The sequence below is a fragment of the Ranitomeya imitator genome, chromosome 4 (genome assembly GCF_032444005.1).
Source record: "Ranitomeya imitator isolate aRanImi1 chromosome 4, aRanImi1.pri, whole genome shotgun sequence".
NCBI lineage: Eukaryota > Metazoa > Chordata > Amphibia > Anura > Dendrobatidae > Ranitomeya > Ranitomeya imitator.
Genome location: NC_091285.1, coordinates 284,338,342 through 284,410,156, shown reverse-complemented (window position 1 = coordinate 284,410,156; position 71,815 = coordinate 284,338,342). Strand labels below are relative to the sequence as shown.

General features: G+C 46.2%; 2 protein-coding genes across 2 annotated transcripts; one reads left to right on the top strand and one right to left on the bottom strand.

The window, feature by feature from the left end:
- The first annotated feature begins 39,675 nt into the window (after nt 1-39,675).
- On the top strand, nt 39,676-41,478 carry LOC138675975 (uncharacterized). Its single transcript, XM_069764706.1, has 2 exons — nt 39,676-40,096; nt 40,349-41,478. Exons 1-2 carry the CDS (start codon nt 39,705-39,707, stop codon nt 41,247-41,249), a joined length of 1,293 nt encoding a protein of 430 aa, XP_069620807.1. The 5' UTR covers nt 39,676-39,704; the 3' UTR covers nt 41,250-41,478.
- Nucleotides 41,479-41,589: 111 nt separating this feature from the next.
- Nucleotides 41,590-43,370, bottom strand: LOC138674494 (uncharacterized). The gene is made up of 4 exons (XM_069762328.1): nt 43,223-43,370; nt 42,665-42,821; nt 41,964-42,574; nt 41,590-41,747 (listed from the first exon to the last, which is right to left on the bottom strand). Coding segments are annotated over exons 1-4 (927 nt in total). The 5' UTR covers nt 43,224-43,370.
- Between the last annotated feature and the right edge of the window lie 28,445 nt (nt 43,371-71,815).

Sequence of the window (71,815 nt, the reverse complement as noted above, 5' to 3'; positions counted from 1 at the left end):
ATTGGGTCTTTTTTTCCTTGTTTTTTATTTAGAATTTTTACGTGTTCACTAAAGTGGTTAGCTAGTGGGACAGTTTTATAGGTCGGGTCGTTATGGATGCGGCGATTCCAATTATGTGTACTTTTATTGTTTATATTTTTTTTCAGAAAAATATCTATTTGTGGGTGCAATATATACATATATATTTTTTGTTTTGTGATTTTTTAATTTTTTTACAACTTTTTCCCTTTTTTTACTTATTCCCACTATGGGACTTTCACTTTCTGCAGTTTGATGGCAGTTATACGGTTCACCACCTTTGCAAAGCAGTTGCTGGACATGGGATGAGTAAATGGAACACTGTGGGTGCCAGGAATTTCACTGGTGAGCTCAGCAATAACAAGTATTCTATGACTAAGGGCTATTGCCAGAAACGTGTCAGATTTTAACATGTCACTCCAACTAGTGTGTATTTTTATGGACTACTAATAAAGACTATTTAAGCTATCTCCATTTGGATGTGCTGAGTTTCTACCTTTCTACTTCAAACTGTATAATGGCCCTCATATTACCCCCCAAACTGTATAATGGCCACTGCATTAAAGAGAACCTGTCATCAGGGTTATACGTATTAAAATAAAGGCATTGCCATAATAGTGCTGGTATATAGGCACCATTTTTCTTAACATTGACAGATCAATCTGAATGTGAGCAGATTGCGGGATGCAGTAACGGACAGGAGGCAGAGCAAGGGTTAACAGTTTTACTTCTAACAGGTGTATATGTGAGCAAGGACTCCGGGGCATCCGTGCCCTGGCCTCCCATCACATGAAAGTAATGTCCATCACTCTGCATACCTGTGGGTTCACTTTCTACGACATCAGGGTTCCCTCTACTGTGTTGCAGGCTCCCTACAGACGGTTCAGCATAAACAAAGACACAGTCCATTTCAAACTGTAGACGAAGAACTTTACTTGGGTTCCACTGTAGCACATACACATCAGTTACATTATCACGCCGGTTCCAATTGCAGCACATTTACGTCAGTTACAGCATCAACACAGAGCACAGCCTTCTTCACCTCTGCTACTTTCCCTGTGCCTTCACTAATACCTTTCAGGGGTCCCCGTGTCGTACCGAACCATTCGGCACTGCAGCGTCCTCCCTGTCCAGCATAACTACTCTGAAGGCTGCCGTCACACTAGCAGTATTTGGTCAGTATTTTACATCAGTATTTGTACGCCAAAACCAGGAGTGGGTGATAAATACAGAAGTGGTGCATGTGCTTCTATTATACTTTTCCTCTAATTGTTCCACTCCAGATGGGGGCTGGAACGAAGCGCAGCTGGGTGGAGGCACCCCATGACTGCTTTGAGCCGGGCGGTCTTTTTAACCCCTTAATCCCATATGACGTACTATCCCGTCCAGGTGACCTGGGACTTAATTCCCATGGACGGGATAGTACGTCATATGCGATCGGCCGCGCTCACGGGGGGAGCGCGGCCGATCGCGGCCGGGTGTCAGCTGCCTATCGCAGCTGACATCCGGCACTATGTGCCAGGAGCGGTCACGGACCGCTCCCGGCACATTAACCCCCGGCACACCGCGATCAAAGATGATTGCGGTGTGCCGGCGGTGCAGGGAAGCATCGCGCAGGGAGGGGGCTCCCTGCGGGCTTCCCTGAGACGATCGGTACACGGTGATGTGCTCACCGTGTACCGAGCGTCTTCTCCCTGCAGTCCCCGGATCCAAAATGGCCGCCGGGCTGCATCCGGGTCCTGCAGGGAGCACTTCCGGGTCAGGATCAGGCTGCAGCTGCAGCTCTAATCCTGCCCGGCTGTATGTCAGATCACCGATCTAACAGAGTGCTGTGCACACTGTCAGATCTGTGATCTGTGATGTCCCCCCCTGGGACAAAGTGAAAAAGTAAAAAAAAAAATTTCCACACTTGTAAAAAAAAATAAAAAAAAAATTCCTAAATAAAGCAGAAAAAAAAAATATTATTCCCATAAATACATTTCTTTACATAAAAAAAACAAAAAAAACAATAAAAGTACACATATTTAGTATCGCCGCGTCCGTAACGACCCGACCTATAAAACTGGCCCACTAGTTAACCCCTTCAGTGAACACCGTAAGAAAAAAAAAAAAAAAACGAGCCAAAAAACAACGCTTTATTATCATAACGCTGAACAAAAAGTGGAATAACACGCGATCAAAAAGACGGATATAAATAACCATGGTACCTCTGAAAACGTCATCTTGTCCCGCAAAAAACGAGCCGCCATATAGCATCATAACCAAAAAAATAAAAAAGTTATAGTCCTGAGAATAAAGCGATGCCAAAATAATTATTTTTTCTATAAAATAGCTTTTATCGTATAAAAGCGCCAAAACATAAAAAAAATGATATAAATGAGGTATCGCTGTAATCGTACTGACCCGAAGAATAAAACTGCTTCATCAATTTTACCAAAAGCGGAACGGTATAAACGCCTCCCCCAAAAGAAATTCATGAATAGCTGGTTTTTGGTCATTCTGCCTCACAAAAAATCGGAATAAAAAGCGATCAAAAACTGTCACATGTCCGAAAATGTAACCGATAAAAACGTCAACTCGTCCCGCAAAAAACAAGACCTCACATGACTCTGTGGACCAAAATATGGAAAAATTATAGGTCTCAAAATGTGGAGACGCAAAAACTTTTTTGCTATAAAAAGCGTCTTTTAGTGTGTGACGGCTGCCAATCATAAAAATCCGATATAAAAAACTCGCTATAAAAGTAAATCAAACCCCCCTTCATCACCCCCTTAGTTAGGCTAGGTTCACATTGCGTTAATGGGTTAACGCTAACGGACAGCGTTGCACGGCGAAAATGTCACAATTAACGCCGTGCAACGGGTCCGTTAGCACAACCATTGACAGCAATGTGATTTTCGGGTGTAGCGCATCGCTAGAGCGTGCCATTTTCGGCTCGCGCTAGCAAGGTGCCGTTCTTTTGTGGCGCGCCTCAGACGCTGCTTGCAGCGTCCGCGGCGCGCCCGAGGTCCGATCCCCGATCTTCCAGAGCGGGGACGTTAACGCGACCACTAAACACGACACCTAAAAAGACATTGCGTTAGCGCAATCCGCTAGTGCTAAACGGATTTCCCTAATGCAATGTGAACCTAGCCTTAGGGAAAAATAATAAAATTAAAAAAAATGTATTTATTTCCATTTTCCCATTAGGGTTAGGGTTAGGGCTAGGGTTAGGGCTAGGGTTAGGGTTAGGGTTTGTATTACATTTACGGTTGGGATTAGGGTTGGGATTAGAATTAGGGGTGTGTCAGGGTTAGGTGTGTGGTTAGGGTTACAGTTGGGATTAGGGTTAGGGGTGCGTTTGGATTAGGGTTTCAGTTATAATTGGGGGTTTCCACTGTTTAGACACATCAGGGGCTCTCCAAACGCGACATGGCGTCCGATCTCAATTCCAGCCAATTCTGCATTGAAAAAGTAAAACAGTGCTCCTTCACTTCCGAGCTCTCCCGTGCGCCCAAACAGGGGTTTACCCCAACATATGGGGTATCATCGTACTCGAGACAAATTGGACAACAACTTTATGGGTCCAAGTTCTCTTGTTATCCTTGGGAAAATAAAAATTTGGGGGGCTAAAAATCATTTTTGTGGGAAAAAAAAGGATTTTTTATTTTCACGGCTCTGCGTTGTAAACTGTAGTGAAACACTTGGGGGTTCAAAGTTTTCACAACACATCTAGATAAGTTCCATGGGAGGTCTAGTTTCAATATGGGGTCACTTGTGGGTGGTTTCTACTGTTTGGGTACATCAGGGGCTCTGCAAATGCAACGTGACGCCTGCAGACCAATCCATCTAAGTCTGCATTCCAAATGGCGCTCCTTCCCTTCCGAGCTCTGCCATGCGCCCAAACAGTGGTTCCCCCCCACATACGGGGTATCAGCGTACTCAGGACAAATTGAACAACAACTTTTGGGGTCCAATTTATTCTGTTACCCTTGTAAAAATACAAAGCTGGGGGCTAAAAAATCATTTTTGTGAAAAAAAAAAAGAATTTTTATTTTCACGGCTCTGCGTTATAAACTGTAGTGAAACACTTAGGGGTTCAAAGTTCTCACAACACATCTAGATAAGTTCCTTGGGAGGTCTAGTTTCTAATATGGGGTCACTTGTGGGGGGTTTGTACTGTTTGGGTACATCAGGGGCTCTGCAAATGCAACGTGACTCCTGCAGACCAATCCATCTAAGTCTGCATTCCAAATGGCGCTCCTTCCCTTCCGAGCTCTGCCATGCGCCCAAACAGTGGTTCCCCCCCACATATGGGGTATCAGCGTACTCAGGACAAATTGGACAACAACTTTTGGGGTCCAATTTATTATGTTACCCTTGTGAAAATACAAAACTGGGGGCTAAAAAATAATTTTTGCGAAAAAAAAAAATAAATTATTTTAACGGCTCTGCGTTATAAACTGTAGTGAAACATTTGGGGGTTCAAAGCTCTCAAAACACATCTAGATAAGTTCCTTATGGGGTCTAGTTTCCAAAATGGTGTCACTTGTGGGGGGTTTTAATGTTTAGGCACATCAGGGGCTCTCCAAACCAACATGGCGTCCCAACTTAATTCCAGTCAATTTTGCATTGAAAAGTCAAATGGCGCTCCTTCCCTTCCGAGCTCTGCTATGCACCCAAAAAGTGGTTTACCCCCACATATGGGGTATCGTCGCACTCAGGACAAATTGCACAACAACTTTTGTGGTCTAATTTCTTCTCTTACCCTTGGGAAAATAAAAAATTGGGGGCGAAAAGATCATTTTTGTGAAAAAATAAGATTTTTTATTTTTACGGCTCTGCATTATAAACTTCTGTGAAGCACTTGTTGGGTCAAAGTGCTCACCACACATCTAGATAAGTTCCTTAAGGGGTCTACTTTTCAAAATGGTGTCACTTGTGAGGGGTTCCAATGTTTAGGCACATCAGGGGCTCTCCAAACGCAACATGGCGTCCCATCTCAATTCCAGTCAATTTTGCATTGAAAAGTCAAATGGCGCTCCTTCCCTTCCGAGCTCTGCCATACGCCCAAACAATGGTTTACACCCATATATGGGGTATCAGCGTACTCAGGACAAATTGGCCAACAATTTTTGAGGTCCAATTTCTTCTCTTACTCTTGGGAAAATAAAAAATTGGGGGCGAAAAGATCATTTTTGTGAAAAAATATGATTTTTTATTTTTACGGCTCTGCATTATAAACTTCTGTGAAGCAATTGGTGGGTCAAAGTGGTCACCACACATCTAGATAAGTTCCTTAGGGTGTCTACTTTCCAAAATGGTGTCACTTGTGGGGGGGTTTCAATGTTTAGGCACATCAGTGGCTCTCCAAACGCAACATGGTGTCCCATCTCAATTCCTGTCAATTTTGCATTTAAAAGTCAAATGGCGCTCCTTCCCTTCCGAGCTCTGCCATGCGCCCAAACAGTGGTTTACTCCCACATATGGGCTATCAGCGTACTCAGGACAAATTGGACAACAACTTTTGGGGTCCATTTTATCCTGTTACCCTTGGTAAAATAAAACAAATTGGAGCTGAAATAAATTTTGTGTGAAAAAAAGTTAAATATTCATTCTTATTTAAACATTCCAAAAATTCCTGTGAAACCCCTGAAGGGTTAATAAACTTCTTGAATGTGGTTTTGAGCACCTTGAGGGGTGCAGTTTTTAGAATGGTCTCACACTTGGGTATTTTCTATCATATAGACCCCTCAAAATGACATCAAATGAGATGTGGTCCCTAAAAAAAAATGGTGTTGTAAAAATGAGAAATTGCTGGTCAACTTTTAACCCTTATAACTCCCTAACAAAAACAAATTTTGGTTCCAAAATTGTGCTGATGTAAAGTAGACATGTGGGAAATGTTACTTATTAAGTATTTTGCGTGAGATATCTCTGTGATTTAAGGGCATAAAAATTTAAAGTTGGAAAATTGCGAAACTTTCTAAATTTTCGCCAAATTTCCGTTTTTTTCACAAATAAACGCAAGTTATATCGAATAAATGTTACTACTAAAATGAAGTACAATATGTCACGAGAAAACAATGTCAGAATCGCCAAGATCCGTTGAAGCGTTCCAGAGTTATAACCTCATAAAGGGACAGTGGTCAGAATTGTAAAAATTGGCCCGGTCATTAACGTGCAAACCACCCTCGGGGCTTAAGGGGTTAAATAATGCCACGGCTGGGGATAGGAGGATGGCAAGGGGGGAGGAGTTAGGAAGGGGGGAGTTGGTAGGGAAAGTGCGGGAAAACCGCCATTCCCTACCTTAATCCAGGACGAAGAAGACGTGCAGGATGGCGTCGGCCGAGTCCATGATGTCCCAGCTGCGAGAGATGGCCAGGTCCAGGAGAGGGGGCTGGCTCGAGGCTCAGCTGGCCTCCATCATCGGCGCTGCAGGAGGATCCGGACAGAGCTCACGGGGCAGGAGGACCAGGCCCCCAGAAAGACTGTCTCCCGAAGTCCCGGCGCGTGGCAGGCGCAGGCTCCGGAGCCCCTCCAGGGACCCTGCGGGCGGTGAGTCCGGCGGCGCTGCCCCCTCCGGTCGCTCCCGCTCCGGCAGGAATCCAAGTACCCGGCCTGCAGGCGCCGGGCGTCAGGCCCAGGACACCGACGCTGCTACTACTGGGAGCGCTGGACCGGAAGTGCGGCCTGCGCGATTCAGGCAGAGCGCAGCCGCCGCTTCCCACGCTTCTGGTCGGTTCCCTGCTCTCAGGGGGCGCGCGGCCGCCGCTCCACCGGCTTCTTTTGGTGTCCCGGTGTCCAGAGGGAGAGCGGCCGCCGCAACACCTGCTTCCTGTGGATCCATGGCGCTCAGAGGGCGAGCGGCCGCCGCTCCCCCTGCCCCCATCAGATCCCCAGCGCTCAGGGGGCGCGCAGCGGCAGGCAGAGGAAGAGCAGCACAGCCAGGAAGAGCAGCACAGCCAGGAAGAGCAGCACCAGCAGCCAGGAATGCGGACCCTTTACCTGCGGCAGGCACCCACAGCGCATCACCTCCCAGGGTGCCTGCTGGGATTACCACAAGGAGTACTCAGGCGGCGGACGGTCAGCGGTCGGGAGATCTTCAACGTCCCGCTTGTACGGAACGGCGCAGTGGAGGGAGAGATGCAGGCAGCAGTGTCGAGCTGCCTGCCCGGGAGCGAAGCATGTTACACGACCGGGCGGGCTCGCCCGGGTTGGAACACGGGGATCGGTCGAGGTCGCCGAGGAGGTCTCCGGAACACAAAGCAGCATTTACCCGTTACCCATCGGATGGTGAGGTGGCGGGGGATACTGGCCACGGACGGAGGAGTGGGTCAGTACAGCAGCTACAGCACACTCGGGTCCCCCCTGGTGACGAGGAGGCCAGGGGCGCGGGCCTGGGGCAGAGAGGGCTAGCGGCGCAGCAGTCCCAACACGCTCGGGTCCCCCCTGGTGACGAGGAGGCCAGTGGCGCGGGCCTAGGGCATTGACGCGGCGAGGAGGTGTCGGAGTCCAGCAGTGATCGTCAAGTGAGGTCGGAGCGACAGGGATCCGGAGGTCCGGCTGGCGGGGACACAGCACCTGCGCAGCGTTGTGAGTATGAGTCTATGTCTGGTTTGTCGCCCACAGGGGCCGGATTGCAGGAAGCTAGGGGGGGTCGGCTGGTAGTGTGTGAGGGACAGCAGAGGAGTGGGCCGATTGTGGCGGAGGTGCCAGGTATGCAGGATTTATTGCAGGGTATGTCGCAAATTTTGCGTAGATTAGAGGGAGGGTCGGCAACTGGGGTTGCTGCATCGCCGGTTGAGGCGTGGTTGTCTGGGCGGGGGGTGGAACCCCCGTCGGGGAGTGGGTTGGTAAGCCCTGGTCGGGTATTGGAGGTTGCATCGTCAGGTGTATCGGTTTCGGTTCAGACAGAGAAGGAAAAAGGCGATACGGTCAAATTAGATGACAGAGCGAAAGGGGAAGTTTATGTGTGCTTTGAAGGGCCGTTGGGAGCGCATTTGAAAAAGGAGGTGAAGGAGAAGATTTGGCGAGATGAGTACGTGGAAATTTTTTCCCTGCTTCCGTTGGAGAAGTTTAACTTGGATAAAGGGAAAAAAGATGATAGCAAAAAGGAGGAGGAAGAAAAGCGGAGGTGGCGGCTAATTCCGCAGACATTTGTGAATTGGTTGCAGGCATTTGCAATATTGGCGAGCGTAGTGGGGGAGAAGGCGCCCGAGAATTGCTCGGGTTTGTTTTGCTATTTAGATTCGATTGGGGAGGCGCATCGTACATATGGCGGTCAGACGTGGCTGCGGTATGATGAGCAGTTCAGGCAGCGAAAGGCGGTGAGGCCGGAAATTAGGTGGGACCAGAAGGATATAGGCCTTTGGCTGAAGGTTATGGCCCCAGCTAGACATGGGCAGTCCTTTCACGGGTCTGGGGGTGGTGGCAGCCAGCAGGCGGGACACGGAAGCAGTAGTCAGGGTGCACAGGGAGCAAAGGAGAAGTCTGGAACCTGCTGGCAGTTTAATGATGGTCAGTGTAAATACGGGAACACCTGTAAATTTAAGCATGTGTGTTCCCACTGTAATGGAAGTTCCCACGGGGCTTCAAAGTGTTTCAGGAAGGGAAAAGGAAAGCCAGCTTTGGGTACCGGTCAAGGGGGAGAGCCCAGTGAGGCTTCACGAGATGGCCCCCTTTCTAAATAGGTACCCCGATCAGGTGAAGGCAGGTATTATTTTTAATGGTTTTGCGGATGGTTTTAGGATTCCTCCCCCGAGTCACGAGGTTCCTTTTTCGATTAAGAATTTGCGGTCGGCAATGTTGCATTCCGAGGTTGTTGATGTTAAACTCAAAAAAGAAGTGGAGTTGGGAAGGATGTTGGGGCCGTTTTTGAACCCGCCGACGGAAGGTATGGTGATTTCCCCTTTGGGGGTGGTGCCTAAGAAAGAGCCGAATAAATTTCGGTTGATTCAACATTTGTCATATCCAAAGGGTCGGTCGGTAAATGATGGCATCGCCCAAGAGCTGTGCTCTGTTGAGTATACATCATTCGATGCAGCGGTGCAGTGGGTGAGGAGGCATGGCCCGGGGGCGTTGTTGGCAAAGACGGATATTGAATCGGCCTTCCGTTTGCTTCCAGTGCATCCAGACAGCGTTCCGTTGTTAGGTTGTTTTTGGAATGGTGGTTACTATTTGGATAGATGTTTGCCAATGGGTTGCGCCATTTCTTGTTCCTTGTTTGAGACGTTTAGTACTTTCCTGGAGTGGGTGGTTAGGGACGTGGTGGGAGTTCAGTCTGTTATCCATTATTTGGATGATTTTTTGTTTATTGGGCCGCCCGATTCCGCGGTATGCCGTAATGCGTTAACGGCTATGTTTTGGGTCGCAGAGCTTTTTGGAGTTCCATTAGCGGCGGATAAGACGGAGGGTCCTAGTACGGTGTTGAGTTTTTTGGGAATTTTAATTGACTCCGAGAGAATGGAGTGTCGGTTGCCGGAGGATAAGCTGGCCATGCTGCAACAGGAGGTTGATAGAGCTAGAAGGAGGCGGAAGCTGACTTTGAAGGAGTTGCAGTCTCTTTTGGGTAGATTGAATTTTGCATGTCGGATCATACCCATGGGCAGGATATTTTGTCGCAGGTTGTCGGTCGCGACGGCAGGTGTGAAGGAGCCGCACCATTTTATTCGCCTGAGCAAGGAACACAAAGACGACTTGCTAGTGTGGCAACGTTTCTTGTGCAATTACAACCGGCGGTCGTTGATTCAGCAGGAGATATTAACAAATTTTGATTGCAAGATATATACGGATGCAGCCGGTTCGGCTGGTTACGGGGCCTATTGTGGTGGTCGTTGGTGTGCCGGACGGTGGCCGGGCCAGTGGAGGGAGTTGGGCCTTACAAAAAACCTGGTTTTGTTAGAAATGTTTCCTATCGTGGTGGCGGTTTCCATTTGGGGGGAAATGTTTGCTAAAAGGAGGGTTTGTTTTCATTGCAACAACATGAGCGTCGTGTTGGTGATTAACAGTTTATCGGCCTTGTCTCCCCCGGTGATTAAGTTGGTGAGGGAGTTGGTTTTCCGGTGCTTGGAGCTGAACGCTTGTATTTTGGCGGTGCATGTGCCGGGTGTACAGAACTCAAGAGCGGATGCATTGTCTCGTTTCCAGTGGGACCATTTTTGGGAATTGGCGCCGGACGCGGAGATCTCGGGAGAGGAATGCCCTTTGCATCTTTGGAGCGTGATTATGGACGAGCGGGCCGGTTGATTCGGGAGTCTGTTACGAGCCAAACCTGGGCATCATACGAAGCCTCTTGGCGGGTATGGCAAAGTTGGGTGTCGGTGTGGAGCCAGTTGGTGTCTGACGAAGATAGGATGTTGGCGGTGTTATTCTTAATCGGTAAGACGGCCGAGGAAGGTTGGTCGATTTCGAAGGTAAATAAATTTGTTGCTGGATTGGCTTTTGCTTTTAAGTTGCAGGGGTTGGTGGACACGACAAAACATTTTTTGGTCAGACAGGCACTTAGGGGTTTTAGGAGAGGTAATCAGACGATTGACCGTCGCCGCCCCATTTCGTTTAGCCTTTTAGAATGGTTGGGCGGAGTTTTGGAGATTATTTGTGGTTCTAGTTTTGAGTTGGCGTTGTTTCGTCTCGCTTTTTCATTAGCATTTTTTGGGGCAATGCGAGTTGGGGAGCTGGTGTCGAGGTCCAAAGTTAGGGCAGGGGGTTTGTTGGCGGAGGATGTGGAAGTTTGGACGGGGGTATCATTTTTTGGATTCGGCATTCAAAGACTGACCAAATTGGGAGAGGAAAACGTGTGGTGCTGGGGAGGGTTAACGGGTCTCTGATGTGCCCTAGAGGTTGTCTGGAAGCATACTGGCAGTTGTGGTCAGGCAGATCCGGCCCTTTATTGTGTCACGCAGAGGGGTCATTTTTGTCACGCTTTCAGTTTATTGCAGTGTTAAGAAGGGGCTTGCAGGAGTTGGGCCTTTCTCCGGATTTGTTTGGGTCGCATTCATTTCGGATCGGGGCGGCATCAGAAGCTGATAGTTTGGGTTTGGGCGCGGAGGGCATTCGTAGAATTGGCAGGTGGACTTCGAATCGTTACTTAAGTTACGTCCGTCATTAATTTAGTGGTGTGTTACGATTTTGTATTTGACTCCAGTGTTTTTTCTTCATGCATCTTGTTGCAGGTGGGTCCCCTTACTTAGCCTGGATCTTCGGACATTCGTTCGTTCATTGGGGGGCGCTGCGGGCCGAGGTCAGGCTGGACGGTAGGCAACTGGGTTTTAGTAGGCGGCAAGTTGTCATACGGTGGTTGGGATATAGGGGGATGGTGTGGAGCAGGGCCCTTCCTGAATTTTCTAAGGCGGTTCGTTTAGATAGACAACCTGACATTTTGATTGTGCATTTGGGGGGGAACACTTGGGTGTGCGGCCTGTCAGGGAGTTGATTAGGGACATACGGTTCGATTTGTTGAGGTTGCAGGTATCATTTCCTGGTGTGTTGATCGTGTGGTCAGATATTGTGCCTTGGAAACGGTGGAGGGGGGCTAGATCTTTGAAGGGTATTAATAGGGCTAGGGTCAAGTTAAATAGGGCAATATCGGGTTTTGTTTCCAGAAACGGGGGGATTAGCGTTAGACATTTTGAATTGGAGTCGGGGCTTGGTAGCTACTGGTTGGAGGACGGAGTTCACTTAAACGCGATTGGAATTGATTTGTGGACTTTGGCATTGCAAGAAGGAGTTGAACAGGCATTGGTGGCGTTGGGGCACTCACGAGCCTGAGGTGGTCAGGGCTGTTCGTGTGTGGTGGGGGGTGGGGGTTCTTGGAGTTGACGCTGATTGGTTGGGGGAAGGAATTGGAGCATAATTACAGGCAATTTAAAATGTGGTGGGGTTGGATCTGGCATTTTGGTATGGGCTCTGGACGGGGTTTTACCCTGGGAGCTGTTGGTGGTTTTTTCTCTTCCCGGAACGGGATGTACGGTGCCCTCGAGCTGATTTTCACGGCTGAGGGTAATATGGTGGTCGATCTTCTTTTGTGGGGTTTTGCCAGATCTTTTTAGCTCCAAGAACCCTCCCCTCGAATGTATATTGTTGTATTTATGTTATGTTAATTTTGTTAATAAAAGTTGGCCGCTGTGGCCAAAATATCCAAAAGAATAATTGGTTATGTTTTTATTTAAGGAAAGGGTTGGGTCGGTGGGCAGGTTTTGGTGGTTTAGGTTACATACGAAGGAAAAGACCGTACTCGGCATACGCGGTCATGGTTTTGGCTTACACATACTGATTTAAAATACTGACCAAATCCTGCCAGTGTGATGGCAGCCTAAGAGTTCCCTCGTCTGTTTAGCACCAGTCAGCCCATGTAGATAGCTGCCACATTTTCGTAGCGTCTTGCGTCTTGCACCTGCTGTACTTCCTTAGCTGCACTTGCTGACCCACTAGCATCGCATGACTGGGTCCTTTCCTTTAAGTGTCGCTGTGCTGCTGCACTGTCTTGGGCACTTAAGCCCTGCGGGACGCCTTGTACCAGCCCACGGTCTTCACTGAGATAGAATCAGGAAATGCTCAAGCTATATCATCAGCTAACTCCTCCAATGGTAAACTATATACTAGTGTGCCCCACCTAGTGGCCAAACTACAATACTACACTGTCCCTATCATACACAGAGAAAATACATAACAATTAGTGATGAGCGAATATACTCGTTACTCAAGATTTCTCGAGCATGCTCGGGGATCCTCCGAGTATTTTTTAGCACTCGGAGATTTAGTTTTTCTTGCCGCAGTGAATGATTTACATCTGTTAGCCAGCATAAGTACATGTGGGGGTTGCCTGGTTGCTAGGTCCTGGCATCGACGATTAGTCTCCGGTGTCTTTCATGGGTTATTTGATCCGGGATCCAGCAAAGCATCTCAGCAGACATGAACCGAGGGATCAGGGTACCGTTCATGGTAGTAACCCCGGTCTTTCTTAAGCGGTGTGCGCGCGGTACTCACGGTCTCTGGACATTTGGAACCTTGTGTTGTGGGAACCACCGGGCACTAAGCAAGTCTATGATCACAGTCTACGTGAGTACCAGCAGGTGCGCTGCGGCGCTGGCCTATACTGCTGCAGTGCTCAAGAGACAGAACTCTCTTCTACATGCTGCGCGCTGAACGTTCCCACCAAGTCTGACCACTTCCGCGCGCACTCTCCCTTTTTCCCCTTAGCTAAGCCCCTTACAGTCAAGTGCAAAGGTCGATCTGGTTCCCCTAAGCTTTCCCCGGAATACAGAGGAGATGGCCCCTGTAGCAATATGTTATATGTTCATGTGGCCTCTAGGGGTCTCACTACTTTTATGTGTGTTCTATATTCTTTGTTTGGAACTTATTGGAGGTTGTTGTACTTGGATTTCATGTAATGGAGGTTGAGACATGATGTGAATAAAGAGCCTGGAGATACTCACAGAGTGTGATTTATGACAGGATTCATCAAACAGAACATGGTGGCAGCCGGGCACAGAACCTGCAAATTCTTAGAGCTTATATGAGGCTGGAACTGCACAGATCACTGCAAGTGTAAGTACAGATTCCTTGACAGTACAGAAAAATGGAGACTGGTCTGAAGCCCCCTCAGAGACTGGATGTCACTTCATGTAATCTGTCCCAGACTTGGAGACATTGGAAGGAAGAGTTTACACTGTATGTGGATCTGACTGTGGGCCCCACTGATGACAAACGGAAAGTAAAGCTGTTTTATTACCTAATTGGGGAAAATGGCAGAGAATTAGCCCACACCTTGCTCCCAGACACAGACAACCTCCTCCTAGCAGACATTGTGCAGGCATTTGATAAACACTGTGACCCAAAGAAGAATGAGACAGTGGAAAGATATACGTTTTTCACAAGACATCAGGAGGATGGTGAAAATGTGGATAGATATCTGACAGAGCTGAGGAGACTTGCGGAAACATGTGGCTTTGGAGAGATCAGGGACAGTCTAATCAAGGACAGAATGGTGTGTGGCATAAAGGACAGTCATCTCAAAGAAAGATTACTGAGAGAGGAAGGCATGACTTTAGAGAAATGTATGCAAATCTGCAGGGCTGCTGAGCTCACAAAGCACAGCCTGAAGATGATGGCAGGCACCAGTGAGAATGATGATGACAAGGTACATGCAGTATCTATGAAAGGAAAGACAGGACCAGACTACCTTATAAACACTGTCCACTGCAAGTATTGTGGGAAAATACATGAGAGAGACAAAACCAAGTGTCCAGCATATGGGGAAACCTGCAGGTCATGTGGCAAGAATAATCATTCCTCTGCTGACTGCAGGCAAGGAAGAGGCAAACAGTACAGACAGCTCCACACTGTGACACCAGACACTGACAGTGCAGAGGACATTACATGGCTACAAATGCAGTCTACAACAGAGAAAGTCAATGTAGTCTGGCAGTCAGTAGTGAAGGATGCCAAGCAGCTTTATGCAACATTCTTGTTGGATGAGAAGCCTATTAGATTTCAGCTGGATTGTGGAGCAAGCTGCAATGTAATTTCATTTGATCTGCTAAACAAACAGGTTTCTATTGAGCCAACTAACAAGGTACTGGTGATGTACAACAAAAGTGTTCTGAAACCAATGGGGACATGTAAGCTAAAAATACGAAACCCATGTAACAGAAAGAGTTATAGAGTTGAATTTACCGTGTTACGGGGTGGTAACCATGTACCATTACTGGGAGTAAAAGCAGTTCAGGCAATGGACTTAATAAAAGTACAGTCTCAGAACATTATGTCTGTTGAAGTTGCCCAGGATATACAAAATCCAAAACTAAATGCAGAGCACAACTTGGACATGCAGAAAATAAAAGCAGAGTATGCTGATGTATTTGAAGGTGATGGATGCTTTGAAGGTAAATATAGGCTAGAAATTGACAACACAGTGCAGCCCACCATATTACCTACAAGAAGAGTGCCTGTAGCGTTAATGCAACCGCTGAAAGTAGAACTGCAAGATCTACAGAGAAGAGGCATGATAGCACCAATCCATAAGAGCACAGATTGGATCAGCAGTTTGGTCATAGTGCAGAAACCATCGGGCAAGTTAAGAATATGTATTGATCCTAAGCCACTCAACAAGGCGCTGAAACAAAATAATTACCCAATGCCAACATTAGATGATGTTCTACCAGATTTATCAAAGGCTAAAATATTTTCTGTATGTGATGTAAAAAATGGATTCTGGCATGTGGCCCTGACGGAAGATTCAAGTTTATTGACAACATTTTCTTTACCATTTGGACGCTTTAAATGGCTGAAAATGCCCATGGGACTAAAACCTGCTCCAGAGATATTCCAGCAGAAATTGATGCAGGCTTTGGAAGGACTTACTGGAGTGAAGACAATAGCGGATGATATCCTAGTAGTGGGAGAAGGTGAAAATATGGAATCTGCAATCAAGGATCACGATCAGAAGATGATACAATTTTTGGACAGATGCAGAGAAAAAAACATAAAGCTGAATTTGGACAAATTCAAATTGAAAATGACAGAAGTGGCCTATATTGGTCATCGACTGACTTCAACTGGGGTCAAAGTGGATCCTGAAAAGGTGAGAGCAATACAAGATTTGCCTACCCCTACTGATGTTTCTGGAGTACAACGATTTTTGGGCATGGTGAATTATCTCTCAAAATTTTGCAGACATCTGTCAGACATGTGCGAGCCACTGAGACAGCTAACCCACAAAGATGTGCGCTGGGAATGGACAGAAAGCCAGGAGACGACTTTCCGAGCAGTAAAGAATGCCATTGCAGATACAGCAACCCTAAAGTATTTCGATCCAGATCGAGAAGTGGTGGTACAATGTGATGCTTCGAAAAAAGGCCTTGGAGCCACATTAATGCAGAACAAACAGCCAATTACATTTGCAAGCAGAGCCCTTACAACAACAGAGCAGGGATATGCGCAGATTGAGAAGGAACTACTGGCTGTGGTATTTGGGATGGAGAAGTTTCACCAGTACACCTACGGTCGACGGGTAACAGTGCAGTCGGATCACAAACCATTGGAGAGCATTACAAAGAAACCATTACTGAATGCCCCAAAGAGACTACAGCGCATGCTGTTGCGACTTCAGAAATATGATGTTGACATCGGGTACTGTTCAGGAAGAGACTTAATGATTGCAGATATGCTAAGTAGAGCTTACCTTCCTATCACAAATGATGAGGAGGAAGACATTGAAACCATCAATATGTGTAACTACCTTGCAGTGTCAAAAGAAAAGGTCAAGCAAATCCAGACTTTTACAGAGAAGGATAAAAGTCTCCAGAGTTTAAAGACTGTCATCTTGCAGGGCTGGCCAAAATACAAGCAGCATGCTCCGAGGGAAGTCTCACCATTCTTCCACATAAGAGATGAATTGTCAGTGCAGCAAGGAATCATCTTTAAAGGAGACAGGGCTGTTATACCTGAAGTTCTCAGAAGAGGCATATTGAAGACATTGCACTCTTCTCACTTAGACATGGAAGGATGCCTACGTCGTGCACGAGAATCAGTTTATTGGCCAGGAATGAATGACCACATAAAAAATTACATAGCACAATGTGAAATATGTGCATCCTGCAATGATAAGCAACCAAAGGAGACATTGCAACCTCATGAAATTCCACATAGGCCTTGGTCAAAAATAGGAACAGACTTGTTCACATGGAATGACAAAGAATACCTGATTACAGTGGACTATTTCTCTAACTTCTGGGAGGTTGATTTGGTGCAGGACACAAGGGCGAGAACAGTGATTAAAAAACTCAAGGCCCATTTTGCCAGGTATGGCATTCCAGATATCGTTTTCTCTGACAATGCGGCACAGTTTACGTCGGAAGAATTCAAAACTTTCAGTAAGAAATGGGAATTTGAACACCAGACGTCTTCTCCAAGATATCCTCAGAGTAATGGGAAAGCAGAGTCAGCAGTAAAAACGGCCAAAAGACTCATGCAGAAAGCAAACCAGGCGGGTGCTGATGTATATCTGTCTATACTGGATCATAGAAACACACCCACCCAAGGCCTAGACAGCAGTCCGGCACAGAGGCTCATGAGTAGGCGTACAAAGACACTAGTACCAACTGCGTGTCATCTGTTAGAGCCAAAGCTGCTGGGAAACATCGAAGCTAAATTACAGATGAATCAAGCTAGGCAAGCTTTCTATTACAATAAATCTGCAAAGGATCTGCCTGAGCTCCAGAGAAATGACAACATTCGGCTGCAGCCAAGCACCACATTTGACAAACACTGGCAAAAGGCAAAGGTTGTCCAGAAACTGGGACCTCGGTCTTACGAAATTCTAACAGACGACGGAAGAAGACTAAGGAGGAATCGAAGATATTTGAGGAAAACGCAAGAAAGAGATGATTCATGGCCTTTTGAACAGTATCCATACACCCAAGACAATGAGGCAGCAAGTACAAGTCAGGAACCACCAGTGACAGCTGACCATCAGGGTGAGGACTCTGGCCAGAGACAGACAATATCAGAAGAACTACCAGATGTACCAGATGTAGAAAGTGACACATCTTATATTACCAGAGCTGGCAGAATTAGCAAAAAGCCGGCGCACCTCAAAGATTATATCTAACTGGACGTACTAGGTTAATTTCTAACTTTGTCATAGTATACATTAGTTTAGTATCTTTTATTGTTCCTCTAGTTAAAAGAGAAAGGATGTAGCAATATGTTATATGTTCATGTGGCCTCTAGGGGTCTCACTACTTTTATGTGTGTTCTATATTCTTTGTTTGGAACTTGTTGTAGGTTGTTGTACTCGGATTTCATGTAATGGAGGTTGAGACATGATGTGAATAAAGAGCCTGGAGATACTCGCAGAGTGTGATTTATGACAGGATTCATCAAACAGAACAGCCCCTACAGTTCCGGAACTGGCGCAAGAGAGAAACCACCGGACCGGTTCTTCTTCTTACATGCACATGCGCTCTTACTAGTGCCATTTTATTGAAGCCCATCGTAAGATCAATCTGCGCCAGCCCACAGATAGGACGGTCCCTGCGTGGAATTTAAATAAAGAAGAAGATTAACAGCAGAAGTAGCGGAGGGGCCATGGAAGAGCTGAACATCCTACAGACAGTCCTATCCCGATGCATGGAAATCAAAACTTCTAATGATGAGTTTTTAAAAACCAGACTATGGTTTTCTTCACAGAAAGCATGTATTATGTAGTAGTGCACCAGCACCATTATGGCAATGCCTTAGTTTAATATGAATATGCCTTATGATAGGTTCCCTTTAACCCCAAATCTATAAAATTGCCCCGTTAGCCCTCAAACTGAATAATAGCCCCCACTTTAGTTCCTATACTGTATAATGGGCCCTACGTTTTCTCTCACACTAAATAGGCCCCACACTTTATAAGGGCCCCACAGTACTCCCTATAACATATGAGGGCCCTCACTGTTTCAAAGTTCCCCATTGTTTATGATGCCCCCACAAGTTTTAATAAAAATAAAATAAAATCATATAGTCACCAAATCCAGGATCCCGATGAATCTACTGTCACCACTTAGTGTGGTTGTGGTTTGCAATACATCGGTCGGACGATACAAACGATGCATGCTAGGCTCAATAAGCACCGCCATAATATCCGAAATGGGTTCATGTTACATAGTCTTTCCAAACTATTTTCTCTAGTGCACCAAAAGAATTTGAATTCATTAAACCTTATTGTTATTGACCAGATTCCAGATGATTTGCCTGATCGATACAATAATTTAATAAGAAGGGAGAGCTTTTGGATTTTTAAAGTTGGCACACTGGCCCTTGAGGGGTTAAATCTCACCATTGAGAAAGTCACATAATATATATCCGTTGTTATAATTTTTTGTGCACATTGTTTTAATTGTTTAAATTGCTTTTAGGTTGGTTTTATTTATATAAGTGCAGCCATAATTAGCATTTTTAATCATGTGGGTGTTCTGAAGAGTTGCTTCTTAATTTTAATTTGCTGCTCCTCCTTTTATATACCGTATTTTTCAGCATATAAGATGACTGGGCATATAAGACGACCCCCAACTTTTCGGGGGTCATTTTATACATCGGGTGTCGTCTTATACGGTGTGTGCAGGGAGCGGTCCCGGATGGTTCCCAGGGTCTGCAGGAGAGGAGACTCTACTTCAGGCCCTGGGATCCATATTCATGTAAAAAAAAAGAATAAAAATAAAAAATATGGATATACTTACGTTCCGACGGCCCCTGGAGTTCTCCCGGTTCTCAGTGGTGCATGCGGCAGCTTCCGTTCCCAGTGATGCATTGCGCGCCGCGAAGGACCTTTGTGACGTTGCAGTCGCCTCTCCTCCAGACCCTGGGAACCATCCGGGACTGCTCCCTGCACCATATGCGGCGACCTCAGAGCTCCGCACGTGTCGTACCCGGCGTATAAGACGACACCTGACATTTGGGAAGATTTTCAGGGGTTAAAAATTCATCTTATACGCCGTAAAATACGATACCTCCCCCATCCTACTCTATGTATAACTGCCACCTGAAGAAGACGGAACTATTCCGTTGAAATGCGTTGTGGAAACTATTAAATTAAGACTTTTTCATACCAGCTGAACTGTGTCGTTTGCGCTCTTTATGACCGGTCCATTTTACTTCACTCTGTTAAGCAGGGACATATACAAACACTGAAGACATTTCAACTAACACATGTTACAGGAGGAGTGAAGGCTGCATGACTGTGAAACACTGAGCACAATTTTGTGTATCTGTGAACCACACTTTTAAAGAGTACTTTAGGGCTCATGTACATGGCCATATTACAGAATTAAACTCAAGTTTTAAGGAGATATACTATGGTTAGAATAAACTTATATGGCCAAAAACGAGCAATCCGTAGGAAATATTATTGAAATAAAGTACTGGGACTTTTTACTTACTGAGTGTTGCAATTCATCTTCTATCTGGTATTATAAACTTATATGGTCTTACTACACATCAGTACACCTCCAATTGTATACAGAGTTATACAAAACATTTAGAACTGACAGAAAACAAAAATAGTTACTTGTTCCATCAAATGCTGTTTTGGCACACATTCAGACGTCCATGTTGCACATACAGTCATAGCTTAGTGTTGCCACCCTTGACATTTTTCCAGAAGATGAAGCATTTATCCCAGATAATTATTGCAAAAAAGAGAAAACACAAAAAAGAGAAAAAAAAGGGAAATTGGACATCATTTCACACAAAAATCCCAAAAGTGGTCCGGACAAAATTGTTGGCATGCTCAACTTAATATTTGATTGCACATTCTTTAGAATAAATAACTGCAATCAATCACTTCCTAAAACCATCAACAAGCTTCTTACACCTCTCAACTGGAATCTGGACCACTCTTCTTTTGCAAACTGCTCCAGGTCTCTCATATTTGAATGGTGTCTTCTCCCAACAGCAATTTTAAGATTTCTCTACAGGTGTTCAATGGGATTTAGATCCGGACTCATTACTGGCCAATTCAAAACTCTTCAGCACTTTGTTTCCAACCATTTCTGGGTGTCATCGTTTCATTTCATCGGCCTCAATTTGATTTGCGGCTGGGCGGTGGGCCCTTAGAGATGACATTGAGGATGACGCAGGTATACATAGACATGATCGGTGTATGATAGGATGTGCCTTATTGGTGGGATTAAATGCGTTTCGCTGTATAGAGACCGTGGATAGGTACTTTAATATATTTTGGCGCCTCTTCTGGATGAAGCACAATGGCCCAGACATTTCTGAATAATCAGCATGGGCCTTTATGGATTGGTGGATGATCTCTATGGAAACCTAGACGCACTGGGTTGATTGGTTAATGGAATTGTAAACATGATGCAAACCACCAATGTATGTAGATCATTTATAATGTGCATATAGTGAATATATCTGCGGTTGATGACTTTTATTATATATGTGTTTGATGTTTGTTTTTTGTATCAATATGTAATAATTGCACTGTGGGAGGTGGCTTGATGGTGATTGGTGCACTGTGTGGCATTCACACTATATAAGCTGGCCTTATGCACTGTATTGTATGCGTGAAAAAGACCTATATGGTCGAAACGTTGCTTTACTATGGCAAAATAAACTTTTTCCCTGAAGTACTACACCTGGATGGAGCGCTGTTCTTTTTCTATTTTGATTACTTGGACTATCCAGAAAGGTTCCCTGGATTTGGAACGGACGCCCCAATAAGTGAGTACTGTCAGCCTTTCTTTTCTTCTAGAGTAATAAGTCTAGTCAATGATTTTATCCTCTTATATGGGCTGATAAATATCTAGCAAGCCAAAGTGCTACAGAGATATGTAGTGATAGTGAACAGCTGACCGCACTACCGCTGTGACAGACCGTAAACCCTTCAGTCCATGTAGCCGCAAATAACCCTCAGATATCGGGTGCTCAAGCCGAAGGAACAACAGTCTTTGAGTAAAAGGAAGGAGAATAATGCCAGCGGCACTCACCAATCTTCGCACACAGGTTCCTTTATTATGAAAACTTCTTCATGGCTCGGGGGTGTGTAGATTTACATAAGAACGTGGCAGCCGAACGACGGCCGTTTCGCGCCCTCCTGGCGCTTCAACAGGTTCAATGGGTGGACGGATGTGACGCCTGAAGTAACGAGCGCAACAGGCGCTCCTCCCCCCATGCTCACATCCGTCCTCCCATGGTACAAAACTTGTTAAAAACAATTAAAAACAATAACCCTGATCAAAGGCATACTACATGGTATATATAACACTTAAAGAACTCAAACTTTATGATTGTTATAACACAAATGACTTACCCAGTCTGCTATCATCCCAAAACTACTACGGGTAGCTCAGAGATATGTTAATAATATGTAGCCACAACATATGAGATTTGGAGATACCATCATAAAACAAAATGCAACAGTAAAGAGGAAAAGGAAGAAGTCCCAATGTTTTAGAGGAGGGGAGAGACCGCTATGATACATGAACCAACCTGCTCCTGGACGTGGGATGAAAAGACCCCTTACTAAGACACTAGCCAGAAGTAAGTGTTCACACTAGGCAGTTAGGTCAGGGACCCATCCGATCCATGAGATTACCTTGACATTGGTGGATGGGCTCACATTTTTTGGCCAAAGTTTGTGCTAAGCATCTCATGTGTTTTTTCATAGATTTCACAAGCCATTATGCTATTCACATTTCATGTATCACACATTCACTTGCTTTAGTACAATTGAGTGCAACCATTTCTCTATTTACTTTGTCTTGCACCCAGTGCCAGAGGCAGCAAATCAACCCCAAAACATCTTTGAACCTCCACTATATTTGACTGCAGATACTGTGTTCTATTCTTTGTAGGCCTCAGTCAGTTTTTGGTAAACAGTAGAATGATGTGCTTTACCAAAGAGCTCTATCTTGGTCTCATCTGTCCACAAGATGCTTTCCCAAAAAGATTTTGTCAAATTGCAGTCTAGCTTTTTTATGTCTCTATGTCAGCAGTGGGGTCCTCCTGAGTCTTCTGCCATAGCATTTCATTTAATTCAAATGTCGACATATGAGTTCCACAGATACTGATGCACCCTGAGCCTCGACGACTACTTATCCACTATCTGGACTACTCTGTATTGTAACCTTTCATCAATTTTTCTCTGCTGTCCAGGGAGATTAGCTACAGTGCCACGGGTTGTAAACTTCTTGATTATGCAGCGTACTATGGACAAAGGAACGGCAAGATCTTAGTGTGGCACACACAGACACACAATGCAAATATTGAGTCAACTTATACATATTTTTATCTGATTTCAGGTGTGATTACTTGCCACAGGTGAGTTTGAACGAGCATTACTTGCTTGAAACAAAGTTGTTTACCCACTATTTTGTAAAGGTGCCTGTAACGGGGTCAACTGTGCTGTAGTACCTCTTACAGCACCCCCCGTGTTTCAGGAGGTCCACTCCGCTTCTGCTGGACTCGGAATGAAGGACGCTGGCTAGAATTTCTTGATTACATGGGAGCATATAAAAGCTGACTGCTACTCCAGGTATTTCCAGTCTAAAAGAACACACTTTATTTACAACACACAGAATATATAACACAGATACACAGGGCAGGCCAATAGAAAAAACAGGCCAGACATACATTACAATTGCTGGATGGGGCCAGAGCCTGCTGGTATTTACTGTGGGAATTACAAAGGTGGGGAGGTCAGAAAGAGAATATCTTGTCCAGGGGCGCAGCCTGTGGACTGATGCATTTCACATGGAAACTAATAAACATAAATATACTGCATAACATATTCTTGGTCTTGGGGGTTCTGTAACAGTGCCAACAATTTTGTCCTGCCCATTTTGGGGTTTTGTGTGAAATTATGTCCAATTTGCCTTTTTTCCTGTTTTGTTTTGATCCAAAACACACAAAGGAAATAAACATGAGTATAGCAAACCATGTGTAATTGCCATAATTTTCTGGGAGAAATACTCCTTTTATTGGAACAATTTCAAGGGTGCCAACACTTACGGCTATAACTTTATGTGTTGTATACATGTTTTTCATGGATAGGATACATACCCATTATAATCCATGGTGCTATTCACATGTATCTTTTTGGACTGTGTGTCTGTGCAAAACTAATGGAGACCTGTTATGAAAGGCAATTCAGTACTACAATGGAAATAGCGGTCAGAGCACATACAGTGATCTGACAAGAACCCAAAATCATAGAACGAGCTCTGAGACGTGGGAACTCTGCAGACCGCAATCCTTAATCCTCTCCAAACAACACTAGAGGCAGCCGTGCATTGCGCCTAACTCTGCCTATGCAACTCGGCACACTTGTGACCACAGGAGGGAGCTCTGCCACAGAATTCACAACAGTACCCCCCCTTGAGGAGGGATCACCGAACCCTCACCAGAGCCCCCAGGCCGACCAGGATGAGCCACATGAAAGGCACGAACAAGATCGGGAGCATGGACATCAGAGGCAAAAACCCAGGAATTATCTTCCTGAGTATAACCCTTCCATTTAACCAGATACTGGAGTTTCCGTCTAGAAACACGAGAATCCAAAATCTTCTCCACAATATACTCCAATTCCCCCTCCACCAAAACCGGGGCAGGAGGATCAACAGATGGAACCATAGGTGCCACGTAACTCCGCAACAATGACCTATGGAATACGTTATGTATGGAAAAAGAATCTGGAAGGGTCAGACGAAAAGACACAGGATTAAGAACCTCAGAAATCCTATACGGACCAATGAAACGAGGTTTAAACTTAGGAGAGGAAACCTTCATAGGAATATGACGAGAAGATAACCAAACCAGATCCCCAACATGAAGTCGGGGACCCACACGGCGTCTGCGATTAGCGAAACGTTGAGCCTTCTCCTGGGACAAGGTCAAATTGTCCACTACATGAGTCCAAATCTGCTGCAACCTGTCTGTTGTGAATTCTGTGGCTGAATTCACTCCTGTGGTCACAAGTGGTACTGCAGCTTCTGGGCTTCCTCCCTCAGGTGTTCTGGTGAGCTCGTTGGCTGCCTTGTTATTTAACTCCACCTGATTCTGTCTTCCATGCTCCTTGTCAATGTTCCAGTGTTGGATCTGAGCTTCTGGATCTTTCCTGTGGCCTGCTGCTCTGCTTAGATAAGTGCTTCTTTGCTTTTGTTGCTGTTTTTTCTGTCCAGCTTGTCTATTTGTTTTTGCTGGAAGCGCTGAGACGCAAAGGGTGTACTGCCGTGCCGTTAGTTCGGCACGGTGGATCTTTTTGCCCCCTTTGCGTGGTTTTTTGCTTTAGGGTTTTTTGTAGACTGCAAAGTTCTCTTTGCTATCCTCGCTCTATCTAGAATATCGGGCCTCACTTTGCTGAATCTATTTCATCCCTACGTTTTGTCTTTTCATCTTGCTAACAGTCATTATATGTGGGGGGCTGCCTTTTCCTTTGGGGTATTTCTCTGAGGCAAGTCAGGCTTGTATTTCTATCTTCAGGCTAGTCAGTTCCTCAGGCTGTGCCGAGTTGCATAGGTAGTGTCAGGCGCAATCCACAGCTGCCTTTAGTTGTGTTTAGGATAGGTTCAGGTATTGAGGTCTACAGAGATTCCACGTCTCAGAGCTCGTTCTATTGTTTTTGGGTTATTGTCAGATCACTGTATGTGCTCTGATTACTGGCACACTGTGTTACTGGATTGCCTTCATAACAGTACAAGGAGCCGCCTAATGATTCTCAATAGAGGGAAAAAAGAAGTTTTGACATCATTTTTTTTTCTCAGCTCTGTGTTCAGTCTTTTTTTTCCCCTAGACATTAGGGTGCTTCAGGACACAGCTGTGGACATGGATATTCAGGCTCTGTGCTCTTCAATGGATAATCTCGTTATAAATGTACAAAAGATTCAAGATACAATTGATCAGAAATCTATGCTAGAACCAAGAATTCCTATTCCTGATTTGTTTTTTGGTGATAGAACTAAGTTTCTGAGCTTCAAAAATAATTGTAAGCTATTTCTGGCCTTGAAACTTCATTCTTCTGGTAATTCAGTTCAACAGGTTTTGATTATTATTTCTTTTTTGCGCGGCGACCCTCAGGACTGGGCATTTTCTCTTGCGCCAGGAGACCCTGCATTGAGTCGTGTCGATGCGTTTTTCCTGGCGCTCGGATTGCTGTACGATGAACCTTATTCAGTGGATCAGGCAGAGAAAAATTTGCTGGCTCTTTGTCAGGGTCAGGATGAGATAGAGGTATATTGTCAGAAATTTAGAAAGTGGTCCATGCTCACTCAATGGAATGAATCTGCGCTGGCAGCTTTGTTCAGAAAGGGTCTCTCTGAGGCTCTTAAGGATGTCATGGTGGGTTTTCCTATGACTGCTGGTTTGAATGAGTCTATGTCTTTGGCCATTCAGATCGGTCGTCGCTTGCGCGAGCGTAAATCTGTGCACCATCTGGCGGCATTGTCTGAGATTAAACCTGAGCCTATGCAGTGCGATAGGACTATGACCAGAGTTGAACGGCAAGAACACAGACGTCTGAATGGGCTGTGTTTCTACTGTGGTGATTCCACTCATGCTATTTCTGATTGTCCTAAGCGCACTAAGCGGTTAGATAGGTCTGCCGTCATTGGTACTGTACAATCCAAGTTCCTTCTGTCCATTACCTTGATATGCTCTTTGTCATCGTATTCTGTCATGGCGTTTGTGGATTCAGGCGCTGCCCTGAATCTGATGGATTTGGATTATGCTAAACGTTGTGGGTTTTTCTTGGAGCCTTTGCGGTGTCCTATTCCGTTGAGAGGAATTGATGCTACACCTTTGGCCAAGAATAAACCTCAGTACTGGGCCCAGCTGACCATGTGCATGGCTCCTGCACATCAGGAAGTTATTCGCTTTCTGGTGCTGCATAATCTGCATGATGTGGTCGTGTTGGGGTTGCCATGGCTACAAACCCATAATCCAGTATTGGATTGGAACTCTATGTCGGTATCCAGCTGGGGTTGTCAGAGGGTACATGGTGATGTTCCATTTTTGTCTATTTCGTCATCCACTCCTTCTGAGGTCCCAGAGTTCTTGTCTGATTATCAGGATGTATTTGAAGAGCCCAAGTCCGATGCCCTACCTCCGCATAGGGATTGTGATTGTGCTATCAATTTGATTCCTGGTAGTAAATTCCCTAAAGGTCGTTTATTTAATTTATCCGTGCCTGAACACACCGCTATGCGCAGTTATGTGAAGGAATCCCTGGAGAAGGGACATATTCGCCCATCGTCATCACCACTGGGAGCAGGGTTCTTTTTTGTAGCCAAGAAGGATGGTTCGCTGAGACCGTGTATTGATTACCGCCTTCTTAATAAGATCACTGTTAAGTTTCAGTATCCCTTGCCATTGTTATCTGACTTGTTTGCTCGGATTAAGGGGGCTAGTTGGTTCACTAAGATAGATCTTCGTGGTGCGTATAATCTGGTGAGAATCAGGCAAGGAGATGAATGGAAAACGGCATTTAATACGCCTGAGGGTCATTTTGAGTAATTAGTGATGCCGTTCGGACTTGCCAATGCTCCATCTGTTTTTCAGTCTTTTATGCATGACATCTTCCGTGAGTATCTGGATAAATTCCTGATTGTTTACTTGGATGACATTTTGATCTTCTCAGATGATTGGGAGTCTCATGTGAAGCAGGTCAGAATGGTTTTCCAGGTCCTGCGTGCTAATTCTTTGTTCGTGAAGGGATCAAAGTGTCTCTTCGGTGTGCAGAAAGTTTCATTTTTGGGGTTCATCTTTTCCCCTTCTACTATCGAGATGGATCCGGTTAAGGTCCAAGCCATCCAGGATTGGACTCAGCCGACATCTCTGAAAAGTCTGCAAAAGTTCCTGGGCTTTGCTAATTTTTATCGTCGCTTCATCTGTAATTTTTCTAGCATTGCCAAACCATTGACCGATTTGACCAAGAAGGGTGCTGATTTGGTTAATTGGTCTTCTGCTGCCGTGGAAGCTTTTCAGGAGTTGAAGCGTCGTTTTTGTTCTGCCCCTGTGTTGTGTCAACCAGATGTTTCTCTTCCGTTCCAGGTCGAGGTTGATGCTTCTGAGATTGGACCAGGGGCGGTTTTGTCACAGAGAGGTTCTGGTTGCTCAGTGTTGAAACCATGTGCTTTCTTTTCCAGGAAGTTTTCTGCTGCTGAGCGTAATTATGATGTGGGCAACCGAGAGTTGCTGGCCATGAAGTGGGCATTCGAGGAGTGGCGTCATTGGCTTGAAGGAGCTAAGCATCGCGTGGTGGTATTGACTGATCATAAGAACCTTACTTATCTCGAGTCTGCCAAGCGCTTGAATCCTAGACAGGCCCATTGGTCGTTATTTTTTGCTCGCTTCGATTTTGTGATTTCGTACCTTCCGGGCTCTAAAAATGTGAAGGCGGATGCTCTGTCTAGGAGTTTTGTGCCCGACTCTCCGGGTTTATCTGAGCCGGAGAGTATCCTCAAGGAAGGAGTCATTGTGTCTGCCATCTCCCCTGATTTGCGGCGAGTGTTGCAAAAATTTCAGGCTAATAAACCTGATCGTTGTCCGGCCGAGAAACTGTTCGTCCCTGATAGGTGGACTAGTAAAGTTATCTCTGAACTTCATTGTTCGGTGCTGGCTGGTCATCCAGGAATCTTTGGTACCAGAGAGTTAGTGGCTAGATCCTTCTGGTGGCCATCTCTGTCACGGGATGTACGTACTTTTGTGCAGTCCTGTGGGATTTGTGCTAGGGCTAAGCCCTGCTGTTCACGTGCCAGTGGGTTGCTTTTGCCCTTGCCGGTCCCGAAGAGGCCTTGGACACATATTTCGATGGATTACATTTCTGACCTTCCCGTTTCTCAAAAGATGTGAGTCATTTGGGTGGTCTGTGATCGCTTTTCTAAAATGGTCCATCTGGTGCCCTTGGTTAAATTGCCTTCCTCCTCTGATTTGGTGCCTTTGTTCTTCCAGCATGTGGTTCGTTTGCATGGCATTCCTGAGAATATTGTTTCTGACAGAGGTTCCCAGTTTGTTTCAAGGTTCTGGCGAGCCTTTTGTGGTAGGATGGGCATTGACCTATCTTTTTCCTCGGCTTTCCATCCTCAGACTAATGGCCAGACCGAACGAACCAATCAGACCTTGGAAACATATCTGAGATGTTTTGTTTCTGCAGACCAGGATGATTGGGTGTCCTTTTTGCCGTTGGCTGAGTTCGCCCTTAATAATCGGGCCAGCTCGGCTACCTTGGTCTCTCCATTTTTCTGCAATTCTGGGTTCCATCCTCGTTTCTCTTCAGGACAGGTTGAGTCTTCGGACTGTCCTGGTGTGGATTCTGTGGTGGACAGGTTGCAGCAGATCTGGACTCAGGTAGTGGACAATTTGACCTTGTCCCAGGAGAAGGCTCAACTTTTCGCTAATCGCAGACGCCGTGTGGGTCCCCGACTTCGTGTTGGGGATCTGGTTTGGTTATCTTCTCGTCATATTCCTATGAAGGTTTCCTCTCCTAAATTTAAACCTCGTTTTATTGGTCCGTATAGGATTTCTGAGATTCTCAATCCTGTGTCCTTTCGTCTGACCCTCCCGGACTCCTTTTCCATACATAATGTATTCCATAGGTCGTTGTTGCGGAGATACGTGGCACCTATGGTTCCATCTGTTGAGCCTCCTGCCCCTGTTTTGGTGGAGGGGAAATTGGAGTATATTGTGGAGAAAATTTTGGATTCTCGTGTCTCTAGACGGAAACTCCAGTATCTGGTTAAATGGAAGGGTTATGCTCAGGAAGATAATTCCTGGGTTTTTGCCTCTGATGTCCATGCTCCAGATCTTGTTCGTGCCTTTCATGTGGCTCATCCTGGTCGGCCTGGGGGCTCTGGTGAGGGTTCGGTGACCCCTCCTCAAGGGGGGGGTACTGTTGTGAATTCTGTGGCTGAATTCACTCCTGTGGTCACAAGTGGTACTGCAGCTTCTGGGCATTCTCCCTCAGGTGTTCTGGTGAGCTCGTTGGCTGCCTTGTTATTTAACTCCACCTGATTCTGTCTTCCTTGGTCCTTGTCAATGTTCCAGTGTTGGATCTGAGCTTCTGGATCTTTCCTGTGGCCTGCTGCTCTGCTTAGATAAGTGCTTCTTTGCTTTTGTTGCTGTTTTTTCTGTCCAGCTTGTCTATTTGTTTTTGCTGGAAGCTCTGAGACGCAAAGGGTGTACCGCCGTGCCGTTAGTTCGGCACGGTGGGTCTTTTTGCCCCCTTTGCGTGGTTTTTTGCTTTAGGGTTTTTTGTAGACTGCAAAGTTCTCTTTGCTATCCTCGCTCTATCTAGAATATCGGGCCTCACTTTGCTGAATCTATTTCATCCCTACGTTTTGTCTTTTCATCTTGCTAACAGTCATTATATGTGGGGGGCTGCCTTTTCCTTTGGGGTATTTCTCTGAGGCAAGTCAGGCTTGTATTTCTATCTTCAGGCTAGTCAGTTCCTCAGGCTGTGCCGAATTGCATAGGTAGTGTCAGGCGCAATCCACAGCTCCCTTTAGTTGTGTTTAGGATAGGTTCAGGTATTGCGGTCTACAGAGATTCCACGTCTCAGAGCTCGTTCTATTGTTTTTGGGTTATTGTCAGATCACTGTATGTGCTCTGATTACTGGCACACTGTGTTACTGGATTGCCTTCATAACACCTGTCCACCACAGTATCCACACCAGGACAGTCCGAAGACTCAACCTGTCCTGAAGAGAAACGAGGATGGAACCCAGAATTGCAGAAAAATGGCGAAACCAAGGTAGCCGAGCTGGCCCGATTATTAAGGGCGAACTCAGCCAAAGGCAAAAAGGACACCCAGTCATCCTGATCGGCAGAAACAAAGCATCTCAGATATGTTTCCAAGGTCTGATTAGTAACATAGTAACATAGTTAGTAAGGCCGAAAAAAGACATTTGTCCATCCAGTTCAGCCTATATTCCATTATAATAAATACCCAGATCTACGTCCTTCTACAGAACCTAATAATTGTATGATACAATATTGTTCTGCTCCAGGAAGACATCCAGGCCTCTCTTGAACCCCTCGACTGAGTTCGCCATCACCACCTCCTCAGGCAAGCAATTCCAGATTCTCACTGCCCTAACAGTAAAGAATCCTCTTCTATGTTGGTGGAAAAACCTTCTCTCCTCCAGACGCAAAGAATGCCCCCTTGTGCCCGTCACCTTCCTTGGTATAAACAGATCCTCAGCGAGATATTTGTATTGTCCCCTTATATACTTATACATGGTTATTAGATCGCCCCTCAGTCGTCTTTTTTCTAGACTAAATAATCCTAATTTCGCTAATCTATCTGGGTATTGTAGTTCTCCCATCCCCTTTATTAATTTTGTTGCCCTCCTTTGTACTCTCTCTAGTTCCATTATATCCTTCCTGAGCACCGGTGCCCAAAACTGGACACAGTACTCCACGTGCGGTCTAACTAGGGATTTGTACAGAGGCAGTATAATGCTCTCATCATGTGTATCCAGACCTCTTTTAATGCACCCCATGATCCTGTTTGCCTTGGCAGCTGCTGCCTGGCACTGGCTGCTCCAGGTAAGTTTATCATTAACTAGGATCCCCAAGTCCTTCTCCCTGTCAGATTTACCCAGTGGTTTCCCGTTCAGTGTGTAATGGTGATATTGATTCCCTCTTCCCATGTGTATAACCTTACATTTATCATTGTTAAACCTCATCTGCCACCTTTCAGCCCAAGTTTCCAACTTATCCAGATCCATCTGTAGCAGAATACTATCTTCTCTTGTATTAACTGCTTTACATAGTTTTGTATCATCTGCAAATATCGATATTTTACTGTGTAAACCTTCTACCAGATCATTAATGAATATGTTGAAGAGAACAGGTCCCAATACTGACCCCTGCGGTACCCCACTGGTCACAGCGACCCAGTTAGAGACTATACCATTTATAACCACCCTCTGCTTTCTATCACTAAGCCAGTTACTAACCCATTTACACACATTTTCCCCCAGACCAAGCATTCTCATTTTGTGTACCAACCTCTTGTGCGGCACAGTATCAAACGCTTTGGAAAAATCGAGATATACCACGTCCAATGACTCACCGTGGTCCAGCCTATAGCTTACCTCTTCATAAAAACTGATTAGATTGGTTTGACAGGAGCGATTTCTCATAAACCCATGCTGATATGGAGTTAAACAGTTATTCTCATTGAGATAATCCAGAATAACATCCCTCAGAAACCCTTCAAATATTTTACCAACAATAGAGGTTAGACTTACTGGCCTATAATTTCCAGGTTCACTTTTAGAGCCCTTTTTGAATATTGGCACCACATTTGCTATGCGCCAGTCCTGCGGAACAGACCCTGTCGCTATAGAGTTACTAAAAATAAGAAATAATGGTTTATCTATTACATTACTTAGTTCTCTTAGTACTCGTGGGTGTATGCCATCCGGACCCGGAGATTTATCTATTTTAATCTTATTTAGCCGGTTTCGCACCTCTTCTTGGGTTAGATTGGTGACCCTTAATATAGGGTTTTCATTGTTTCTTGGGATTTCACCTAGCATTTCATTTTCCACCGTGAATACCGTGGAGAAGAAGGTGTTTAATATGTTAGCTTTTTCCTCGTCATCTACAACCATTCTTTCCTCACTATTTTTTAAGGGGCCTACATTTTCAGTTTTTATTCTTTTACTATTGATATAGTTGAAGAACAGTTTGGGATTAGTTTTACTCTCCTTAGCAATGTGCTTCTCTGTTTCCTTTTTGGCAGCTTTAATTAGTTTTTTAGATAAAGTATTTTTCTCCCTATAGTTTTTTAGAGCTTCAATGGTGCCATCCTGCTTTAGTAGTGCAAATGCTTTCTTTTTACTGTTAATTGCCTGTCTTACTTCTTTGTTTAGCCACATTGGGTTTTTCCTATTTCTAGTCCTTTTATTCCCACAAGGTATAAACCGCTTACACTGCCTATGTAGGATGTTCTTAAACATTTCCCATTTATTATCTGTATTCTCATTTCTGAGGATATTGTCCCAGTCTACCAGATTAAGGGCATCTCTAAGCTGTTCAAACTTTGCCTTCCTAAAGTTCAATGTTTTTGTGACTCCCTGACAAGTCCCCCTAGTGAAAGACAGGTGAAACTGCACAATATTGTGGTCGCTATTTCCTAAATGCCCAACCACCTGCAGATTTGTTATTCTGTCAGGTCTATTAGATAGTATTAGGTCTAAAAGTGCTGCTCCTCTGGTTGGATTCTGCACCAATTGTGAAAGATAATTTTTCTTGGTTATTAGCAGAAACCTGTTGCCTTTATGGGTTTCACAGGTTTCTGTTTCCCAGTTAATATCCGGGTAGTTAAAGTCCCCCATAACCAGGACCTCATTATGGGTTGCAGCTTCATCTATCTGCTTTAGAAGTAGACTTTCCATGCTTTCTGTTATATTTGGGGGTTTGTAACAGACCCCAATGAGAATTTTGTTACCATTTTTCCCTCCATGAATTTCAACCCATATGGACTCGACATCCTCATTCCCTTCGCTAATATCCTCCCTTAAAGTGGACTTTAGACAAGACTTTACATAGAGACAAACCCCTCCTCCTCTCCGATTTTTACGATCCTTTCTAAACAGACTGTAACCCTGTAAGTTAACTGCCCAGTCATAGCTTTCATCTAACCATGTCTCGGTTATTCCCACTATGTCAAAGTTACCTGTAGATATTTCTGCTTCTAGTTCTTTCATCTTGTTTGTCAGGCTTCTGGCGTTTGCGAGCATGCAGTTCAGAGGATTTTGTTTTGTTCCAATCTCCTCACTGTGGATTGTTTTAGAAATGTTCTTACCTCCCTTCTGAGTATGTTTTCCTGGGTCGTCTTTGTTCGAGTCTAATGTTTTTCTTCCCGTCCCCTCTTCTTCTAGTTTAACGCCCTCCTGATGAGTGTAGCGAGTCTTCTGGCGAATGTGTGTTTCCCAGGTTTGTTGAGGTGTAGTCCGTCTCTGGCGAGGAGTCCATCATACCAGTAATTCACACCGTGGTCCAGGAATCCAAATCCTTGTTGTCTGCACCATCGTCTTAGCCAGTTGTTTGCATCAAGGATCCTGTTCCATCTCCTGGTGCCATGCCCGTCTACTGGAAGGATAGAAGAAAAAACTACCTGTGCATCCAGTTCCTTTACTTTCTTCCCCAACTCTTCAAAGTCCTTGCAGATTGTCGGTAGGTCCTTCCTTGCCGTGTCATTGGTGCCAACATGTATCAGAAGAAATGGGTGGACGTCCTTGGAGCTGAAGAGCTTTGGTATCCTATCGGTCACATCCTTGATCATCGCACCTGGAAGGCAGCATACTTCTCTTGCAGTTATGTCCGGTCTGCAGATGGCTGCTTCTGTGCCTCTCAGTAGTGAGTCTCCCACCACCACCACTCTTCGTTGCTTCTTGGCTGTACTTTTTGCTGTCACTTGTTGCTGTGTGCCCTTTTCTTTTTTGCTTGCTGGTATTGCTTCATTCTTAGGTGTGCCATCTTCATCCTCTACAAAGATTTGATATCGGTTCTTCAGTTGTGTGGTTGGTGATTTCTCCATGGTCTTCTTGCTTCTTTTGGTCACATGCTTCCACTCATCTGCTTTTGGAGGTTCTCTGACACTTTTTGCACCTTCTGTGACCAGTAGAGATGCTTCTGTTCTGTCTAGAAAGTCTTCATTCTCTTTGATGAGTTTCAAAGTTGCTATTCTTTCTTCCAGACCCCGCACCTTTTCTTCTAAAAGGGCCACTAGTCTACACTTCTGACAGGTGAAATTGGATTCTTCTTCTGGTCGATCTGTGAACATGTAGCACATGCTGCAGCTCACCATGTAGGTTGTCACATCTGCCATGTTGCTCCTAGATCCTGCTGACTTGCTGTGTGTTTTCCTTCTTGTGGAATCTACTCAGCCAAGCTCTCTTGCAATAATGTCCTACAGGCAAAAATTTGGTGATGCTTTCGAAGCAGCTGGTCCCGGCTGTACCCAACGATCTTCTAGCTTAGGGAGACTTCGCTTCTCCCAGAAGGCACCTGGAATATGCAAATTAGCCTCCTGAAGCTTGAATCCTTGGTTTGGTGATGCTTTCGAAGCAGCTGGTCCCGGCTGTACCCAACGATCTTCTAGCTTAGGGAGACTTCGCTTCTCCCAGAAGGCACCTGGAATATGCAAATTAGCCTCCTGAAGCTTGAATCCCTGGTTCAGGGATTGGTTCGTTCGGTCTGGCCATTAGTCTGAGGATGGAAAGCCGAGGAAAAAGACAAGTCAATGCCCATCCTACCACAAAAGGCTCGCCAAAACCTTGAAACAAAGTGGGAACCTCTGTCAGAAACGATATTCTCTGGAATGCCATGTAAACGAACCACATGCTGGAAGAACAATGGCACCAAATCAGAGGAGGAAGGCAATTTAGACAAGGGTACCAGATGGACCATCTTAGAAAAGCGATCACAGACCACCCAAATGACTGACATCTTTTGAGAAACGGGAAGATCAGAAATAAAATCCATAGAGATATGTGTCCAAGGCCTCTTCGGGACCGGCAAGGGCAAAAGCAACCCACTGGCACGAGAACAGCAGGGCTTAGCCCGAGCACAAATCCCACAGGACTGCACAAAAACACGCACATCCCGCGACAGAGACGGCCACCAAAAGGATCTAGCCACCAACTCTCTGGTACCAAAGATTCCAGGATGACCAGCCAACACCGAACAATGAACCTCAGAGATAACTTTATTGGTCCACCTATCAGGGACAAACAGTCTCTCCGCTGGACAACGATCAGGTTTATTAGCCTGAAATTTTTGCAGCACCCGCCGCAAATCAGGGGAGATGGCAGACACAATTACTCCTTCCTTGAGGATACCCGCCGGCTCAGACAAACCCGGAGAGTCGGGCACAAAACTCCTAGACAGAGCATCCGCCTTCACATTTTTAGAGCTCGGAAGGTACGAAATCACAAAGTCAAAACGGGCAAAAAACAGCGACCAACGAGCCTGTCTAGGATTCAACCGCTTAGCAGACTCAAGACCATCAAATTCAGGGCAGCGCCTGAATCCACAAATGCCATGACAGAATACGATGACAAAGAGCAGATCAAGGTAACGGACAGAAGAAATTTTGACTGTACCGTACCAATGGTGGCAGACCTAGCGAACCGCTTAGTGCGCTTAGGACAATCAGAGATAGCATGAGTGGAATCACCACAGTAGAAACACAGCCCATTCAGACGTCTGTGTTCTTGCCGCTTAACTCTGGTCAAAGTCCTATCGCACTGCATAGGCTCAGGTTTAAGCTCAGGTAATACCGCCAAATGGTGCACAGATTTACGCTCACGCAAGCGTCGACCGATCTGAATGGCCAAAGACATAGACTCATTCAAACCAGCAGGCATAGGAAATCCCACCATGACATCCTTAAGGGCTTCAGAGAGACCCTTTCTGAACATAGCTGCCAGCGCAGATTCATTCCATTGAGTGAGCATGGACCACTTTCTAAATTTCTGACAATATACCTCTATCTCATCCTGACCCTGACAAAGAGCCAGCAAATTTTTCTCTGCCTGATCCACTGAATAAGGTTCATCGTACAGCAATCCGAGCGCCAGGAAAAACGCATCGATATTACTCAATGCAGGATCTCCTGGCGCAAGAGAAAATGCCCAGTCCTGAGGGTCGCCGCACAAAAAAGAAATAACAATCAAAACCTGTTGAACTGGATCACCAGAGGAGCGAGGTTTCAAGGCCAGAAATAATTTACAATTATTTTTGAAACTCAGAAACTTAGTTCTATCTCCAAAAAACAAATCAGGAATAGGAATTCTTGGTTCCAACATAGCTTTCTGATCAATAGTGTCTTGAATCTTTTGTACTCTTGCCGAGAGCTGATCCACAAATGAAGACAGACTTCTAATGTCCATCGCTACACCTGTGTACTGAACCACCCAAATGTCTAGGGGAAAAAAAAGGCAAAACACAGTGCAAAGAAAAAAAAATGGTCTCAGAACTTCTTTTTTCCCTCTATTGAGAATCATTAGTACTTTGGGCTTCCTGTACTGTTATGAAAGGCAATTCAGTACTACAATGGAAATAGCGGTCAGAGCACATACAGTGATCTGACAAGAACCCAAAATCATAGAACGAGCTCTGAGACGTGGGAACTCTGCAGACCGCAATCCCTAATCCTCTCCAAACAACGCTAGAGGCAGCCGTGGATTGCCTGAGAAACTAACTAGCCTGAAGATAGAAAATAAGCCTACCTTGCCTCAGAGAAATACCCCAAAGGAAAAGGCAGCCCTCCACATATAATGACTGTGAGTTAAGATGAAAAGACAAACGTATAGATTCAGCAAAGTGAGGCCCGACTTTCTTAACAGATCGAGGATAGAAAAGGTAACTTTGCGGTCTACACAAAACCCTAAAGAAAACCACGCAAAGGGGGCAAAAAGACCCTCCGTACCGAACTAACGGCACGGAGGTACACCCTTTGCGTCCCAGAGCTTCCAGCAACAAATTAGACAAGCTGGACAGAAAAAATAGCAAACAAATAGCAAAGAAGAACTTAGCTATGCAGAGCAGCAGGCCACAGGAATGATCCAGGGAAAAGCAAGTCCAACACTGGAACATTGACAGGAAGCCAGGATCAAAGCATTAGGTGGAGTTAAGTAGAGAAGCACCTAACGACCTCACCAGATCACCTGAGGGAGGAAACTCAGAAGCCGCAGTACCACTTCCCTCCACCAACAGAAGCTCACAGAGAGAATCAGCCGAATTACCACTTGTGACCACAGGAGGGAGCTCTGCCACAGAATTCACAACAGAGACCTATCTGTTTTTTCTGGAGGCATACAAGTAAATGAGAAACAGATGGCATCCTTATGTCATCTGTGCGATGTCCATATTTAACATTTCAAAGTATAGGAGAAGCTGTGTAGTTTATCCATCTATGACAAATACTGATGCTACACGGATGGTAATAACAAACACATGGATCATACACTGATGATGCACTGATCCAAAACACTGATGACACACGTACCATTTTTCCATGTACGTATTTAAAGGGAACCTGTCACCCCCAAAATCGATGGTGAGGTAAGCTCACCGTCATCAGGGGCTTAGGGGCTTATCTACAGCATTCTGTAATGCTGTAGATAAGAAGCCGATGTTACCTGAAAGAGGAGAAAAAGACGTTAGATTATACTCACTCAGGGGCGGTCCTGCTACGATGGGTGTCTCAGGTCCGCTCCAGCGCCTCCCATCTTCATTCCATGACGTCCTCTCTTGGTCTTCACGCTGCAGCTCCGGCGCAGGTGTGCTTTGTCTGCCCTGTTGAGGGCAGAGCAAAGTACCGCAGTGCGCAGGTGCCAGGCCTCTCTGACCTTTCCGGCGCCTGCTCACTGCAGTACATTCCTATGCCCTCAACAGGGCAGACAAAGTACGCCTGCACCGGAGCCGCGGCGTGAAGACCAGAAGAGGACGTCATGGAATGAAGATGGGAGGCGGCGGAGCGGACCTGAGACACCCATTTGACCAGACCGCAGCGGGACCGCCCCTGGGTGAGTATAATCTAACGTCTGTTTCTCCTCTTTCAGGTAACATCGGCGGCTTATCTATAGCATTACAGAATGCTGTAGATAAGTCCCTGATGACGGTGAGCTTACCTCACCATCGATTTTGGAGGTGACAGGTTCCCTTTAAACACAGATGTGTAAATGAGGCCTTACGCTGTTTTGTGCTATGTTGAGTAAAACTGGTTTCAGTAAAACACTGTGGTGTCTGTGTCCATAACTGTACAATCATAAAGTAGGTTGCCGTGTTTGAGGTCCAAGGCTATACACAAAAACCAATCCGCTAAGCAGTTTTATTTGAAGTTCCAAATTCCCAATTGATTTTATGATGGCGTGTTTCCAAGTAGAGGTTATTGTGGCATTATTTATATATGCAGGGTGATGGCAATATTTATGTGCTCTAATATAAGGGCACTAACTTTATGTGTGCACATGTCAATACTTATTTCTGTGTGCATGCACACAAACATCTCAATGCCGTGATCCCCATGATGAAATAAAACATACAACTCTGAGTTCAGCACAGATAAAACTACACTATACAAATATCTGTACATTTCATCCTATGGAATACTAACATGGGCAGCATGGTGGCTCAGTGGATAGCAATGCAGCGCTTGGGGTCCTGGGTTCAAATCCCACAAAGGACAATGCAGCGCCCCAGGGTCCTGGTCGTTGCAGTAATGTCATTCTTCCACCAGGGGGAGTGATGTTACGTCTGAAGGCAATAAAGGAGATCACCTTACCAGGTATCACAAACCACACAACACACTTCACACTCCAGGCCGCCAGGGGGAGCCATGCTTCTATCTATTAGAGCACTCCTCACAATTAGGTAAAATTGGTAGTCTGGATAGGAGGTGAAAGAGAAGCTGGCTGGAGTGAGAGGGAGCCAGATGCAGACTGAGGTCTGTGGAGAATGAGGGTTCACAGAGCTGCACCTGCCCCACGTGCATTGCTGAGAGTGAGAAACAAAGTCATAGCACAAGGAGAGGAATCCAGAGGGAGTTCTGCCCTGCAATAGGCTGCCTCGCTCTGAGGTGCAGAAGCCGGTAGCCAGAACACCGAGGAAGTAAGGATCTCTATGCTTTACTTCAGAGACTGGCAGGACAGTTAATACCACGTTGGCTGCCCGACCTTATACCCAGGAAGCACGGTGGCAATTTGTGGGAGCCAGGGCGTCGTAGGGTCCCTGATAAAAGCCTCAGGCCATCAGTCATACGGGTTTGTCCTATCCATCAGGGGGACAGAGAGAACGAGACATTACATCTACGATAGTTGTGAGGATCTCACCGAGAAGCTCAGCAGGGAGGAACTACAACACTCAGGTGCTAGAGGAAGGCTACTGATTTCCACCTGGATAAGGCCGGCGTCACACTTGGCGTAAGACATTACGGTACGTTTTCTACGTCCGTAATACGCGCGTGATACGCCAAAATGTCTCCGTAATCTCTCTCCGTAGTTCTTGCGTCGCCTAGGTGTGGTCGCGTATTTTGCGCATGTACTGGTCCGTGTGTAATCCGTATGTGATCCGTATGGCGTTTTTACCACGCACCATTCCAAAATGGACATTTAACGGTTTTCTGGCCTGCAAATCATTTAAACCATCATTAACAACAATATTTAAGCCCTCGACAACAGGTGTACCCCTCCCATATGCCCTATATGTTCTCAAGCATATTTTGGCTGTGGTACTTGGAGCTCCCAAACATGTCTGACCATGTGTATTTAAGCACAACTCAGCGGGTGTTGCTTCACTGGGTGTTGTCTCGTCGCTTTGGCCAGCCATATACGGTCAATGCAGATCCGCGAAGGAGGAGACAAAGATTGTGGGTCCATCCTCTATTGACCCAACGCCCGAGTAAAGGACATTTCCAGAGACTCTATTCATCTTTGAGGGCCCATCCAGACAAATTTTTCCTGTATACTCGCATGTCCATCAGGACTTTTGACATGTTGCTGGAGATCTTACGTCCTGGACTCACCTATCAGGACACCTGGATGAGAAAAGCCATCTCTGCTGAGGAGCGTCTGCTCCTAACCTTACGGTATGTATTTAGACCTTTTAGATTTTGTTGTGTTGGCCAATGTGTTTTGTCCTACTATGTTTCAGTTCCTTAACTTAGACATGAGGCCACAAGCACATTTCTAAAAATGTGTTTAATATTTGATTATAGTAATACTGTGAAATGTCCCTTTTTGCTTACTCAATAATCACAGAGAAAATTTACTAGACACTTGTGTTTCGTCCTGTTTTCATATTCCTCATGTTCCTTTATTTTGTTTTCCTTGTTTTTCAGCTTCCTGGCCACAGGCTTGTCCTATGCGGGTCTACACCTGGAGTTTCTCATTGGGCGTTCTACCATTTCAGTCATTGTTAGGACAACCTGTTCCCAAATATGGCTGAAACTTAACGAAGTTGTGATGCCAGAGCCAAAAATGGATGATTGGCTCAAAATCGCCACTGGATTCCAAAATACTTGTGACTTCCCTAACTGCATTGGAGCTGTGGATGGGAAACATATCAGGGTGCGTAAGCCGCCGAACTCTGGTTCCCAATTCTACAATTATAAGCAGTTTTTCTCTGTAGTTATGTTAGCAGTTGCTGACAGCAACTACAGGTTTATAATTGTAGACATTGGGGCCTATGGCCGAACTGGAGACTCTAGGGTCTTCAATTCGTCCATAATGGGTCGCCGGCTACGTGACAACCAGTTGAACCTCCCACCACCACAACAACTCCCAGGCTCCAATGCGGAAGCAGTGCCTTTTGTTTTGGTTGGAGATGAGGCCTTCCAACTGACGAGGCACGTCATGAGGCCTTACCCCAGGCGCAACCTTGACCACCGGCGGAGGGTTTTTAATTTGAGACTTACCAGGGCACGGAGACTGGTTGAGTGCGCCTTTGGGATTCTTGTAGCCAAATGGCGTGTTCTTCAGTCTGCAATTCAGCTGAGTGAGGCTTCAATCAATGAAGTGATCAAAGCCTGTGTAATTCTACATAATTTCACCAGAATACATGATTGTTTGTCTACTAATTTGCAAAATCACGTCATGACCAATCATAGTAGGCCTCCCCCATATGTCCCTCCTCGGCGACGTCCCCTTTCTGGCCTAAAAGTTCGGGATGTGTTCACCAATTATTTTTTGAGTCCTCAGGGTGCCACTCCCTGGCAAGACTATGCAATTTTGCATGTGTAATTATTTATGTACCTAAATTTTGCCATTATCAAGTTTGAAAATATGTCTGCTGTGTTTAATTTTTTGACATATGGTTCTGATCATATCATGTGTGTGTGAGTTAAGAAGAATGAACAGAGTGCATACATAGTTTTTTGTTAAGTAAAGGCAATTTTACTTCTTAAACTTGTTTTTGGTTTTTTTGTTTGTTTTGGCATAACCAATCTTTGTGCACAAAAAAGAACAGCTTTTTTTTAACCAAAAAAAAACAACAAAGTAAAATAAAAGCATTACAGCTTGCTTTTTAAGCACAAACCAAACCAAATGTCTTAAACAAATTAAAAAAAAGTTCTACCCAACATTACAAGTCCTGGTACGTAGGAAGGGGAGAAGTGGCTTGGTCTGGGTCACCATCAGATGGCCTTTGCAGGCCCAATTGTCCAGCAGCCTGTGCGGCTGTTATAGTGGCTTGCGGGAAATTCTGCCTGCTCTGATGCTGGCCACTTTGATGAGTGGGGCCTGGATTTGGGAGATAACCCTGATGTTGCAGCCCATATGTGCGGGAATCATACCCCAACCCAAAATGACCATATTGTCCAAACCCAGGTTGGGACCAGCCTCCAGCACTGGGTGCGGACAAGTGGCCATATTGGGATGGTTGATGATATCCTGCAATATGGTGCTGATGTTGCCATTGTTGGTTAGTTGGTGGTTGGGGTGGAGGTGTTGGCTGACGTGGAGGGGGTGCTTCAGATCCTTGGTGCGCATGCTGGCCTTGTAGTCTCGGAGTCCGCAGAATATTTTCAGGTGACATCTGCCACTGTTCAATCATCTGCATCAGATTGTATGGGTTATTTGGGGGGGTGCATGCGTCAATAAGGATCTGAAAACACCCTCTCAAACGCAGCCTCAACTCCCGCTCTATGGAGCGTAAATACTGGGCAAGGCTCCGTGTGAATCCCTCCTCCCCATCATCCTCTCGAACCCGGGCCAAATAGTTCATGACCCCAGCATCCACGTTTTGCCTGCTTTGGCGAAGCTCTCTCCTGCGTCGTGCACGCTGGGGTCTGACTGCAGCCTGTGGGGATCGGTCCAGGGCAACAGTTGGGCTGCTGCTATTACCAGGGTCATCCTGGCTAGGTGCTGCTGCTGCAGAAGAGAACTGTGGGCCCTCTGGGTTTTCTTCAGAAGCAGCTGGAGCTGGGTGGGCAGATGATGAAGATGCTGTAGGTCTTGCGCAGGAGGGAGCAGCAGATGGACCAGCCACCTCTTCACCTTCTCCAACTGGGTCAATGACCAGTTCTGAGTCCGACCCTGTCTCCCTGTCAGTGAGGTTAGACTGAGTTCTGCAAAGATAAATTTGACCAGTTACTATGTTTTTTGGAATCATCTCTCAACATTCAAAAATTAACCCATTTTGAGATGTTTTTACTTACGGCCTGAGGTCCATGCTGGGGTTAAGGAAGGTTAGGCGGTCAAAGTAGATGTATTTTTTTTTTTTAGGAGGGGCCCCGGCTCCACTTCTCTCCCGCTGCTGCCTCTCCCTCCTATACTGGTCCCGGATACTCCGCCACCTTGTTGTAACATCATCCACTGAAACAACAAAAAATACACACATTGCTTAGACCATTATGCAGAGTGCTCACACAAGGTGTAATGGAGTACACAGATTGCAATGTAGCATAGAAAGAGGCTTTTGTGGCTCACATTAAGCCAGAATTTCCTCTAAAAAATACAAATTAGGAAGAAAGGCCACAAGGACAGAGTCAGCTAACCTCTATCACAGAAAAACAAATTACTGGAAAACCATGTTATTAAGGGAACACCTGTTCTAAACCTTAATCAAATCCATTTATCATATCCAGCACCATGTATATACTGCTTGGATATATATAACTTTAAGGATGAATTAATAAATTAAGGTTTAGCAATTCAAAGTAGTAAGGGCCTGCTGTTTAGCAAGAACATTACATTGCAAACATGGGTGTACTTACTTATTTGTCGCTGGGCCGCACGTGGCTGCTGGTCATACTGGGGGAAGAGGGACCCACACACGCTCCTCCATGCAGCTTGTTTTACTGCCCTGTTGGCATAGTTGGGGTCTCTTTGGTCCCAGATTTCTGGCCTCTCCTGGATCAAAATGATCAGCATGTCAAAATTAATTATGCGGGCCATGCTGAATCTCTCACTCCGTGGAGGCGTGCAGCAGACTTCCGGGTTCACTGTCTGGCTTTTTCAGCTAATTAGCATGTCTCACCTGCCTGATTGATGGCTTTCGAAAGTTCAGGACATCTGCCAGTGAGGTGCGTATTTCTCGCAATGCACACGCATGGTCCGTATGCATTCCGTATTATACGCTCTCCCATAGACTTGCATTGGCGTTTTTTTTGCGCAATACGCTGACAAACGCTGCATGCTGCGATTTTGTACGGCCGTAGAGGAACGTATAATACGGATCCGTAATATACGCCTAAAAGGACTAGACCCATTGAGAATCATGGTGCCGTATGTTTAGCGAGTTTTACGTACGTAGATTATGTGCTCTTACGCACGTAAAACTCGCATGTGTGACGGCGGCCTAAGGGGGACTCTGGATTTGCCTTTGGACTGGCCGGACACTACCTGCCCTGTGGTCTGGTGCTCTGGACTGTGGACACTGAAGCCTTCAGTAAAGGTAAAGAGACTGCAACCTTGTGTCCTTGTTCTTTACTGCGCCTCACACCATCCATCATTTGCACTCTGGGAAGCCCTGGGGACATACGAGGGGCGATCCAAAAGTAATGATAATCGGTTATTTCTATTGCACACAGAAATTAAAATAAAATGTTTTCTTCTCTCTTAGGTACCCACTAGTCCAGGAAAAAAAATCACTTAAATAGACCACGATTCCCGGGAGCTACATTCATTTGAATATGAACTGCCGAGGAGTGAACATCAAAATGGAAAAAAACGAGCTCAGAGCTGTCATCAAATACCTCTGCTTGAAAAAAATGACTACCAAAGACATACACAGCGACTTGGTGGAAACATTGGGGGACTCTTCTCCTCCATATTCCACAGTTGCATGCTGGGCCAAGGAATTCAAGCTGGGAAGAACATCGACGGAAGATGAACATCGTCAAGGACGCCCATCCACGTCCCTCAATGAAGAAAACATGAAAAAAGTTGAAGAAGTTGTATTGGCAGATCGAAGAGTGACTATCAGGCATGTAGCTGAGGTCCCAGGGATCTCATATGGCAGTATTCAAAGAATCCTTGCAAAAGAATTGCATATGAGAAAGGTCTCCGCGCGTTGGGTGCCAAAAATGTTAACCGACGAGCAAAAGAAGAAACGAGTTGACATTTCAATAGCAAGTCTCGAAAAGTTCTAAGCAGACAAGGAAAATTTTTTGTCACGTTTTTTGACCATGGACAAGACCTGGATCCACCACTTTGATCCCGAAACTAAACAACAATCGATGGCGTGGAAACGAGCCGACGAACCAACGCCGAAGAAATTCAAAGTGTCAAGCTCAGCAGGGAAGGTTATGGCGTCCGTTTTTTGGGACGATTAAGGAATTATTATGGTGGACTATTTGGAGAAGGGAGCCACTATTACGGGCTCCTACTACGCAGAACAAATAAGAAGATTGTGGGAGGCTATCAAGGAGAAAAGGCACGGCAAACTGCGGGCTGGAGTGCTGTTTCACCAAGAAAACGCGCCGGCTCACAAAGCTGCAGTTGCCATGGCTACCATTCAAGAAGCGGGCTTTGAACTGGTGGAACACCCCTCCTATTTGCCAGATCTAGCCCCCAGTGACTTCTTTCTCTTTCCTCGATTCAAGGAACACCTCCGGGGCAAGAAATTTGATGACAATAGCGACGTGATAACCGCTGTTGGGGATTTTTTTGAGGGTCAAGATCAAGAATTTTTTTCTAAGGGAATTCTAAGTTTAGAAAAGAGATGGACTAAATGTATAGACTTGATAGGAGACTATGTAAAAAAAATAAAAAAATTTTTTGACTATATTCATTGTGTTTAGTATTGATTATCATTACTTTTGGATCGCCCCTCGTACTTCACCTGTGGGAAGTTATACCATCTAGCTGCCATAACATCACCCCAGCGGACCCCTAAGCAGCGTCGGTCACCCTGACCGAATACCACAGGTCGCATCAGGAACATTTCCCCTTTAAAGAGCTTTCCCCCATTTATTAACGGGCGTCCCCTAGGGCCACGGACCGGGTCAGCCACCATGACATCCCCGCTGAGCACCGAAGGACCTGGTACCGAGTACCCCACTGCCCTACTGGGGGCGCTCCAACAACATCTGCAAGGAGTTTGTATATTCTCCCCGTGTTTGCATGGGTTTCCCCCGGGTACTCCAGTTTCCTCCCACATTCCAGGGAATTTAGATTGTGAGCCCCATCAGGGACAGTGATGATAATATGTGTAAAGCGCTGCGGAATATGTTTGCGCTATATAAAAGAAAGATTATTATTATTATGGGTTATATATTACATTTAAATAATCTTTCAACACCAACTTGTAAATTATTTATTTATATGTACAGCTCTCTGAGCACTGGATGTGGTGCGTGCTTGGATGGAAAAGTCAAAGCTGGATCAAAACAGATCATACGAGTATGTAGACACTTGCACAACTAAGCCATTGTAGCATGGGTGAATGAGCAAGAATTGTGAAATCTATTGAATGATATATGGGTAGTAATAATGGCTCTTAGGGAAAGCTATGTCTGCAAAAATTGAATAAAAGATTTTTAAGAATTAATCTGATGGAATGGCATTTGCTCACACAAATCTAGTACTTAAAAGAGTTTTCTGAGGACAAAAAAAAAGAAAGAAAACTATCTGGTTGTCCCACTAATGAGTCCCTATCCCCCTTACCTTACAGCTATTTTTTCAGTCAGCCATGAAGGCACCACAAGAGAGGGGATCCACACTTCAAGGACAGGAAACCTTCAAGATAAAAAGGGCAGCTCCTCATTCCGCATCAGTTGGTTTCCTGTCCTTAATGGGGAATCCTCAAGATGATTTCAAGGAAAATAGAAGAGGATGCCAGGGCCTGGGGTAGATGGGTTTGGCGGGCAGAGGTCTGCTGCATCAGCCACCAGGTACCAGTAGTGCCTCGGAGGCAACGTTTTTGTGCCCTCCCTGAGCGAGCGTGGGGAGGCTTTATGTCAAGCCACGTGGCCCTGCAGCACATTGGTGTGTGCGTGTAGGAAGAGGATGCCTGGGCATGGGGCAGATGGGTGTTTGGCAGCCGAGCTGCTACATAAGTCACCAGGTACTGGTAGCGCCTCGGGGGCATGTTTTTTGTGCTCTCCCTGAGCAAGTGTGGGGGATGGCTCTGTGCCAGATCGCACAGCCCTAAAGCACATCTGTGCAGAGTCGGGCCCAGGTCTGGGGTGGTCAGTACGGGGTAGAGTTGTCTGCTGTGGCCACTGCAGAGCGATGGTAGCGTCAGAGAGGCAAGATGTGCCTGCCCTGAGAATAGGCACAGGATTCACTCACCTTCTCCTCCTGCTCCCTGATGCTTATTAGGTCTGCAGCCTGCCGACACGCTCTCACACCTGAAGTGTCGGAGTAACAGCACTGCTTCCCCAATGCAGCATCGCTGGTAGTCTCATTGGATCCAGAAGATGCTGGGTGCATGTGTGCAGAAGTTACAGAGCGCACACTGGAAGTCGCCTGCCGATGACGTGCAGGGGGCGGGGCTTAGCCTGGTACCAGCCGGCTTTTTCAAAATCACTTAAAAGGACAGCACGGATGCAGCACAGCCGGAAACATTGTGGCTCTGTTACCAGAACAACTACAGCTGCAGCAAGAGCAGCAGGTGTTGCCCAAGAAATCTGACAAGAGGCACCCTTCACGGCCGCCTCAGCAGCAGTGCCGCAGCAGCAACAGGGGCCACTCGGGCAGTGTACGGGCGGATCATAGCAGGGAGTGGCTCTAGCTAATGCGGGACGTTGCGCAGTCTGGCTGAAATGTTGGCCTGGTATTATGCAGGCTAAATCTCAACTCTGTTGTCTTCCTTGTGATGGAAAATTTTTATTTGGGCCTGCGCTGGATGAGATATTAGAGAAAGCGGGGGATAAGAAAAAGGAGTTTCCAAAACCTCCCTTTCTGTCCTTTCGGCTATCCTTTCGGACGGGTTGCCGGTCCAGAAGACAGACATTCAGACAATGGGACCAGGGCTGCCACTAGAAATTTCGGGGCCCCATACTGGCAAAATTTTCGGGGCCCCCTTGAGACTCCGCCCAGGCTCCACCCCAGCCCCGCCTCCAGGCTCCACCCCTCGAACTGTCCACAGTCCCACCGCTCTCTCTTGGAAAAACTCCACTTCTCACCAATCACACATTAACAGTTCCCATCACCAGATCACACATATAGCAGGCAGCTTTTGTTTTGGCCAAAAGATTTTTTAAGCCGCCACCATAACACGGTAGACACTTTTGGCCGGGCCCTACTCTGCTGTAACCTATTAAATATTTGTTAAAATATGCAATACAATTTAGGTATATTTTTATTTATTTTTCAATTTTTAAAATGCCCAATAATATCACATAGAAGGAACAAATACCACAACACCATGACCAGATGACATATTACCACCACAGTGATCGAATAATATCACATACAAGGAACAAATACCACAACACCATGACCAGACCACATATTACCACCACAGTGATCGAATAATATCACATACAAGGAACAAATACCACAACACCATGTCCAGACCACATATTACCACCACATAGTGACTGAATACTACAATTCTGATCAGTAATTTTTAAAAAAGCACCATACTATCACCATAAGTGCCATTATACACAGGAGATCTGTACTTAGTATGCAGTGTCTGTGTACAGATAATATAGTGATCACTAGTGAAATTATACACAGGAGCTCTGTATACAGTGTATAGTGTCAGTGTATAGGTAACACACTGACTCACCAGTGACGTCTCTAGGTGAAGTCCTTCATCTTTCATCCAGCACAGACCGCCATCATTTCATCCAGCCAGGACTTCTCTCTGCAGGAAATAACACAGTTATCTCGAGCTCCGCTTGCAGAACACATTACTTAATTTTTCACAACTTCTACATTACACCACATGAAGAAGGCGACATAGTATCACTCTATACAGTAACAGGACCGCCCCCCATTTAAAACAGTATACTCAAAAAATAAAATAAATACATCACTGCAGTAATAATATCCCTAAATTAGCCCCTATGGTATTAATAATATCACCCAGCCTGGCCCCGTGTGTCTCATTCCTGGCGTCAGCCAGATATTCTCCCATCCTGCCCTCATGAGTATCCATTCTGCCCCATATGATCTCCTTATCCTGCCCCATATGATCGCCCCATGTGATCTCTCCATCCTGCCCCATCTGTCTCCATCATATCCATCCTGCCCCATGATCCTGCACGATCTGTCTCCAATTCTGCCCCCAGTGTCTCCAATCATGCCCCATGTCTCCATTCTGCCCCCTATGTCTCCAACCATGCCCCCATGTCTGCAATCCTGACACTTGTCTCCAATCATGCCCCCTGTGTCTCCATTCTGCCACATCTGTCTCCAATCCTGCCCCATCTGTCTCCAGTCATGCCCCCATGTCTTTCATCCTGCCCCGTGTCTCCAATCATGCCCCGTATCTCCATTCTGCCCCGTGTCTCGCATTCTGCCCCTGGGTCTCACAGTCTGCCCCTGTGTCCAGCATTCTGCACCTGTCACTGTGTCCAGCATTCTGCCCCTGTCACTGTGTCCAGCATTTCTGCCCCACTGTGTCCAGCATTCTGCCCCAATGTCCAGCATTCTGCCCCTGTCACTGTGTCCAGCATTTCTGCCCCTGTCTCCAGCATTCTGCCCCACTGTGTGTCCAGCATTCTGCCCCTGTGTGTGTCCACCATTCTGTCCCACTGTGTCCAGCATTTCTGCCCCTGTGTCCAGCATTTTTGCCCCACTGTGTCCAGCATTTCTGCCCCACTGTGTCCAGCATTTCTGCCCCACTGTGTCCAGCATTCTGCCCCACTGTGTCCACCATTCTGCCCCACTGTGTCCGGCATTTCTGCCCCTGTGTGTCCAGCATTCTGCCCCACTGTGTCCACCATTCTGCCCCTGTGTGTCCACCATTCTGCCCCTGTGTGTCCACCATTCTGCCACACTGTGTCCAGCATTTCTGCCCCACTGTGTCCAGCATTTCTGCCCCTGTGTGTCCAGCATTCTGCCCCACTGTGTCCACCATTCTGCCCCTGTGTGTCCACCATTCTGCCCCTGTGTGTCCACCATTCTGCCCCACTGTGTCCAGCATTTCTGCCCCTGTGTGTCCACCATTCTGCCCCACTGTGTCCACCATTCTGCCCCACTGTGTCCACCATTCTGCCCCACTGTGTCCAGCATTTCTGCCCCTGTGTGTCCATCATCCTGCCCCCTGGGCCCCCCTGGATCGCAGCAGCTCTCAAAGAAAAAAAAAAAACACAACTTCTTACCTGGCCAAGCTCCAGCGCCGGGTGAAGCTCCCTCTCCAGGCTCCACACAGACGCACTCGCCGCCGGGCCCGGCGGCTGACAATGACGTCAGACGCCGGTGGCGGCGAGTGCGCACTGCGGCCCTATTCAGCCGCCAGCCTCAGACTGGCTGGCGGCTGTTAACTATTGACGTGCGGGCGCGGGCCCGCACGTCAATAGTGTGCCGCTGCCGCAGCGCCTGCAGGGGGGGCCCGGTGACCAGATGAGACGGGGCCCGATGCGGGCCCCCTCTGCTCACCGGGCCCCATACGCCAGTCACGGCTGTCATGCCCTGATGGCGGCCCTGAATGGGACAGACCAGACAAACAGTCCAAAGGAGGGAGAAGTTTCCTTTTTGGGAAGCCTTCCAGAGAGTCGAAAAACCTCCCCAATGACTTATTTTCCCAGGTGGGAGGGAGGCTCGCTTACTTCCTCTCGGCCTGGTAGAGAATTTCTTCCAGTACCTGGATCCTGCAGATTGTGGGGTCAGGTCTGAAGCTAAATTTCCATCATCTCCCACCACAGACCTTCGCAAAGACACCAGTACAACCTATTCAGCAAAAACAACAAGCCCTGGAGGATGAGATAATATCGCTGCTAGAGAAGCACGTTCTGGAAGAGGTTCCCATAGAAGAAAGGGGGAAGGGGTTTTATTCCCCCCTCTTTCTGAGAAAAAAGGCAGACGGTTCTTGGAGGACTATTATAAACTTGAAGCGCCTCGACAAGTTTTTAGTAATCCCTCCAATCAAGATGGAGTCAATAAGAATGCGATAAAAGTCCTCTTTCCACATTGTTACATGGCGGTCCTGGACCTCAAGGACGCTTACTATCATGTCCCCATCCGCAAACAAGATTGAGGTTCCTCAGGGTAGGGGTACAAATAAGAGGTCAAGAATGTCAATTTCTATACCGTGCTCTCCCCTTCGGGCTAACAGTAGCCCCTCCGGGTATTCACGAAGCTTGTTGCGGAAGTAACGGCTCATCTCAGGGAGAAATACATTTTAATAATACCATATCTGGACGACTTTTTGATAGTGGGGAATTCTCTTCCTCACTGTCAGGTGCAAGTCACGTTGGTCAGAGACACCTTGCAGACTCTGGGGTGGCGTTTGAACCTGCAGAAGTCAAGACTGGAGCCAGTGACAATACAAGTTTTCTTAGGTCTGATAATAGAGTCAGTAAGACCGGAATGTCGTCTGCCGGAGGAAAAATAGAGAAAGATCAAGGAGCTAGTTTCATCAGCAATGGCGAATCCCAGAATAACCCTCAGGAGAGCAATGTCACTTTTGGGGTCACTAACTGCCTGTATACTGGCAGTGAAGTGGGAACAGTTCCACACAAGGGATCTTCAGTGGTGTGTGATGGAGAGCAAGCTGGTTCTGCAGTGTCATCTAGAAGGGATGTTAACGCAGACGGTTGTTCGGTCATTCAGATGGTGGTTAAAGATCGATTCAGATCCCAGAGGGGTGCCTTGGGTGTCCAGAGCGTCCAAAGTAGTTACGACAGATGCTAGTCCCTGGGGGTGGGGAGCCCACCTAGACACTTTATGGCTTCAGGGTGTGATACAACTGCAAGGCAGTTGCACGCAACCTCCCTCAGGGGGCGGAGGTAAGGGGGACAAGGTAGCATTCACCGTGTTGCACCACAGTGCAAGGCGCGGAGCACCACTAGGAGGCGGCAGAGTAGTCAGACAGGCCGGTCCACAACAAACAGGAGACGAGGTACCAGAAGTTACAGCAGAGCACGTAGTCAGAGACAAACCAGAAGTCAGAGCGGGAGATGTAAGACGAAGTCAGGGTACAAGCCAGAGAGTCAAAAGCCGGTCGGGGAATGTGGTACAGAGATGGAAAACAAGAGGCGGGGGAGAAACCCCATGAGGAAGGCACTGACGGCTTCAAAAGCACCTTATGGAACACACTGGAGATCTGCAACAACGGAGGCAAGCGCAGATGAAAGGCCACAGGATTAACCACCTCTAAAATTTCATAAGGGCCAATAAACTTGGGACCCAACTTAGCAGAGGAAATCCTCAATCTTATAGTCTTGGTGGATAACCATACCTTATCCCCCACCTGGTAAGCCGGCCCCACAGAACGTTGTTTATCCACAAAAAATTTATATTTGCCCTCAGCCTCCCCAATGTTTCTCTGAACATCCCTCCAGACCTCCTACAACCATAGAAAGGCCGAATCAGCCCCTGGACACCCCAAATCCAGCCGGGAAAACTCACCAAAGTGCGGGTGAAAACCATAGTTGCAGAAGAACGGGGAAGTACCAGTGGACTGATTTACACAATTATTGAAAGCAAATTCCACCATGGGTACCGCAGAGCCCCAATCATCCTGTCTAGGTGTGGCAAGACACTCTAATATCTGCTCCAAAGACTGATTGGTCCTTTCATTCTGACCGTTGGTCTCAGGATGGTAGGCCCATGAAAAGGTCAGTCTGATACCAGCCTTTTGTAAAAAGCCCTCCCGAATTTTGCCACAAATTGCACCCTTCTATCAGACACCACACTGTCAGGCACACCATGCAATCGGACCACATGCTCAATGAATAGTTTTGATAGAGTCTCAGCATTAGAAAGACACACCAGCAGTATAAAATGTACCTAATGACTGAATCTATCAACAACTACCCAGATCACGGTTTTGCCATTAGAGGGGGGAAGATCGGTGATAAAATTAATGGACAGATGAGTCCACAGTCTATCTGGAATTGGCAGTGGCACCAATTTCCCTGCCGGCCGGTTACAGGGTTTTTTTGCGAGGGCACAAGTTTCAGAAGAGGTCCCAACCCAGTGACGTCAGAAACCAATGAGGGCCACCAAAACAGCCTAGTGATGGCTTTACGCTTGGCTGAGATTCCAGGATGCCTACTAAGAGCCAAGTCATGGAGCTCCCGAAGCACCCTTAACCGATACTGAACAGGCACAAAGAGCTTATTATCAGGTATGGATAAAGGAGCAAGAGTTTGGGCCTCATAAATCTCTCATTCCAATGCCGAGGACCCCGCAGCCACCACCACTCCGCGCTGAAAAATGGAGGAAGGAGGTTCAGGAGGTGATATAGGATCTAGGCTATGAGACAAAGCATCAGTCTTCACATTCTTGGACTCCGGTCTGAAAGTAATAGAAAACTGAAATCAGGAAAAAAAAGGGACCACCTTGCCTGTCTCGGAGTTAAACGTTTGGCGGACTCGATGTAAGACAGGTTCTTGTGATCTGTAATGACAGTGATACGATGGACAGCCCCCTACAAAAAATTCCTCCATTCTTCAAAAGCCAATTTAATGGACAATAGCTCCTGGTTACCCACATCAAAATTCCTCTCAGCAGAGGAACGTTTTCTCGAAAAGAGGGCACAGGGTCTTAAGTTAGTCAACGTGGTGGGCCCTGAGACAACAAACAGTTTTCCACTCATCCCCATCACGCATACGGATGAGACTGTATGCTCCCCTGAGGTCCAACTTAGAAAACAACCTGGCCCCCGACAATTGGTTGTACAAATTGGGTATAAGTGGGAGGGGATAAGTGTTTCTTATAGTGATTTTATTCAGTTCTCAAAAATCGAGGCATGGGCGTAAACCACCATCTTATTTCTTAACAAAAAAGAACCCCCCCACCACAGGAGAGACAGATGGCTGAATGTGCACTTTACGGAGGCTTTCAGAGATATACTTCTTCATAGAGACCCATTCAGGGCCTGTAAGGTTGTAAAGATGGGCCTGGGGCAATTTGGTACCGGGAGCCTCCTTTTCAAAGAAAACATCGTCAAAGTCCTTAGGGTTCTCCGGAATACCTTCCAGACTGACGGATGACACAAGTACAGTAGTGAGGCAATTTTTACTACAATTAGGACCCCATTTAACAATGTCCCAAGATTCCCAGTTTATCACAGGATTATGTAGTTGTAACCAGGGGAACCCCAACACCAATCCCGCAGGCAGATTGTCCATAACAAAACATGAAATACGTTCCTGGTGTAGGGAACTCACTTTAAGGAGAAACTCCTCTGAAACAAATTTGATGACATTTTTAGCCAGAGGTGTTTTGTTAATGGCAACAATATTAATAGGAGTCGCCAATCTAACTGTCCCTAACTTACACCTGGACACCAAGTCAGAGTCAATAAAGTTCATGGACGACCTGCAATCCACGAAGGCAGAAGTGCGTGCGGAGCCACTCCCATAACAGAGTTCCACTTACAGCAAAATTTTAGAAACTGCAGAAAAAGGCACCTGGGAGTCAGAGTGACTTCCAGGACAATCACCCAGACTCAGCTGCTTGGTGGTCAGTAAGCAGGCGGGGCAGTCCTTTATCCATTGTCCGGAATCTCCGGAATAAAAACACAGCGTCCCTACACGACGCCATCTCCTCTCCTCCTTTTTGAGGTTAGCGGCCCCCACCTCTATAGGTTCAGATGGAGGCAAAACAACAGGACCAGCAGGGAGCAACAGAACCTCTCACTGTGTAGTACCTCTCTCCCGCAGCCTCCGATTCATTCGGATAGCCTGAGTCATAGCTTCCTCCAATGAGCTGGAAGGAGGATGGAGATCCAGGGCGTCCTTCAGGTAATCCGACAGTCCACTCCTGAACTGACATCTAAGCGCAGAGTCATCCCAGAACACCTACGTGGACCATTGAAGGAACTTGGAGCTGTACCACTCGGCTGAGCACTTTCCCTGAACCAGACCCATAATAGTGTCCTCTGCTAGCCTGACACAGTCCGGTTCCTCATATATAAGTCCTAGGGCCTCAAAGAACCTATCTACAGACATCCGTTCAGGGGCAGTAGGGGGCAGCAAGAAAGCCCAGGATTGGGGACCTGTTGTGAATTCTGTTATCGAACTCCCTCCTGTGGTCATGAATGGTACTTCGGCGAGTTCTGTCCATGGACTCCCTCTGGTGGCTGTGAGTGGAGCTGCTGCTTCTGAGGTTCCTTCCACAGGTGACATAGTTTATTCTTTAGCTGGCTGCTCTATTTAACTCCACTTAGATCGTTACTCCATGCCAGCTGTCAATGTTCTTGTACTGGTTCAGTTCGCTCTTGGATCTTTCTGGTGACCTGTCTACTCCAGCAGAAGCTAAGTCCCTGCTAGTTAATTATTTGTTCATTGTTTCCTTGTCCAGCTAGCTATCATGATTTTGCCTTGCTAGCTGGAAGCTCTGGGATGTAGAGTGGCACCTCCGCACCGTGAGTCGGTGCGGAGGTCTTTTTGCACACTCTGCGTGGTTTTTTGTAGTTTTTTGTGCTGACCGCAAAGATACCTTTCCTATCCTCTGTCTGTTTAGTAAGTCTGGCCTCCCTTTGCTGAAACCTGTTTCATTTCTGTGTTTGTGACTTTCATGTTAACTCACAGTCAATATATGTGGGGGGCTGCCTTTTCCTTTGGGGAATTTCTCTGAGGCAAGGTAGGCTTTGTTTTCTATCTCTAGGGCTAATTAGCTCTTAGGCTGTGAAGGGGCGTCTAGGCAGAGTTAGGTACGCTCCACGGCTATTTCTAGTTGTGTGATAGGATTAGGGGTTGCGGTCAGCAGAGCTCCCACTTCCTAGAGCTTGTCCTGTGTGAGTTTAACCATCAGGTCGTTCCGGGTGCTCCTAACCACCAGGTCCATAACAGTACAGCTGGCCCAAAGTATTAATGCATCTCAATAGAGGGATAAGAGAAGTTCTGAGACCATTTTTTTTTCTCTGCAGTGTGTTTTGTCTTTCTTTTCCCCTTAACCTCTGGGTGGTTCAGGACACAGGTGTAGATATGGACATTCAAGGTCTGTCCTCTTGTGTAGATCATCTCACTGCAAGGGTACAAAACATTCAAGATTTTGTGGTTCAGAATCCGATGTTAGAGCCTAGAATTCCAATTCCTGATTTGTTTTCTGGGGATAGATCTAAGTTCCTGAATTTCAAAAATAATTGTAAACTGTTTCTGGCTTTGAAACCCCGCTCTTCTGGTGACCCCGTTTAACAAGTAAAAATTATTATTTATTTGTTGCGTGGTGACCCTCAAGACTGGGCATTTTCCCTTGCGCCAGGAGATCCTGCATTGCGTGATGTAGATGCGTTTTTTCTGGCGCTTGGATTGCTTTATGATGAACCAATTTCAGTGGATCAGGCAGAGAAAATCTTGCTGGCTTTGTGTCAGGGTCAGGATGAAGCGGAGGTGTATTGTCAGAAGATTAGAAAGTGGTCTGTGCTTACTCAGTGGAATGAGTGTGCCCTGGCAGCAATTTTCAGAAAGGGTCTTTCTGAAGCCCTTAAGGATGTCATGGTGGGATTTCCCACGCCTGCTGGTCTGAATGAGTCTATGTCCTTGGCCATTCAGATCGATCGGCGCTTGCGTGAGCGCAAAGCTGTGCACCATTTGGCGGTATTCTCTGAGCATAGGCCTGAGCCTATGCAATGTGATAGGACTTTGACCAGAGCTGAACGGCAAGAACACAGACGTCGGAATGGGCTGTGTTTTTATTGTGGTGATTCCACTCATGCTATCTTCGATTGTCCTAAGCGCACTAAGAACTGCCACATGTTGTGGATTCTGTTGTCGGGCTCCCTCCTGTGGTCATGAATGGTACTTCGGCTGGTTCTGTCCATGGACTTCCTCTGGTGGGTGTTTCTGAGTTTCCTTCCACAGGTGACGAGGTTAATTCGTTAGCTGGCTGCTCTATTTAGCTCCACTTGGATCTTTGCTCCATGCCACCTGTCAATGTTCCAGTATTGGTCTAGTTCACTCCTGGATCGTTCTTGTGACCTGTCTTCCCAGCAGAAGTTAAGTTCCTGCTTGTTTTTCTTTGGTTTGCTATTTTCCTGTCCAGCTTGCTATTTTTACTGTTGTCTTACTTGCTGGAAGCTCTGGGACGCAGAGGGAGCGCCTCCGCACCGTGAGTCGGTGTGGAGGGTCTTTTTGCGCCCTCTGCGTGGTCTTTTTGTAGGTTTTTGTGCTGACCGCAAAGCAACCTTTCCTATCCTCAGTCTGTTCAGTTAGTCGGGCCTCTCTTTGCTAAATCTATTTCATCTCTGTGTTTGTATTTTCATCTTTACTCACAGTCATTATATGTGGGGGGCTGCCTTTTCCTTTGGGGAATTTCTCTGAGGCAAGGTAGGCTTTATTTTTCTATCTTCAGGGCTAGCTAGTTCCTTAGGCTGTGCCGAGTTGCATAGGGAGCGTTAGGAGCAATCCACGGCTATTTCTAGTGTGCGTGATAGGATTAGGGATTGCGGTCAGCAGAGTTCCCACGTCCCAGAGCTCGTCCTTATTATCAGTAACTATCAGGTCATTCCGTGTGCTCTTAACCACCAGGTCCATTATTGTCCTGACCACCAGGTCATAACAGTACAGGTGGCCCAAAGTACTAATGCATCTCAATAGAGGGATAAGAGAAGTTCTGAGACCATTTTTTTTTCTTTGCAGTGTGTTTTGTCTCTCTTTTCCCCTTTACCTCTGGGTGGTTCAGGACACAGGTGTAAACATGGACATTCAAGGTCTGTCCTCTTGGATGGATAATCTCACTACAAGGGTACAAAACATTCAAGATTTTGTGGTTCATAATCCGATGTCAGAGCCTAGGATTCCAATTCCTGATTTGTTTTTTGGTGATAGATCTAAGTTCTTGAATTTCAAAAATAATTGTAAATTGTTTCTTGCCTTGAAACCTCGCTCCTCATGTGACCCTGTTCAACAAGTAAAGATCATTATTTCTCTGTTACGTGGTGACCCTCAAGACTGGGCATTTTCCCTTGCGCCAGGAGATCCGGCATTGCGTGATGTTGATGCGTTTTTCCTGGCGCTTGGATTGCTTTATGACGAACCTAATTCAGTAGATCAGGCAGAGAAAATCTTGCTGGCTCTGTGTCAGGGTCAGGATGAAGCGGAGATATATTGTCAGAAGTTTAGAAAGTGGTCTGTGCTCACTCAGTGGAATGAATGTGCCCTGGCAGCAATCTTCAGAAAGGGTCTCTCTGAAGCCCTTAAGGATGTCATGGTGGGATTTCCCATGCCTGCTGGTCTGAATGAGTCTATGTCTTTGGCCATTCAGATCGATCGACGCTTGCGTGAGCGTAAAGCTGTGCACCATTTGGCGGTACTATCTGAGCATGGACCTGAGCCTATGCAATGTGATAGGACTTTGACCAGGGCTGAACGGCAAGAACACAGACGTCGGAATATCTATGTTTTTACTGTGGTGATTCCACTCATGCTATCTCCGATTGTCCTAAGCGCACTAAGCGTCTGTCACCATTGGTACGGTACAGTCTAAATTTCTATTGTCCATTACTCTGATTTGCTCTTTGTCATCCTATTCTGTTATGGCATTGTGGATTCAGGCGCTGCCCTGAATTTGATGGACTTGGAGTATGCTGGGCGCTGTGGTTTTTTCTTGGAGCCCTTGCAGTATCCTATTCCATTGAGAGGAATTGATGCTACGCCTTTGGCCAAGAATAAGCCTCAGTACTGGACCCAATTGACCAAGTGCATGGCTCCTGCACATCAGGAGGATATCCGCTTTCTGGTGTTGCATAATCTGCATGATGTGGTCGTTTTAGGGTTGCCATGGCTACAGGTTCATAATCCAGTATTGGACTGGAAATCTATGTCTGTGTCCAGCTGGGGTTGCCAGGGGGTACATGGTGATGTTCCATTTTTGTCTATTTCGTCTTCCACTCCTTCTGAGGTTCCGGAGTTTTTGTCGGATTACCGGGATGTATTTGATGAGCCCAAAGCCAGTGCCCTACCTCCTCATAGGGATTGCGATTGTGTAATTAATTTGATTCCTGGTAGTAAGTTTACTAAGGGCCGATTGTTCAATTTATCTGTGCCGGAACACGCCGCTATGCGGAGTTATATAAAGGAATCCTTGGAGAAAGGCCATATTCGCCCGTCGTCATCACCGTTAGGAGCAGGGTTCTTTTTTGTGGCCAAGAAGGATGGTTCTTTGAGACCTTGTATTGATTACCGCCTTCTTAATAAAATTACAGTCAAATTTCAGTATCCTTTGCCGTTGCTGTCTGATTAATTTGCTCGTATTAAAGGGGCTAGTTGGTTCACCAAGATAGATCTTCGAGGGGCGTATAATCTTGTGCGTATTAAACAAGGCGATATATGGAAAACAGCATTTAATACACCCGAGGGCCATTTTGAGCACCTGGTTATGCCATTCGGGCTTTCCAATGCTCCATCAGTATTTCAGTCCTTTATGCATGACATCTTCCGAGAGTACCTGGATAAATTCCTGATTGTGTATTTGGATGATATTATGGTCTTTTCGGATGATTGGGAGTCTCATGTGAAGCAGGTCAGAATGGTGTTCCAGGTCCTTCTTGCGAATTCCTTGTTTGTGAAGGGGTCAAAGTGTCTCTTTGGAGTTCAGAGGGTTTCATTTTTGGGGTTCATTTTTTCCCCTTCTACTATCGAGATGGACCCTGTTAAAGTCCAGGCCATTTACGATTGGACTCAGCCGACATCTGTAAAGAGCCTGCAAAAGTTTCTGGGCTTTGCTAATTTTTATCAGCGCTTCATCGCTAATTTTTCTAGTGTTGCTAAACCGTTGACTGATTTGACCAAGAAGGGTGCTGATGTGGTCAATTGGTCTTCTGCAGCGGTAGAGGCTTTTCAGGAGTTGAAGCATCATTTTTCTTCTGCCCCTGTGTTGTGCCAGCCAGATGTTTCGCTCCCGTTTCAGGTCGAGGTTGATGCTTCTGAGATTGGAGCAGGGGCTGTTTTGTCGCAAAGAAGTTCTGATGGCTCGGTGATGAAGCCATGTGCTTTCTTTTCTAGAAAGTTTTCGCCTGCTGAGCGTAATTATGATGTTGGTAATCGAGAGTTGTTGGCCATGAAGTGGGCATTCGAGAAGTGGCGTCATTGGCTTGAAGGAGCCAAGCATCGCGTGGTGGTCTTGACAGATCACAAGAATTTGACTTATCTTGAGTCTGCCAAACCGTTGAATCCGAGACAGGTTCGATGGTAGTTATTTTTCTCCCGTTTTGATTTTGTGGTTTCGTACCTTCCGGGCTCTAAGAATGTGAAGGCTGATGCCCTGTCAAGGAGTTTTGTGCCTGACTCTCCGGGTGTTCCTGAGCCGGCGGGTATTCTCAAAGAGGGGGTAATTTTGTCTGCCATCTCCCCTGATTTGCGGCGGGTGCTGCAAAAATTTCAGGCTGATAGACCTGACCGTTGCCCAGCGGGGAAACTGTTTGTCCCTGATAGATGGACTAGTAGAGTTATCTCTGAGATTCATTGTTCATTGTTGGCTGGGCATCCTGGAATCTTTGGTACCAGAGATTTGGTGGCTAGATCCTTTTGGTGGCCGTCTTTGTCACGGGATGTGCGTTCTTTTGTGCAGTCCTGTGGGACTTGTGCTCGGGCTAAGCCCTGCTGTTCTCGTGCCAGTGGGTTGCTTTTGCCCTTGCCGGTCCCGAAGAGGCCCTGGACGCATATTTCTATGGATTTTATTTCGGATCTCCCCGTCTCTCAAAAGATGTCGGTCATTTGGGTGGTTTGTGATCGCTTTTCTAAGATGGTCCATTTGGTACCTTTGTCTTAATTGCCTTCCTCCTCTGATTTGGTGCCATTATTTTTCCAGCATGTGGTTCGTTTACATGGTATCCCGGAGAACATAGTTTCTGACAGAGGTTCCCAGTTTGTTTCGAGGTTTTGGCGATCCTTTTGTGCTAGGATGGGCATTGATTTGTCTTTTTCCTCGGCTTTCCATCCTCAGACAAATGGCCAAACCGAACGAACTAATCAAACTTTGAAAACATATCTGAGATGCTTTGTTTCTGCTGATCAGGATGATTGGGGTGTCCTTTTTGCCGTTGGCTGAGTTCGCCCTTAATAATCGGGCCAGCTCGGCTACTTTGGTTTCGCCGTTTTTCTGCAATTCTGGTTTCCATCCTCGTTTCTCTTCAGGGCAGGTTGAGTCTTCGGACTGTCCTGGTGTAGATACTGTGGTGGATAGGTTGCAGCAGATTTGGACTCATGTGGTGGACAATTTGACATTGTCCCAGGAGAAGGCTCAACGTTTCGCTAACCGCCGGCGCTGTGTGGGTCCCCGACTTCGTGTTGGGGATTTGGTTTGGTTGTCATCTCGTTATGTTCCTATGAAGGTTTCCTCTCCTAAGTTTAAGCTTCGTTTCATTGGTCCGTATAAGATTTCTGAGGTTATCAATCCTGTGTCATTTTGTTTGGCCCTTCCTGCTTCTTTTGCCATCCATAATGTGTTCCATAGGTCGTTGTTGCGGAGATACGTGGCGCCTGTGGTTCCATCCGTTGATCCTCCTGCCCCGGTGTTGGTTGAGGGGGAGTTGGAGTATGTGGTGGAGAAGATTTTGGATTCTCGTATTTCGAGACGGAAACTCCAGTACCTGGTCAAGTGGAACGGTTATGGTCAGGAAGATAATTCCTGGGTTTTAGCCTCTGATGTTCATGCTGCCGATCTGGTTCTTGCCTTTCATTTGGCTCATCCTGGTCGGCCTGGGGGCTCTGGTGAGGGTTTGGTGACCCCTCCTCAAGGGGGGGTACTGTTGTGGATTCTGTTGTCGGGCTCCCTCCTGTGGTCATGAATGGTACTTCGGCTGGTTCTGTCCATGGACTTCCTCTGGTGGGTGTTTCTGAGTTTCCTTCCACAGGTGACGAGGTTAATTCGTTAGCTGGCTGCTCTATTTAGCTCCACTTGGATCTTTGCTCCATGCCACCTGTCAATGTTCCAGTATTGGTCTAGTTCACTCCTGGATCGTTCTTGTGACCTGTCTTCCCAGCAGAAGTTAAGTTCCTGCTTGTTTTTCTTTGGTTTGCTATTTTCCTGTCCAGCTTGCTATTTTTATTGTTGTCTTGCTTGCTGGAAGCTCTGGGACGCAGAGGGAGCGCCTCCGCACCGTGAGTCGGTACGGAGGGTCTTTTTGCGCCCTCTGTGTGTTCTTTTTGTAGGTTTTTGTGCTGACCGCAAAGCAACCTTTCCTATCCTCAGTCTGTTCAGTTAGTCGGGCCTCTCTTTGCTAAATCTATTTCATCTCTGTGTTTGTATTTTCATCTTTACTCACAGTCATTATATGTGGGGGGCTGCCTTTTCCTTTGGGGAATTTCTCTGAGGCAAGGTAGGCTTTATTTTTCTATCTTCAGGGCTAGCTAGTTCCTTAGGCTGTGCCGAGTTGCATAGGGAGCGTTAGGAGCAATCCACGGCTATTTCTAGTGTGCGTGATAGGATTAGGGATTGCGGTCAGCAGAGTTCCCACGTCCCAGAGCTCGTCCTTATTATCAGTAACTATCAGGTCATTCCGTGTGCTCTTAACCACCAGGTCCATTATTGTCCTGACCACCAGGTCATAACAGCCACCATTGGTACGGTACAGTCTAAATTTCTTTTGTCCGTTACTCTGATTTGCTCTTTGTCGTCCTATTCTGTTATGGCATTTGTGGATTCAGGCGCTGCTCTGAATTTGATGGACTTGGAGTTTGCTAGGTGCTGTGTTTTTTTCTTGGAGCCCTTGCAGTATCCTATTCCATTGAGAGGAATTGATGCTACGCCTTTGGCCAAGAATAAGCCTCAGTACTGGACTCAATTGATCATGTGCATGGCTCCTGCAGATCAGGAGGATATTCGCTTTTTGGTGTTACATAATCTGCATGATGTGGTCGTTTTGGGGTTGCCATGGCTACAGGTCCATAGTCCAGTATTGGATTGGAAATCTATGTCTGTGTCCGGCTGGGGTGGTCAGGGGGTACATGGTGATGTTCCATTGCTGTCAATTTCACCTTCCACTCCTTCTGAAGTCCCTGAGTTTTTGTCAGATTACCGGGATGTATTTGATGAGCCCAAATCTGGTGCCCTACCTCCTCATAGGGATTGCGATTGTGCTATTAATTTGATTCCGGGTAGTAAGTTTCCTAAGGGCCGACTGTTTAATTTATCTGTGCCAGAGCACGCCGCTATGCGGAGTTATATAAAAGAATCCTTGGAGAAAGTTCATATTCGCCTGTCGTCATCACCGTTGGGAGCTGAGTTCTTTTTTGTGGCCAAGAAGGATGGTTCTTTGAGACCTTGTATTGATTACCGCCTTCTTAATAAGATCATAGTCAAATTTCAGTACCCTTTGCCGCTGTTGTCTGATTTGTTTGCTCGGATTAAGGGGGCTAGTTGGTTCACCAAGATAGATCTTCGTGGGGCATATAATCTTGTGCGAATTAAACAGGGCGATGAATGGAAAACAGCATTTAATACGCCCGAGGGTCATTTTGAGTACCTGGTTATGCCATTCGGGCTTTCTAATGCTCCATCTGTGTTTCAGTCCTTGATGCATGACATCTTCCGAAAGTACCTGGATAGATTCATGATTGTATATTTGGATGATATTTTGGTCTTTTCGGATGATTGGGAGTCTCATGTGAAGCAGGTCAGAATGGTGTTCCAGGTCCTTCGTGCGATTTCCTTGTTTGTGAAGGGGTCAAAATGTCTCTTTGGAGTTCAGAAGGTTTCATTTTTGGGTTTCATTTTTTCCCCTTCTACTATCGAGATGGACCCTGTTAAAGTTCAGGCCATTTATGATTGGACTCAGCCGACATCTGTGAAGAGCCTGCAGAAGTTCCTGGGCTTTGCTAATTTTTACCGTCACTTCATCGCTAATTTTATTAGTGATGCTAAACCGTTGACTGACTTGACCAAGAAAAGTGCTGATGTGGTCAATTGGTCCTCTGCGGCTGTAGAGGCTTTTCAGGAGTTGAAGCGTCGTTTTTCTTCTGCCCCTGTATTGTGCCAGCCATATTTTTCGCTCCCGTTTCAGGTCGAGGTTGATGCTTCTGAGATTGGAGCAGGGGCTGTTTTGTCGCAAAGAAGTTCTGATGGCTCGGTGATGAAACCATGTGCCTTCTTTTCTAGAAAATTCTCGCCTGCTGAGCGCAATTATGATGTTGGCAATCGAGAGTTGTTGGCCATGAAGTGGGCATTCGAGGAGTGGCAACATTGGCTTGAAGGAGCCAAGCATCACGTGGTGGTCTTGACGGATCACAAGAATTTGACTTATCTCGAGTCTGCCAAACGGTTGAATCCTAGACAGGCTCGATGGTCGCTGTTTTTCTCCCGTTTTGATTTTGTGGTTTCGTACCTTCCGGGCTCTAAGAATGTGAAGGCTGATGCTCTGTCAAGGAGTTTTGTGCCTGACTCTCCGGGTGTTCCTGAGCCGGCGGGTATTCTCAAAGAGGGGGTAATTTTGTCTGCCATCTCCCCTGATTTGTGGCGGGTGCTGCAGAAGTTTCAGGCTGATAGACCTGACCGTTGTCCAGCGGAGAAACTGTTTGTCCCTGATAGATGGACTAGTAGAGTTATCTCTGTGGTTCATTGTTCGGTGTTGGCTGGTCATCCTGGAATCTTTGGTACCAGAGATTTGGTGGCTAGATCCTTTTGGTGGCCTTGTTTGTCACGGGATGTGCGTTCTTTTGTGCAGTCCTGTGGGACTTGTGCTCGGGCTAAGCCCTGCTGTTCTCGTACCAGTGGGTTGCTTTTGCCCTTGCCGGTCCCGAAGAGGCCCTGGACGCATATTTCCATGGATTTTTTTCAGATCTCCCTGTCTCTCAAAGGATGTCGGTCATTTGGGTGGTTTGTGATCGCTTCTCTAAGATGGTCCATTTGGTACCCTTGTCTAAATTGCCTTCCTCCTCTGATTTGGTGCCATTGTTTTTCCAGCATGTGGTTCGTTTGCATGGCATTCCGGAGAACATCGTCTCGGACAGAGGTTCCCAGTTTGTTTCGAGGTTTTGGCGGTCCTTTTGTGCTAAGATGGGCATTGATTTGTCTTTTTCTTCGGCTTTCCATCCTCAGACAAATGGCCAAACCGAACGAACTAATCAGACTTTGGAAACATATCTGAGATGCTTTGTTTCTGCTGATCAGGATGATTGGGTGTCCTTCTTGCCTTTGGCTGAGTTCGCCCTTAATAATCGGGCCAGCTCGGCTACTTTGGTTTCGCCTTTTTTCTGTAATTCTGGTTTCCATCCTCGTTTCTCTTCAGGGCAGGTTGAGCCTTCGGACTGTCCTGGTGTGGATACTGTGGTGGACAGGTTGCAGCAGATTTGGACTCATGTGGTGGACAATTTGACATTGTCCCAGGAGAAGGCGCAACGTTTCGCTAACCGCCGACGCTGTGTTGGTCCCCGACTTCGTGTTGGGGATTTGGTTTGGTTGTCGTCTCGTTATGTTCCTATGAAGGTTTCCTCTCCTAAGTTTAAGCCTCGTTTCATTGGTCCGTATAAGATTTCTGAAGTTCTCAATCCTGTGTCATTTTGTTTGGCCCTTCCAGCTTCTTTTGCCATCCATAATGTGTTCCACAGGTCGTTATTGCGGAGATACGTGGCGCCTATGGTTCCCTCCGTTGATCCTCCTGCCCCGGTGTTGGTCGAGGGGGAGTTGGAGTATGTGGTGGAGAAGATTTTGGATTCTCGTATTTCGAGACGGAAACTCCAATACCTGGTCAAGTGGAAGGGTTATGGTCAGGAAGATAATTCCTGGGTTTTTGCCTCTGATGTTCATGCTGCTGATCTGGTTCGTGCCTTTCATTTGGCTCGTCCTGGTCGGCCTGGGGGCTCTGGTGAGGGTTCGGTGACCCCTCCTCAAAGGGGGGTACTGTTGTGAATTCTGTTATCGAACTCCCTCCTGTGGTCATGAATGGTACTTCGGCGAGTTCTGTCCATGGACTCCCTCTGGTGGCTGTGAGTGGAGCTGCTGCTTCTGAGGTTCCTTCCACAGGTGACGTAGTTTATTCTTTGGCTGGCTGCTCTATTTAACTCCACTTAGATCGTTACTCCATGCCAGCTGTCAATGTTCTTGTACTGGTTCAGTTCGCTCTTGGATCTTTCTGGTGACCTGTTTACTCCAGCAGAAACTAAGTCCCTGCTAGTTAATTATTTGTTCATTGTTTCCTTGTCCAGCTAGCTATCATGATTTTGCCTTGCTAGCTGGAAGCTCTGGGATGCAGAGTGGCACCTCCGCACCGTGAGTCGGTGCGGAGGTCTTTTTGCACACTCTGCATGGTTTTTTGTAGTTTTTTGTGCTGACCGCAAAGATACCTTTCCTATCCTCTATCTGTTTAGGAAGTCTGGCCTCCCTTTCCTGAAACCTGTTTCATTTCTGTGTTTGTGACTTTCATCTTAACTCACAGTCAATATATGTGGGGGCTGCCTTTTCCTTTGGGGAATTTCTCTGAGGCAAGGTAGGCTTTATTTTCTATCTCTAGGGCTAGTTAGCTCTTAGGCTGTGAAGAGGCGTCTAGGCAGAGTTAGGTACGCTCCACGGCTATTTCTAGTTGTGTGATAGGATTAGGGGTTGCGGTCAGCAGAGCTCCCACTTCCCAGAGCTTGTCCTTTGTGAGTTTAACCATCAGGTCGTTCCGGGTGCTCCTAACCACCAGGTCCATAACAGGGACCCTCCCTAAGTAAGGAGGTAATAATCCCTACCCGCTGAGTCTCATTCCCAGACGATCGGGGTCTAAGAGAAAACAATAATTTACAACCCTCCCTGAATGTACGAAATGTATCTTTTTCGCCAGAAAACGTGTCAGGAAGTTTAACCGAGGGTTCGGAAGAGTGCAAAACAACATCTACTGAATCACCAGGTCGACTAACAGCATGAAGGGTGGTTCCCTCCATGGTCTTAACAGTCTCCGTCAGCTTTTTTCTTAAGTGAGTATGAGATGTGGCAAGGGTCTGATGTTCCACCGAAAAATCCCTCATCATCTATGTCAAACTGGATACTTGATCTGCCAATTACAAAGCGGATCCATGAACTGAGGAAAAAAATGCAAAATCCTCTTTAAATGTGGGGTCAGCGATAATGTGATGCAACTGCAAGGCAGTTACACGCAACCTTCCCCAAGGGGCACGGGTAAGGGGGACAAGGTAGCACTCATTGTGTTGCGCAAGAGTGCAAGGCACGGAGAGCCACTAGGAGGCTGCAGAGTAGTCAGACCTACGGGTCCGCAACAAACAGGAGATGAGATACCAGAAGTAACAGTAGAGCACATAGTCAGAGACAAGACAGAAGTCAGAGCCAAACGGGAGCGCGGTATCCAAAAGGTGAGACGTAAGATGAAGTCTCTGGTATGCACTGAATGTTCCTGCTTTCCCCGGCTCCTGAATGTCAGTTTGAACTGCATGTACTTTTCTCTGGTATGGACTGAATGCTCCTGCTTTCCCCAGCTCCTGAATGTCTATGTGAACTGCATTTAGTTTTCTCTGGTATGCACTGAATGTTCCTGCTTTCTCTAGCTCCTGAATAACTATGTGAACTGCATTTAGTTTTCTCTGGTATGCACTGCTCACCCTTCACCTTGGATCCATAATGTATTTCACTCCTCTGGTGTTTTCCATGCATACCTCTGAGTGGTCAGTCTAACCCCTCCCCCCTTTTATGACCTTTTGTTTAACTCTGAACATGTGTTCTGGCCACACACCCCCACATCCATTCACAGCTAAGTCCTTAGTAGCAGATCTATTCAAATCTAGGACAACTCTAGGGAACAGCCATATGATCACACTAATGAGCATAAGTCCAATAGAGAACAAGGAAGGTGCAAATATGTAAAAAGATATAAATTTATTGAACAAACATATAAAGACATATACACTCTGAATATTAGAGATAATAAATACAAATACAGTAACACGTCATTACCCTGAATAAAGGGGAAGAACAAGATAGAGAAAAACCGATAAGGCTCACTACTAAACTAGGGTAAATACCACAATGACTAAAGGTACCTTCACACATAACGATATCGTTAACGATATCGTTGCTTTATGTGATGTAGCAACGATATCGTTAAGGAAATCGTTATGTGTGACAGCGACCAACGATCAGGCCCCTGCTGTGCCATCGTTGGTCGCTGAACAAAGTCCAGAACTTTATTTCGTCGCTGGATCTCCTGCGGACATCGCTGGATCGGCGTGTGTGACACCGATCCAGCGATGTCTTCACTGGTAACCAGGGTAAACATCGGGTAACTAAGCGCAGGGCCGCGCTTAGTAACCCGATGTTTACCCTGGTTACCAGCGTAAAAGTAAAAAAAACAAACACTACATACTTACCTACCGCTGTCTGTCCCCGGCGCTCTACTTCTCTGCACTCTATACTTCTATGCACATACTACAGGCACCATTTAGCTCTGTTATTAACCACTAGCCTGGCTATATCATAGGATAGGCTTCTTTCTGGGACCCTAATATTATTACCATCTAGGTTGCTTGAATTGGATATATTTTTTTCTCTTTTTGCCAGTGGCGGACTGTGTTATTTTCAAAGCGACTTGAGATAGTCCCAAGTGGATATAATGGACACTTGTTATTTATCTATCTTACCCTTAGTCATTGTGGTATTTACCCTAGTTTAGTAGCGAGCCTTATCGGTTTTTCTCTTATACACAGCCTATCTTGTTCTTCCCCTTTATTCATGGTAATGACGTGTTACTGTATTTGTATTTATTATCTCTAATATTCAGAGTGTATATGTCTTTATATCTTTGTTCAATAAATTTATATCTTTTTACATATTTGCACCTTCCTTGTTCTCTATTCAGATCCAGGACTTTAGTCTGATCCACGTATCTTTCAAATTCCTTCTTTCAAATTACAGATTTCTAATTACAATACTTTGAATTAGACTGAATTGGACTGGAATTGACTGGAAGGTAACGGAATATCAAACCACTACAGTTTTGGTTTCTTTTCTCTTTCACCCCCATACTACTTTCCTTCTTACAATCTCCTGCAATCCCTCCACCTAGTAAAGAACTAATTATTTCTCCATCCATACTCCCCAGCATCTCACCTTCTCCTCAGAACTGTTCCTCCACATACAATCCTTTTTCTCCAGACACACACAGCCATATCATGTCCTATCCTGATCCCACCTTCTAACTCTCTGTCTGCTACTTCTCATTGCTGGTGATGTATCCCCAAATCCTGGCCCTCCTCAACACATCCCCACACTCATTTCTAACCCCCTACCGCGATCCTCTACACGTTTTCCCAACCATGATAACCTCATACCCATTCATACAGCCCCCACTCCCCCGGTCCCCCTACCTGGAGCACTATGGAACGCACGCTCTGTCTGCAATAAACTGCCATTTATCCATGACCTCTTCATCCCCAACAAACTCTCCTTCCTTGTCATCACTGAAACCTGGCTCACCCCCTTTGACTCAGCCTCTCCAGCTGTACTTTCCTATGGTGAAATTCCACCTCTCTCACACCCCTCGCCCCAGCAACAAACATGATGGAGGAGTTGGTTTGCTCCTGTCTGACATCTGCTCTAATCCCGCTACCACTCTCCGGTACTCTTCCCTCATTTGAGGTGCACTCCGCCTGCATCTATTCACCCTCCAACCTCCAGCTGACTATCATCTACCGCCCCCCAGAACTAGCCATCTCCACCTTTCGAGACCACTTCACCACCTGGCTACTTCATTTCCTCTCTGCTGACATCCCCACTATCATCATGGGTGACTTCAATATCCCCACTGATACTTCCACCTCAGTTGCCTCTAAACTTTTATTGCTCAATGCCTCCTTCCTGTTGTGAATTCTGTGGCTGAGTTCACTTCTGTGGTCACAAGTGGTATTGCAGTCTCTGGGCTTCCTCCCTCAGGTGTTTTGGTGAGCTCGTTGGCTGCCTTGCTATTTAGCTCCACCTGAGTCTGTCTTCCTTGCTCCTTGTCAATGTTCCAGTGTTGGATCTGAGCAACTGCATCTTTCCTTGGGCCTGCTGCTCTGCTAGATAAGTGCTTCTAGTTTGTTTTCTGTTTTTTCTGTCCAGCTTGTTATTATCTTTTGCTGGAAGCTCTGAGAAGCAAAGGGGTGCTCCGCCGTGCTGTTAGTTCGGCACGGTGGGTCTTTTTGCCCCTTTGCGTGGTTTTCGTTTTAGGGTTTTTTGTAGACTGCATAGTTCTCTTTGCTATCCTCGCTCTGTCTAGAATATCGGGCCTCACTTTGCTGAATCTATTTCATTCCTACGTTTGTCTTTTCATCTTGCTAACAGTCATTATATGTGGGGGCTGCCTATTCCTTTGGGGTATTTCTCTGAGGTAAGTCAGGCTTGTATTTCTATCTTCAGGCTAGTCAGCTCCTCAGGCAGTGCCGAGTTGCATAGGTAGTTGATAGGCGCAATCCACTGCTGCTTCCAGTTGTGTGAGGATAGATCAGGTACTGCAGTCTACAGAGATTCCACGTCTCAGAGCTCGTCCTATTGTTTTGGGTTATTGCCAGATCTCTGTATGTGCGCTGATTACTGCACGCTGTGTTGCCTGATTGCCAGCCATAACAGTACAAGGAGCCTTTCAATGATTTCCAATAGAGGGAAAAAAGAAATCCTGACATCATTTTTTTTTCTTAGCTCTGTCTTCAGTCTTTTTTTTCCCCTAGACATTAGAGTGCTTCAGGACACAGCTGTGGACATGGATATTCAGGCTCTGTGCTCCTCAATGGATAATCTCGTTGTAAATGTACAAAAGATTCAAGATACTATTGATCAGAAATCGATGCTAGAACCTAGAATTCCGATTCCTGATTTGTTTTTTGGTGACAGAACTAAGTTCCTGAGCTTCAGAAATAATTGTAAGCTATTTTTGGCCTTGAAACCTCATTCTTCTGGTAATCCTATTCAACAGGTTTTGATTATTATTTCTTTTTTGCGCGGCGACCCACAGGACTGGGCGTTTTCTCTTGCACCAGGAGATTCTGCATTGAGTAATGTTGATGCATTTTTCCAGGCGCTGGGATTGCTTTACGATGAGCCTAATTCAGTGGATCAAGCTGAGAAAAATCTGCTGGCTTTATGCCAGGGTCAGGATGATGTAGAAGTATATTGTCAGAAATTTAGAAAATGGTCAGTACTCACTCTGTGGAATGAATCTGCACTAGCGGCTTTGTTCAGAAAGGGTCTCTCTGAAGCTCTTAAGGATGTAATGGTGGGATTTCCTATGCCTGCTGGTTTGAATGAGTCTATGTCCTTGGCCATTCAGATCGGTCGTCGCTTGCGCGAGCGTAAATCTGTGCACCATCTGGCGGTATTGTCTGAGAGTAAGCCTGAGCCTATGCAGTGCGACAGGACTATGACTAAAGTAGAACGGCACGAACACAGACGTCTGAACAGACTGTGTTTCTATTGTGGTGAATCTACTCATGCTATTTCTAATTGTCCTAAACGCACTAGGCGGTTCGATAGCTCTGCCGTTATTGGTACTGTACAGTCCAAATTCCTTTTGTCCATTACCTTAATGTGCTCTTTGTCATCATATTCTGTCATGGCGTTTGTGGATTCAGGCGCTGCCCTGAATCTGATGGATTTGGATTATGCTAAACGTTGTGGATTTTTCTTGGAGCCTTTGCGGTGTCCTATTCCGTTGAGAGGAATTGATGCTACACCTCTGGCCAAGAATAAGCCTCAGTACTGGGCCCAGCTGACCATGTGCATGGCTCCTGCACATCAGGAAGTTATTCGCTTTTTGGTACTGCATAATTTGCATGATGTGGTCGTGTTGGGGTTGCCATGGCTACAAACCCATAATCCAGTATTGGATTGGAACTCTATGTCGGTAACCAGCTGGGGTTGTCAGGGAGTACATGGTGATGTTCCATTTTTGTCTATTTCGTCATCCATTCCTTCTGACATCCCAGAGTTCTTGTCGGACTTTCAGGATGTATTTGAAGAGTCCAAGTCTGATGCCCTTCCTCCGCATAGGAATTGTGATTGTGCTATCGATTTGATTCCTGGTAGTAAATTCCCTAAGGGTCGTTTATTTAATTTGTCCGTACCTGAACACACCGCTATGCGCAGTTATGTGAAGGAGTCCCTGGAGAAGGGACATATTCGCCCATCGTCGTCACCATTGGGAGCAGGGTTCTTTTTTGTAGCCAAGAAGGATGGTTCGCTAAGACCGTGTATTGATTACCGCCTTCTTAATAAGATCACTGTTAAGTTTCAGTATCCCTTGCCATTGATTTCTGACTTGTTTGCTCGGATTAAGGGGGCTAGTTGGTTTACTAAGATTGATCTTCGTGGTGCGTATAATCTGGTGAGAATCAGGCAGG

What these genes read in the sequence shown, in the direction of transcription:
- LOC138674494 (XM_069762328.1), bottom strand. An exon ending in CCCAGCATGGACCTCAGGCC is followed by an intron (nt 42,575 to 42,664) that starts GTAAGTAAAAAC and finishes TTATCTTTGCAG; the next exon opens with AACTCAGTCTAACCTCACTG. An exon ending in ATCTGAAGCACCCCCTCCAC is followed by an intron (nt 41,748 to 41,963) that starts GTCAGCCAACAC and finishes TCCCAAATCCAG; the next exon opens with GCCCCACTCATCAAAGTGGC.
- LOC138675975 (XM_069764706.1), top strand. Translation starts at nt 39,705, where the DNA reads ATGCCCTATATGTTCTCAAGCATATTTTGGCTGTGGTACTTGGAGCTC. An exon ending in CGTCTGCTCCTAACCTTACG is followed by an intron (nt 40,097 to 40,348) that starts GTATGTATTTAG and finishes CTTGTTTTTCAG; the next exon opens with CTTCCTGGCCACAGGCTTGT.